This window comes from Nicotiana sylvestris, chromosome 10, assembly GCF_000393655.2.
Source record: "Nicotiana sylvestris chromosome 10, ASM39365v2, whole genome shotgun sequence".
NCBI lineage: Eukaryota > Viridiplantae > Streptophyta > Magnoliopsida > Solanales > Solanaceae > Nicotiana > Nicotiana sylvestris.
The window spans coordinates 170,744,624-170,816,712 of NC_091066.1; the positions used below are offsets into that span (position 1 = coordinate 170,744,624).

The 72,089-nt window shown below is 40.3% G+C and overlaps 1 protein-coding gene across 1 annotated transcript; it reads left to right on the plus strand.

Annotated features, from left to right (window-relative positions):
- Positions 1-34,728: 34,728 nt before the first annotated feature.
- LOC138880253 (uncharacterized) lies at positions 34,729-36,150 on the plus strand. The gene is made up of 2 exons (XM_070159932.1): positions 34,729-35,211; positions 35,383-36,150. The coding sequence occupies exons 1-2, from the start codon at positions 34,729-34,731 to the stop codon at positions 36,148-36,150; spliced, it is 1,251 nt and encodes a 416-aa protein (XP_070016033.1).
- Positions 36,151-72,089: the final 35,939 nt, after the last annotated feature.

Sequence of the window (72,089 nt, forward strand, 5' to 3'; positions counted from 1 at the left end):
TGCGGGAAGAAATGAAGAATTGTTGATGGCTTATTTTGTGGAAAGCCTTACGGGAGTAGCTTCCGAATGGTTTATGGATCAAGACACGTCTCGCTGGTATGTCTGGGACGACATGGCACAAGCATTTGTCAAACAGTTCCAATACAGCATCGACATTGCCCCAGACCGCATTTCCCTTTCAAACCTGAAGAAGAAACCAAGTGAAAGTTTCAGGGAATATGCCATTAAATGGAGAGAGCAAGCAGCTCGAGTTAAGCCACCCATGGATGACCACGAGCTAATAACTGTCTTCCTTCAAGCGCAAGAGCCAGATTACTTTCAGAACATGATGTCCGCAGTTGGCAAATCCTTCTCGGAAGCAATCAAAATGGGAGAAATAATAGAGAATGGTCTTAAGACAGGAAAAATTATAAGTCAAGCAGTTTTTAAAGCTGCAACTCACGCTGTCCGGGTTGAGTCTGATAATTTTTGCGACACAAATGAGAAGATTGAAGAAATCATGATGACATCAGGGTCAAGAAAAGGTCCTAGGAGAACATCTCGAAGGTATGAACAGCCTCCTAAAGTTATCTATGAATCCCCTGAGCAATATTATCCCCCTAAGAACCCACAGCATTCTATTATTCCACCTCAGTATGTTGCCTGGCCACCAAACGCCCCAGAAGGCGAGCACGAGCGTCACAAAATCTCCAGAAGCCTCCACATAACTTTCAGGTGCCCTATAACCCGCATCCAAGCCATAAGTATAAAGGGGAACGAAGGTTGAAAGATAATTTTACACCAATAGGAGAGTCCTATGAAAGCTTATTTGAGAGGTTAAAGCATCACGACATGATTGCATCTATTCCTCCAAATCACCTAGACCCACGTGCAAGAAGCTTTGATCCTTCTAAAAGGTGTGAATACCATTCCAATGCCCAGGGGCACAATGTTGAAAGTTGTCGGGATTTGAAAAAAGAAATAGAAAGGATGATCCAGGAAAATCTGATTGTGATCCAAGGTAATGACACCCAGAATATCGCGCAGAATCCTTTACATGCACATCATGATGCACACTTTATGGGAAGGATGCCTGGTAACATGGGATTTTAGAATCATCCCGGAAACCCGCTAACTGATGATAATGATATTGAAGTTGGTAACGGTCTTGGCAATGATGATGGCTAAAACACCGTATTGGGCAATTGGAAAGGCGCTCCATCTCCTGGTCAGCCAGAGAGGAGTTTTGGTGGTTTATTTTGTTGTCATTTCATTCGTCCGGATTATTTCAGGGTTGTAATTCGGATATTGTCTTGTGGTCAAACCCCCTTATCCTTTTATTTGTCTAGTACCTAATGTGGTGTTATCTGGTTTAGTTTTAGGGTTGTAACTGTTTATTTTGTCGTTTAAACGGTTCTACCTATTGTCTAAAAGCAAATTGCAGTCTTTTTCATCTTCTTTGTTTAGTTTTCTTTACCCTTTTGTTTTGCTTCTATTCAACGCCGATTCTAGTGACATGACATGCGCGCACAATTTGGGCCTAATCTTACAAGTTAATCATAAAACCCTCGGAAGGTGATTAAAGCATTTAAAGGAAATAAGAACGGTTTGAGATTATTTGAAGCCCGAGTCATGTGGAACTGGGGCAAGTTAAACATAAAGAAAACCGTTAAATGCAGGGTTCGCCAAATTGGCATGAGGGTCGTTCATGAGAATGAGAGTGAGAGTGTCGCCCAGCAGTGCTTTAGAAATGACAAATGAAAAAGCAAGTGTTTAACATAATTGTCAAGTCCAGCACCATCGGAAGAGACTATAAATCTATGATCAATTGTGTTATTTGCATTTGGCATGTTTTGATGACTGGAATGACGAAGGCATTTTGTTCTGCTATCTAAACACTTTATCCTTCGTTACCCCCCTTTGAGCCTATTTTCTTTCATACCCCTCGTTCGGAATCAATAGCAACGACTAGGAAATACGAGCCTGGAAGGTAAAGAAAAAAAAATCAAAAAAAAACGAAAAAAGGAAAAGAAGAGAAAAATGATAACAAAAAAAACAAACAAAAGAAAGTTAGAAGAAAAAAGAGGAATTGGGAACTACGTTTGACCTGATTCCTCAAAGAGGATACGTAGGCGCCTCACGGCTCGGTCATAGGGTGCATAGTATGCATAGTGTGCATGGTGTGCATAGTGTAACAAAAAATTTAAAAAATATATATAATAATAAATAATCCCCAAGCAAGAAGCCGGGTCAAAGGTTGCGCTGGTTGTAAACAAATATGATTTCGAAGGTTGTAATTTTGAACCCCAAATTTGATTTGTTTTTGAGTCTTTAATACCCTTTCTTTCTAAGCCTATCCAAAAAACCACATTACGGTCCAAAGAAAGACCTTCTGACCAGTCTGCAAAAGATGCCAAGTCAGACAAATGAGAGTCTTACCGGTGAACATAACACTCTGTTCCACAACAGAAAGGACTCTAATCACCAGCAGAGAGAGTCATACCAACAACACTCCAAATCCCCAGCTGGAAAGTGATATAAATGAGAGAGTATTATCGGTGAAAACCTTCACAGGAACCATAAGGCGATGAAAGCTGAGAGAAAAACCAAAATGAGAGAGACTTGATAGTGAAAACCTTTTGGGCACTACAAGTCGAATAAGATTGAGAATCAGATGGGGAATTGCCAATTGAAGGTCTTGAAAAATGATTGATGGCAGAGGATAGGCCACATGTGCATGTCATGACCATTAGAGTCGGTATTTGCGTTTGATAGGTTTTTATTTATAGTTTCTTTTATTAAAGAGTCATTTTTTCCGTTGTCTTTTATTCTGTTTCCTTTTATCTTTTCCTTTCATAGAAATTTCCCCAGTAGAGTCTGTTTGGTCAGAACCAGTGGGAAATGACTTCAAAATAGGCCATCAGCTTTCCAAGATAAGATCTGGCTAGTACATCCAAGTGATATAGTCAGCAAGGAACAAGCACAAGGCTAGTGTCAAGAAAGATATCCCCAGCAAAAGGGAATTGACAAAAGGATTGACGAGTGTCAAGAGGGATATCCTTGCCGAAATCAAAGGTTATTAAACCTCAAGGCCAAAGCCCGTGGACAAATCAAGGAGAGCAATGAGCATGATTTGGGAAATTCATATGAGACTAAAAGGTCAGGGAAATGCCAGTTACCGAGTTGTGCCACAAAAGAAGAGGGATATCCCCAGCAAAAGGGATCATTCCCAGCAAATAATATCATCCCCAACAAGTTGTGGAACGCAGAGCAAGGAAGGAGAAAAGGAAAGTCATCCACAGTAGGAGTATCACAACCAACCACCGTGTTTTAAACTAACAAATTTTGTTTAATTTGAAACAGATAAAGTAAATGGCATTGATTACAGAAATGCATGCCATAAGGGAGACTGTCAAACTGGGGCAGAAAATTTTCCTTTCATTTGGAAAATTTTCTGGAAGTCAGATACCCATTCGGGGTAGAATGAATATAGCACCAGTCTCAAGGGAAGTGGTCTTTGAACCAGTTTTACCCCCAATATAATAAGTTTCAATGGAGAAGTTGTTCCCCAGCAGACATAACAAAGGGATGACACTTGTGCTCAGAAAAACAAAAGCCATTATCATCCCCAGCAGCTTCCAGAAGAATGAAGCATCGATTTGAAGGGATAAAATTCCCCAGCAGCATTATCCTCAACAACGTTATCCCAAGAAGATAACACTTTTATCCCCAGCAGTATTGAGAGAAAATAAATTCTGGAAAAAAAATTGAATTTGAAGGAGGGGAAGAAAGGAGACTCCCACAGTGGTATTATCCCCAGCAAGCAAGAACAAAGCAGAGCGAAGGAAGGAGAAAAGAAAAGAAGAAATTACGAAGGTAAGTTTCTCAAATCATTGATCTTTACATTTTCTTCTTAGGATAAAAAGTCCTAATTTGATGAACTTCCCTCCCGATACAATCTTGGTCGGATGAAATGTTCTCCCAAGATAAGATATCAAATCTTAGTCCGATGAATTTTCTCCTAAGATAGAAATCTTGGTCTGATGAAATTTTTCTCCCAAGATAATATAATAAAATCTTAGTCGGATGAATCTTTCTCCTAAGATCACAACAAAATGGACCTAGTCTGACGATTTATCTCCTAGAGTCAAAATCTTGGTCTGATGAAATTTTTCTCCCAAGATAATATAATAAAATCTTAGTCGGATGAATCTTTCTCCTAAGATCACAACAAAATGGACCTAGTCTGACGATTTATCTCCTAGAGTCAAAATCTTGGTCTGATGAAATTTTTCTCCCAAGATAATATAATAAAATCTTAGTCGGATGAATCTTTCTCCTAAGATCACAACAAAATGGACCTAGTCTGACGATTTATCTCCTAGAGTCAAAATCTTGGTCTGATGAAATTTTTCTCCCAAGATAATATAATAAAATCTTAGTCGGATGAATCTTTCTCCTAAGATCACAACAAAATGGACCTAGTCTGACGATTTATCTCCTAGAGTCAAAATCTTGGTCTGATGAAATTTTTCTCCCAAGATAATATAATAAAATCTTAGTCCGATGAATCTTTCTCCTAAGATCACAACAAAATGGACCTAGTCTGACGATTTATCTCCTAGAGTCAAAATCTTGGTCTGATGAAATTTTTCTCCCAAGATAATATAATAAAATCTTAGTCGGATGAATCTTCTCCTAGGATCAAAATCTCGTCTGATAAATTTTCTTCTAGGATAATTTGAAAAAAAGAAGAAGTGTGAATTGAAAAAAAATGGTTGAAGTCAGGAGCCCGCCTGAAGAGAGGAACGGCGATTATTTTCAAAGTTGTTGTTGAAGTCAGGAGCCCGCCTGAAGAGAGGAAAGGCGTTGTTAAAAGTTGTTGAAATCTTGCCAACCTAAAGAAAGGAATGGCGATGTATTGGTTGAAGTTAGGAGCCCGCCTGAAGAGAAGAATGGCGATTTATTTTCAAAGTTGTTATTGAAGTCAGGAGCCCGCCTGAAGAGAGGAAAGACGTTTATTTTAAAAGTTGTGTATTTGAAGTCAGGAGCCCGCCTGAAGAGAGGAATGACCCTTATTTTTAAAAGTTGTTGTTGATGTTGGGAGCCCGCCCATATAACAGAGGCATACATTTCAGTCTTTATATTTCAAGCGTCGAAGTTGGGAGCCCGCCCAGACAACAGAGGCACATATTTCAGTCTTTACATTTCAAGCATTGAAGTTGGGAGCCCGCCCAGATAACAGAGGCATACATTTCAAGTCTTTAATTTTCAAGTAGTGAAGTTGGGAGCCCGCCCAGATAACAGAGGCATACATTTCAAGATCAAGTCATAGGACAATAAAACAGAGGGTTACAATAGGAAGCCCCAGCAGGAAACAATAAAATTCCCCGGCACCGGGAAATAGAAGGTTGCAACAAGAGGTCACAGTACAAACTCAAGTACATGTGTCAAAAGAAGAAAAGCACCGGAAGAAATGCAAGCAGACAAGGAAGCAAGGCAACAAAAACAAATTGTACTCTAGCCTAGCTTCTTGTTTTCTTTTAAGCATGGTGTAACAAGGAGATCGGTAAGCAGTGGTAATAGCATGCAACAACAGTAACAATGCAGTCCCACGGTAGTCCCAGCTACCAAAATTTCCCGAACTACATTGACCTGATTCCTGTTTAGCCCAGGATATGTAGGAAACCTTTGAAGCAAAGGTTCGGTCAAATCTTTTTCAAAAAATGCTTTAACGGAGTACTCGGATGGGCAAAAATCGCTCGCTTTATCTTTGCACGAAAACCCTTCGTGTCTCCGGGCAAAGAGGGGAAGCTGTAAGCACGTGATTTTTGCCTTATATGTACTCCCAAAAAATTCAAAAATAAAATGATTTTTCTTTGGTGTGCAATTTTGTGATATTTTGAATAATTATTTGTATTTGTCTGTGCATGTTTATTTGCTAAATTAATAAAAAAATACAAAAATATGTCGCATTTTGCATGTAGGATTTAATTCTACAATTGTTAGTAATTAAATTTGTTTTACAAAAATTAAAAATTACAAAAATAGGCATCGTTTGCATTTTTAGCATTTAATGTCCAAATATACAATTTTATGCTTAATTATTACTTAATTGTGCGTTAATTATTATTGGGAGTTAATTTGCGCTTTTATAACTTAATTTAATTCTTAATAATAGTTTAAGTATTTTTATAATTTAGTTTTAGAGAAATAAAAGAAGAAAAGAAAGCAAAAATATAAAGAAAGTCGGAATTAGGCCTCTTCTTCAATTTCAAGCCACAGGCCCAAAAATTGGCCCAATCTTCCCTACGACCCAGTCCATTTCGAACTGGGTCGACCCAGTCCATAACCCAACATCCTATTATTTTACAAACAACACAAAACAAAACAAAAAAAAAACAAAACCCAAAAACCCTAAAAATTTGCTAAACCATCCCCCCCCCCATATCATCTTCTTCTTCTCCAAGCTTCACCCAAACTCCAACCATGGCTGCCCAACGTCGACCACCAGTAAAAGACCTCACGACCAGCTCCTCCGCCGCTGCTTCATCTTCTTCTCCGCCGAAAAACCCTCGACCAACGGAGGAGAAAACCTATCGCGGCTTGCTTTTAACGTTATCCTCGACAAACTGCTGCACACGCAGCTGCTATGGCTTCAGTTTTCTTCGTCGCCTCCAGCTGTTGTTGCTTCGTTGTTCAACTTCAAGTCCCCGTCGCTGCCCTCGTCGTCCAGCCCTATCCGCCATTGAAGCTCGTCAAGCTCAAAGCTTGCTCGACTATGGCTGCTTCCCCGCTGCGTTTCAGCTGTTTTTGCTTACGTCCAAACACGCCCCCCAGCTGCTTCTGCTTCATGAGTTCATCGTCAAGTTCGTTGTTTGTTTGGTCGTTGTTCGTCTTTCGATCCGGTTAGTAGTTTTTGAGTTTTATTTTGTCCGTATTTTGTTTTGATATTTTCGAATCTAAAATCAACAAATGTTTGTTTTGTTTATCGTTTGAATTAATTTTTAGTTCATGTTCATGTGTTGTTTGTTAAATTAATTTTCAGATTTTAAAATGGAAGTTTAATTGGTTGTTTTCATGTTTATTTCATGTTTGTATTATTGTTTAAGTGTGTATTTGTTAGTTTGATGTTTGATAGATTCAAATTGAAATTTAATTAACTATTTCTTCAATTTGTTTCATGTGTTTATGTATTGTTAGAAATTGTTAATATTGTTAAGTTTAAGCTTAAGTTCATAATTGTTTATTCGTCGATCTTGTTATTTGTCTAAAAGAATTTAGTTGTGTTTAGAGAAATATGTTGGTTTAATCGTTTAAATCCATCATGTTTGTTGTTTAAAATAGATTTAATTCATGTTCATACTTTGTTTGATTGTTCTTGAATCCGAAATTTGTATAGCTTGATTTCTTGTTTACCATTTGTGATTATTTCTTGAATTTGTCTCATAAAGTTTAATATAGGAATTGTTGTTGTAATGTTGTTAGAGTAGTTGATTTTAAGTTCAATATTATTGAATTTAGAAATCAAAATATACTTGTTTGTTGTTGTTGTTGAATCCGAAAATAGGATTGTTTGTTGCTAAAATATTGTTCAATCAAATTTTAGTTGTTCTTTGTTGTTCAATTTGTGTTCATGTGATTTGTTGTTGAAATGTTGTTGAAATCATGTTCATGTGCTTTGTTGTTGAAATGTTGAAGAAATCATGTTCATGAAATTTGTTGTTTGAACATTGTTAGAAATTAATCATATTGTCTATATTTTGGTTAAGTTTGATTAAATGATGTGTTATAGCTGATGGGTAGTTTGGTAATTTATAGTACTTTCGGGGGTAAAGTAGTAATTTGTAATAAGGTCGGAGGGGTAGTTTAGGAATTGTACATTTTGTAATTGTTTATTTGAAGCATGGAGGACAAAATAAAATGGGGTGGGTTGTGGTATGGTTATTTAATATAAAGGGGGGACAAGACAAAATTTAGTGGGGGGAATCTTGCATTATTTTATGTTAGGCATGGGGGACAAAATATAATGGGGTGGTGTGATATGTTTATTTAATGTAATGGGGATGAGTGGGAAGATAATGGGTTGGGTAGAGAAAAAGTATGGATTTTAATTAATTGAAAGGTTTATGGGATGGGTTATATATATGAAGTCTTGAAATCAGATTTAAGGGGGAGAGACAAGAAAAAATACACACGAATCTGAGAAGAAAAAGAGAGAAGAAAAAAAGGCTGAACATTTAAGAGAAAGAAAAATTCCGAAAAATATTTAAGCTTTCAAAATAAAAATAAAAACTAAAAAATCTTTTGCTTTCTTTCTTTGTTTGAAATTAGTATTAATGGTTGTTGTTTCATTCAAAGCTTAAAGCTTTTGTTTTTGGGATTATTACTCCACCGGTCTGTTACTGGGTTATTACTGTTGCTGGGCAGTTGTTGCTGTTGTACTGTTATTACTGCTGCTGATTCTCATCTTCATTTTCTTTTTCTTCCAATATCAGGTACATATCTGTAAATTCATGTCACGAAAAGCTTCAACATGACAAATTAATGAAGTTCGGGAATTATAATTCTGTTTTCGATTCGTTCAAGTTCATTAGTTAAAAATTTGATTTTTGTTTCAGTTGATTAATATAGTAGTACGTTTGGCGTAATGAATATAAGATAATTGTTACCTCTTAAAGTTCGTTTAAGTGTTGTAATAATATCATCTATTTCGGAATTTTCATTAAGTGAAGTCATGATTGAAATACCAAGGTAGGGAACATGGCATAAAAAGGGTCATTAATTATATCCCGTAATATTGTTAGCTAAATGTAAAGTAGAATGGAAGTATCAAGAAATTACATTATTAGTATATCTTGTAAAAAAAATCTGATTTTGGTTTAGATTGATATAAGTTGTATGTTCATATATGGCATGATGATGAGTATATATATAATCATATGTGGAAGGTGAGTTGATACAGCTCGTTACGAGTTTAGAATATTAGGAATGGTTCAAACGTACAACTATATTGCATGTGATGTAATTTTATTGAATCAATTTGTATAATAGTTCTCTTTCTTATCAACTTGACTCTTATCTTCCATTGCAAACATTAACCAAACCATTGCAACTTTGGACTAAAACAAATACATGAGAAGGACATAGGATTTATAAACGAATCGTGGCATTTTATGTAAAAGATATATAGAAGAAGAGTTCGCCTTAAATGAAACAATGAAGATTCTGCGGAAAATATTAATTTGTTTACCATTTTAAGTTCTTTCCCAATTTTATACACGATTCGATTTATGGACATCCAAATGTTGTATCCACGAAAAAATGTTAGTTTTAGATACATATTGTCTGTTTTCTTTTTCACGTCATTAATACTTTAAAATTTGAGGTATATGATTCATATGTGTAAAACAAGGCTCGCGGTCAACACATAATAACAATTGGTAGAGAACCTTATCAAGAATATTTTTGTGATTAGGGATACGTTCGCGTAACCTGATTATATTTCTAAAAGCAATTCGGATTATGCGTTCGTGCAACTTCGATCGAATATTTAATAAAAGGGATTCCTCGGAGAATATCATTATTAATTTCATAAAAACCCGAGATGTGAGGTTCACTACTTAATTATACAAAAAGGGCGAATGTTCTTGATTTTATTAAAGCATAATTTCGAAAATAATTATTTTAATAAAAATATTATCTATATTATTGTGTACACGTGCGCGTGACACAACTCTGCATGTTTTTTAAAAATATAATTTATAACACGAATATACGTACGCGTGATTCGATTCAAAGAAGGGTCTTTAAATCTAAATAGAAGCGGTAACAATAAAATCATGCAATAAAAATGTATTTTACAAATCAAAATAATCAAGCCGAATATAACAGTTGAGCGACCGTGCTAGAACCACGGAACTCGGGAATGCCTAACACCTTCTCCCGGGTTAACAGAATTCCTTATCCGGATTTCTGGTGCGCAGACTGTTAAATAGACAGAGTCATATTCTCCTCGATTCAGGGATTAAAACCGGTGACTTGGGACGCCTTAAAATTCCCAGGTGGCGACTCTGAAACAAACAAACAAATCCCGTTTCGACTGTCCTTTAATTGGAGAAAACTCCCTTGCACCGTCGCGGGGGCGGAAAAAGGAGGTGCGACATTAGTTTGTGTGGTTTCTTGGTCTTCCTTATATGATCGCATCAGAGAGCGCCAGTATGATGATCCGCACTTGCTTGTCCTTAAGGACAGAGTTTAGCACGATGATGCCAAAGATGTGACTATTGGTGATGATGGGGTATTGAAGATGCAAGGCTGGATTTGTGTGCCCAATGTGAATGGGCTTCAGGAGTTGATTCTGGATGAGGCCCATAGCTCGCGGTATTCCATTTGTTCGGGTGCCGCGAAGATGTATCAGGATCTGAGACAACATTATTGGTGGAGGAGAATGAAGAAAGACATTGTGGGATTTGTGGCTCGGTGTCTCAATTGACAGCAGGTGAAATATGAGAATCAAAGACCAGGTGGCCTGCTTCAGCGGATGGATATTCCAGAGTGGAAGTGGGAGCGGATCGCCATGGACTTTGTAGTTGGGATCCACAGACTTTGAAGAAGTTCGATGTTATTTAGGTGATTGTGGAACGGCTGACCAAGTTCGCGCACTTTATTCCTGTGTGTACTACCTATTCTTCAGAGCGGTTGACAGAGATCTATATCCAGGAGATCGTTCATTTGCATGGTGTCCCAGTTTCCATCATTTCAGATAGGGGCACTGAGTTTACTTCGCAGTTTTGGAGGTCTATGCCGCGAGAGTTGGGTACTCAGGTTGAGTTGAGCACAGATTTTCACCCTCAGACGGATGGGCAGTCTGAGCGCACTATTCAGATATTAGAGGACATGCTGCGTGCTTGTGTCATTGATTTCGGAGGATCATTGGATCAGTTTTTACCGCTTGTAGAGTTTGCTTATAATAACAGCTACCAGTCGAGTATTCAGATGGCCCCATATGAGGCTTTGTATGGGAGGCGGTGTAGATCTCCAGTTGGTTGGTTTGAGCCGGTTGAGGCTAAGCTATTGGGTACAAACTTGGTGCAGAATGCTTTAGACAAGGTGAAGGTGATTCAGGAGAGGCTTCGTATAGTGTAGTCGAGACAGAAGAGTTATGCTGACAAAAAGGATCGGTATGTGTCCTACATGGTCGGTGAGAAGGTTCTGTTGAAGGTTTCACCCATGAAGGGTGATATGAGATTTGGTAAGAAAGGGAAATTGAGTCCTCAGTTCATTGGGCCTTTTGAGATGCTTCGGAGGATTGGGGAGGTGGCTTATGAGCTTGATTTGCCACCCAGCTTGTCGAGTGTGCATTCAGTATTTCATGTTTCTATGCTCCAGAAGTATATTGAGGATCTGTCTCATGTTTTGGATTTCAGCACGGTTCAGTTGGATGGTGATTTGACTTATGATATGGAGCCAGCAGCTATTTTGGAGCGTTAGGTTCGAAAGTTGAGATCAAACTATATAGCTTCAGTGAAGGTGCAGTGGAGAGGTCAGCCCGTGGAGGAGGCTACCTGGAAAACTGAGTGGGAGATGCGGAGTAGATATCCTCACCTGTTTGAGGCTTCAGGTATATTTCTTGACTCGTTCGAGGACGAACGTTTGTTTAAGAGGGGGAGGATGTGATGACCCGGCCAGTCGTCTCATGAGTTACCGCTTCGTTTCCCCCATTTTTGCTTCTTATTGCTTTGTCTATTGGTTCTATATGTGATCAGGTTGGTTGGTTTGTGTTCGGAAAGGATTTGGTAAGGTTTGAAACACTTAGTCTCTTTTAAGGAAACTTAAGTTGGAAAAGTCAACCAGATGTTGACTTATGTGTTAGAGTGCTCGGATGTGAATTCTGATGGTTCAGATAGCTTTGGGAGGTGATTTGGGACTTAGGAGTGTGATCGGAGCGTGTTGGAGGTCCGGAGTAGATTTAGGCTTGAATTGTCGAAATTGGATTTTTGGCGTTTTCCGGTTGATAGGTGAGATTTTGATATAGGAGTCGGAATGGATTCTGAAAGTTGTAGTAGTTCTGTTGTGTCATTTAGGATGTGTATGCAATATTTCAGATCATTCGGACGTGGTTTGGTTGGGTTTTTGATCAAAAGCGGAATTTAGAAGTTTTTGGAATTCTTAGGCTTGAATCCGATGTAATTTTGGTGTTTTGATGTTGTTTTGGGCGTTCCGAAGGTTGGAACAAGTTTGAATGAGGTTATGGGATATGTTAACATATTTGGTCGGGGTCTCGAGGGCCTCGGGTGAGTTTCGGAGGGTTGAATGGACCATTTTAAGTTAAAGAAAACTTGCAGATTTTGGTTTCAACTATTGCAGGCATTTTGTTCTTCGCGTTCGCGAGTGGACCCTCGCGTTCGTGAGTGGTCCCTCGCGTTCGCGAAGGGTCGGGAAGGTAGGCATCAGATTTGTCCTTCGCATTTGCGAGGGGGTCCCGCGTTCGCGAAAGGTCAGAATGGGAAGCATCGCGTTCGCGACATGTGTGACCGCGTTCACCATGGTTAGTGAGGCTAAGGCATCGCTTTCGCGATGATGCAGTTGCATTCGCGTAGGAGAATTTTGGTCAATGAAATTTTTGTGCTTCACGAATGCAAGGCTTTGACTGCGTTCACGAAGAAGGACTTCTGATCGCTGGGCAGAATGTTTAAAAGGCCATTTTCCCCAATTTTGGCCTAAGTCAACCATTTATTACTCTGTTTTGAAGCTTTTTGAGAGAGAATAAAGAGGGAATCAAGGAGAACTTGTTGGAGGTAAGAATTTTGAACTTAATACTCGATCCTATTGCGATTTATACCTAATTAAACATGAAATTTGGGGAAATTGAAGCCTAAATCAGGGAGTTAGGGCTTGGAAACTTGAGACTTTAATCTAGGGATTTGAGGGGCCATTTGTGGTCGGATTTTGGTATTCTTGGTATGTATGAACTACTGGGAGGATAAAGACTCCATTGATGTAATTTTTATCGAGTTTTGAGACGTGGGCCCGGGGGTCGGGTTTGGCCAATTTCGGGATTTTTTGTATAATTTAATTATTTTCGCTTGGGCTTCGATCCTTTAGTGTATTCTAATGTTATGATTCTGATTTTGGGTAGATTCGGCGTGAGTTGAGGCTGAGGCGAGAGGCAAAGGCGTCGCGGAGTAGTATTTTCATCCGGTTTGAGGTAAGTAACCATTGTAAATCTGGAACTGAGGGTACAAACCCATGGTATTTCGAATTGTTTTGATAAATGAGGTGACGCCCATGCTAGGTGACAAGTGTGTGGACGTGCACCAGTAGGGATTGTGGCTTGGTCCGTCCCGTAGCGACTATTAAGCCGCGTATTTGATTTGAAATCTTATAATATTCTATATTTTAGACATGTACACTGTATTATGGGTTGTATGCCATGTTTGGGGCCTTGTGCCAACCTATTGAGACCCTTAGGGGAATTTTTATTATTTTGCCTCACTCTATTTGTTTGAAAGCATATCCTTAGTTATGTTTTACCTGTTTATTATTTAAAACTAGTTTTATCACTGTACTTCTTAAAATGTGAGATCGGACTGAGTTCCCTGATTTCTACTGTTATGCCCGAGTGGGTGTGAAGTTAATGACTGAGAGAGGTTGAGGACCTAATGGTGAGGATATATATATATATATATGGCGCCGCAACAATACTTATATGGATCCGGTTGCACGCCGCAGCGATATATATATCAGACCAGGCTGCGTGTCGCAGCGATATGACGCTTGGGCTGTAGGAGCCACTCCGGAGTCTATACACCCCCAGTGGCGTAGTCGACTATAAATTATGGATCGGGTTGCATGCCGCAGCGGTTACTATAATTATTACTATTATGAGATACTGTTAAGCCTGAGTGCTGAGAGTGAGTACTGAGTGACGAGAGCTGAGTCACGAATGACTGAGAGGCTGCTCGAGAGGCCATATTCTGAGAGATACCTTGACCGAGGGGCCCATTTATGATATTTTCACTGATTTCACTCTTCTTTTAAAATAAAGCCTCTGTTGAAAAATTGCTAAGTAAATGATTTCAAGTATTCCAATTGAAACTAAAGATTTTATAACGAGACTGATTTTTAAATTGTGGAGTTTGATCTGTTATTCTGTTGTTTACTCCTTTATATGATTTTAACTACTCATCACTACTTCAGACTTTATTTACTTTAGTTACTTACTGAGTTGGCATACTCACGTTACTCTCTGCACCGTGTGCAGATCCAGGTGCCCGAGCGGCAGAGTGAGGGTCCTCAGCATTATCAAAGTTTGTCGGAGACTGCAAGGTAGTTGCATGGCGTCCGCAACGCTGCTTTCCTCCTTCCTATCTTGTTCTTTTCTGCATTTTAGACTTATGATGTATTAGACAGTCGGTTGTATATTTAGAGGCTCTAGACTCGTGACACCAAATGTTTGGGTTGTGTTGGTTTACTGTTTTATTGATTTCCGCACATTTTTAGTTGTTTTATACATTTCTTATGAAAAATTGAGATTTAACCCGAGTTAGAAAATGGTTTTATATAAAAAAAAAAGGGTTGTGATTAATGTTGGGTCGGCTTGCCTAGTAATATAATAGGCGCCATAACGACCGGATATTTGGGATCATGACATAGCGACCATCCAAATAAGCGTTTAGTGTTCGAGTCAAATTACACTACATAAATTGAGTGGAGGGAGTAAATCTTTTTATGTTATCCATAAAATAATGTACCCAAGTATTTTATCAGAGATGTTATTTCTCATGGTTGATTAGCTAGGGACTATTACCCTTTTTATATGTGCGCTTTATGAGTTTCCTCGTTTACTTTGCAATGTAACTTAACTTTTGCTTTAAGTTTTTTCCTTTCATTAATGTATCCTCTGTGAATATTACTTTTTATTTATTTATTTTATTTTTAGCTATTCTTTTCAAGACGGAGTTCTAAACTTAATCCTTTCTGTTCATTAATTAGTCATATGACCCCTAGTTTGGATCGTAGTAAACTAAAAGGGTACGTAAAAGATGATAAATGAATTGGTAAATGCATGAAAATTATAAACAGATACAAAGTACTAAAATTCACCACGGCGGTTAATCCTTTCACATTTCCAAATAGAAAGTCATTCACTTAACTTTCTTCTTTATTCGTACAAATCTAAAAGACAAGGAAAAAAAAACTGAAATTACACGAAAAGGTAAATTCTTTTTTTTTTTTTTTAATTTCTCGCCTGGTATCCGGTACCCACATTGGAGCCCGACTAATCCGGATTTGCACAGGAAAATCTCACATTGGGGGGTAAAGCGCTCCCTAACAAAGGCGACTACATACTCAGGGGCTCGAACTCGAGACCTCTGGTTAAGGATGAAGGAGTACTTACCACTCCACCACAACCCGTGTTGGTCACGAAAAGGTAAATTAGTAATTGAAATAGTAGTAGAGTTCGTCGCATTTGAACAATAATGTGCAATTTGCACATACTTTACCCAGCATCTATGTTGCAACGACGGAACCGATTACACTTACAACAAATCCAACAATCATTGCAGTCGTCGTTGGTTTGACAATCTCTCTCACAAGTTACAATGCCATTAAGTTGAGGGAATAGACTCCTTTCAACTCTTGAGAAATCATGCTCATTATTCCATGCCAGCACATTCGTCTTCGAGAACCATAGCACGTTCACTGAAATATTTCATAATTAAAATTATCAAAATCAAATTATGATTAATATAACATGAATAAAAACTCACATTCATATGCAATATGTTAGGACCGTATCTGTATATGTCCGTGTATACGAAATACGTACATTCAAATATATACTTTTATACATGGTAAGAGTTAAGCGTAATAATATTATTTCAATATGCAGAGACAAAAAGAGACGAATACTAACTTGTGGTTGCCATGAGAAGAACAGTGAGAGTGAAGCCAAGCTTAAACAACGCCATATTAGGCAACAGTATTTCAATTGTTTCCTAAAGTAGCGTATTTATAGAATTTTCTTGTAATGATCTAGCTCAATAGATGGACTATAGTAGTTTTTTTTAATAGTATTAATCAACTTGTCTTATGTTTAAGTTGCTTAGGCTCGCCTTCCCTTGAAAATAATGCAGTTTATATAATTTAAATTGTTTTTTCCAACAACTTCTAATTAAAAAAGAAAATTGTATTTCAATATCTTGTAAATTGTGCTCCCATCAATGATAGAATCAATGGTTGAAGCCTTCTATATATAAAAATAACGCAGTTTATATAATTTATATGAAAGTTGAGATGAGAAAGTTCAAGTGAGCTCTGATCCACTACTTTTTGTCATTTGAATATGATTACCGCAATATGTTTCAATTAGAGTTTAAGTTTTATTCGTCGAAGATGTAAAATTTTTTATACAATCAGATAACATAGTAGGTAAGTATAGATAAATTTTTTGATAAATATTAATTGATTACTTGATAAAAATGATAATTAACCTAGTAACCTACTGTCACATATTAAAATTTATTAATAGTGTAAAAATATATTTACAATGTTAGTGTATATAACTTAAATCCATATTAATAAGCCACACATAATTCAATCTATCAAAGGAATTGTACACTTTTATTTTATGTACGCATTCTCTTGCTTGGATTTTAATTGTGTTTTAGGATTTTACAAAACAATGAAAATTTTCCCACTGTATTCGGAAGATTCTCATTAATTAGCATTTAGTGTGTATGACTATATAATTTAGCAGTAGAAATTCCTAAACATAATTTGATAATTATGTTGCCTAACCGACATAGCTGCCAATAATTATATATTAGCATTCATCTACTTGTTATACTTTGGGAAGACCCTCTGCATGTCACTCAATTAATGCATTGACATCATTTTAATTACTTATTCTGCATGCTTTATTAACAAGGTTAAATTATTTTATTACTACGGTTCATGTGCCACATTTTTTTGACGATGCACATGAGAACTGATGCACAGTAGTCCAGTATATCCTTTTAATTTAAGTTAATTCTTTCTATTCATCAGTCATGACCCCCAGTATACATCGTGATCGAAGGCGGATTCAGAATTTAAATTTAACGGATTTAAATTTTAGGATTTTCAGTATTTCATTTATTGTACTATTAAAATTTATGGGTTTAGATATAATATATGATGACCCGATAGGTCATATCGTCTTTTAAAACCTAATTCCGTGATCCGAAGCCTTAAAAATCATATTTTAGCCTTCCTCGATTTGTGTGCGCAGTCCGGGCGTCTTTCCGAAAAGTTTTTATGTTAAAAACTGATAAAAATAAGAAATTTTGCCTAAAAACTTTATTTGAGCTGACTTCGGTCAATATTTTTGGTAAACGAACCCGGATTCATATTTTGATGGTCCAGATGGGTCTGTGTCGTGATTTGGGACTTGAGCGTATGCCCGAAATCAAAATCGGAAGTCCCTAGCCCGAGATATCGGACTTTGTCAAAATTTGAAAGTTGAAAGCGCTTGAATTTGAAATGTTTGACCAAAGTTTGACTTTTTGGAAAACGGGCCCGTATTTTGATTTCGGAATCCGGTATAGGTCCATACCATATTTATTATTTTTCTGTGAAATTTGATGTAAAACGGAGTTGGTTTGACGTGATTCGGATATCCAGTTGTGAAAATCAGTATTTCAAACTTTTCTTGAAAATTTCATTCGACTTGGTATTCAATTCGTAGTTTTCGGTGTTATTTTGGCGATTTGATCGCGCGAGTAAGTTCGTATTATGTTTTTAGACTTGTGTGCATGTTTAGTTTAGAGCCCCGAGGGCTCGGGTGAGTTTCTGATAGGCAACAGAGGGAAAATATGATTTAGAACATTACTGGTGTTCCAAAAACTTACATTATAAAACAACAACAAAGCATGAGCAATTATAGTGTAAATAACAACTATATAGCCTATTATCAACACCTCACACTTAAATTATTGCTAGTCCTCGAGCAATGCACCACACTCCATAAAAATTCATTCCCTATGCTTTTCCCTCAACGACTCACGCTATGAACATTTCACAAGAGTTACACCTAGTAGTGAGCAGCTTTTACCTCAAGAATCAAGTTTTCCGTACTCTGTAACATTTGCACTTACTCAAACCACTCCACATAATGGTAAAGATGCACCTTTCCTTTGTGAATCACATGCCCTCACATCACACAAGAGAGTAGTTTCATATATATAATGATCGTGATAACAATCAGGAACTCAAATAGACAGAATTCGCTCACTCTCCAAAAAGAACATTCACATGCCACGAAGATGCACCATAGGCTTGCCCCTAGTGTAGTACTCGACTAATCGAGCCCCACTCAGTCTAAGATCAATAGGACTTTATTTGGTTGTAATGTAGGCTAAGGGACGGGTAGGATACATTTGGATATAGTGACTAACCTCCCTAAGCACTTTTAATACAATTACGTTGAATTTAAAAATCATTATTTTGTAAGACAACACTCCACCACATTTATTTAAACATCCCCATACATTAGGTGCAATTTGTACAAGCTACCACTTATTAATCACTACAAAATATATATGAACTTCTTTTCTCTTTTTTTTCGTGGTGCTTTTCATTTTACGCTTCACATTCTGCACCTTTTCTCTATCTCCATGGTTCCACTTCAAAAACCAAACCACCACCCCACACTTTTGTTTTCACATAATCTCAATACCAATATAGTGCTTAGTGAGAGGGAGGAAAATTGGTTCAAACAGCAGGCTATTCAAACAAATGGTTAAGGTTCACATTGTGGTTGCCAAAGAAACAGGCTTATAGGCTCAGCGGGGTTAACTAAGATGTAATGCATTCAGGTGGGTTCACTTTATATGTCTGGCTCAATAAAGAAATGCCTATATCACTTCTAAAACCGAATGAAGCTACTATTTTGCATTGCAAACACACAGGGCAAGTTCTAGGCATCAAATGTACAACATGGAATACAATGATACTCACACCCACATGGCATATGACTCACTCCGGATTAGTTTATCAAAACATTTGCTTTTGAGTGTTCAAGTTAGGTACAAACATACAATTTTTAAGGCACTTAAACAAGATTCAACCCTTGAAGCTAAGCGCTACACTCTAGCGTCTATTGATAACTGTGATTTCTATATGTTTTATACCCATTCTTACCTAAGCTTTGTGCATTAACTGCCAGAAATTAGTCCCAAAATGCTTACAAGTTGTGCTTGATTGCAGGTTTGAGCGACAAGATGACAAATACTAAAGATCGGCTCAAAAAGGAGTGAAATCTGCCAAGTGTTAAAAGACAACTGAAAGGGGGGATCAAAATTACCTGCGCGGTCTGCACTGTTTTGTCACGCGACCGCGCAGGAGAGTTCAGAAGCTGGACATCTTCAAGTTCAACCTGCGCAGTCCGCACTGTTCTGGCACGCGGCCGCGCAGGAAAGTTCAGAGGCCATGATATCTTCAAGTCAAGCTACGCAGTCCGCGCCCCTTTTCATGCGGTCCGCGCCTAAGAGTATCAGAGACTAAATCGTTCAAGGCAAAAGCCCACGCGACCGCGCGTCATTTGTGCGCGGTCCGCGCCAGACCCTCAGGGGTATTTTTGTCCGGTTTTTCCTGTGTAGTATAAATAGAACATTTTACTTTTTAGCAGCAGTTGTTTAGATCTGTTTTGAGAGCATAGAGCAGCTGAACTTGGGATTTCATGATTTTAGCCTATTTTGGGCAATCTCTTCTAGTATTAACGTGGATTTGAGTAGATTAACATTGTATTTAATTGTTATGTCAATTTCATCTATTATTTCTTCAATTTCTATTCCTATTATGGCTAGCTGAACCTATTAGCTAGGGTTGTGGCTCAACCCTAGTGTGGGTAATTAATGGGTGTGATTGTTTAGTGCATGAATGATGTTGGGTATTTGTTATTTGAATTAATCTTATGTTTTCATTAAGATTTGGTGGTTGCAAACACTAAGTCTAGCTTAGTGAGTCTTGACTCTTCTTGAGAAAGAGAGTCTATGACCCCAAGATTAATTCTAACAAGGAATTGGGATGGACCCATGAGAATGGTAGTCCCAATTAACGGGTTAAACCTCGAGAGAGTAATTACCCAACTTGAACCATAAGTTGCTTGGGCAAATTGGCCTACCCAATTGGTCTCGAGAGAGTCAATTGGGCAAAATCACTCTCTCTACCGAGAGGTGTGAGAGTGAGTGCAAAAGTGCAATGGTTATAGCATAAGTCCCATAGTCATCATTCTTGCATTAGGAATCTCTACCCGTTAGTTGACCACCTAGGTACATGCCACGGCCCTAGTGCCTTTCTCTATATTGCATACAACTTAGAATCATAATTTTAGTATAACTTAGCTTTACAATTGTAGTTGATAAATTGTAGCTATTAATCAAAAGAAAATGAAAAATGTTAGAAGATCAATTAGGAGCTAAAACATAGTCCTAGACTATACAAACACGCAACTCCAAATTGAAGTTCCCTGTAGAAAATCGACCGTGATACCGTTATTGGATAAAAGTATTAGCGCCCACTCTTCCTCAGATCGAGTCCGCTGCGATCACTTTTTGGTGCCGTTGCCGGGGAGCTTTACGGTTTTGACTATTTGTGCAGCTAGTATTGTGTTTTGCTTCTCTTTCCTTCTTATTTACTAACTTAGTGTGTGCCGATCAATCAGGTACAATGGCTCTTAATGCAAATGACCCTCTCGGCAATGTGATAGCGGGGGAGGAGGTAGAAGATCTAGAACAAGATAAGGTCTTACCTCAACTTCCATGGAGAGGCCGACATGTCAATATAAATGCAAATGAGAACATCAGCATTCCAGACCCTCCTCCGCAACCGCCAAGAGTGGCTCCCAGAGTTCTACCAAATCAAGGATACACCAGTGCTATTGTTCCTCCCCGAATCCGGGCGGGGAACTTTCAAATCACAAATGTTACGCTGACCTTGCTCGAGCAAAGAGGTTATTTCACGGGTGCCTCCGATCAAAATGCCTACAAGCACTTGAAGGGGTTCGTGGATACATGTTGGGGTAGCAAGCAGACAAATGTGTCCGAGGATGCGTTGAGATTGAGGCTTTTCCTGTTTTCCCTTCGGGGTAAAGCATTGGATTGGTTAGAAAGGCTCCCCAATCATTCTATTACAACATGGGATGAATTGGCGGACAAATTTATTGCCAAGTTCTTCTCTCCAAGTCATATGGAAGCTCTTTGGAATGAAATTCTAGCTTTCAAGCAAGAGCCGACGGAACCTTTGCATGAGATATGGGAAAGATATAGAACAATGGTGAAATAGTGCCCTAATAACGACATGACCGAGGCTATGATGCAATAAACCTTTTATCGGGGCATCAACACCACAAATCAATGCATTGTGAACCAATTGGCTGGAGGGAATTTTATGAAACTTTCTTACCAAGAGGCATGTGATGTACTGGATGAAATGGCCGACACCTCTTTGGCATGGCAAAGCCAAGCAAATGTGCCCCAAGGTGACCCCACAGTCATCCATTTGCACAAGGAATTGCACGATCATGGTCAAGCTATAGCCGAGCTTACAACAACTATGAATCAATTGGCAAAGGCGCAATTGCAACAAGTCCAAAACCCGCGCCAAGTCAACGCAATGGAAGGGGTTTCTATGTTGAAAATGAGGCAAAGAGGACAACAACCTCAAAGTAATTGTGAACAATATGACAACAACAATGATGGTGGTGGATATTCGAACGAAGGTTTTGATAACCAAAGTGAGGAAGTCCAATATGTCAACAACTACCAAGGGAATAGAGGTAATCAACAATGGAGAGCCCAAGGAAATTGGGGCAATCAACAAGGTGGCAATTGGAATTACAACAACAATCAAGGAGGCAATTGGGGGAACAATAATTCGGGGAATCAAGGTAATTGGAACGGGAACAACAATTGGAACAACAATAGTGGACAAGGTAATAGGGGGCAAGGCTTTCAAAGGCCCCCAATGTATCAACAACCCAATAACCCGCCTCCGTTTCAATCTCAAGGGTCGAGTTCGTCGGGCAATGACATGGGTTGAATAGGGAGCATGTTCGAGTAAATGATGAAAAAGAGTCAAGATTCCGAGGCCCAGTTAGCTTCGCATAACACATCTATCCGGAACTTGGAAGTGCAATTAGGCCAAATCTCTCAATCTTTAAATACTCGCCCAAAGGGTGCTCTACCAAGTGATACGGTAGTAAACCCCAAGGGTGGGGACAATAATCATGTGATGGCAGTGACAACGCGAAGTGGAAGAGGTGGTAATGTGCATGCCTCAAGAGGAAACCAAGTTACAGTGGATGAAGATGAGTTGCAAAATGATGAGATCCCGTTGGTAGTTGAGGATGTTGTTGAACCAAGTGCAAATGATGATGTGAGAATTGAAATTGATGAAGGTGAGGAGGAGACTCAAGAGGGTGTGAACCCGTCTAGGGAACACGTCATTGATATAACCAAAGCCAAGTCACCCTTACCTAGACCTCCTCCGCCCTATTCTCAACGGTTGGCCAAGCAAAAGGGTGACAACCAATTTAAGAAATTCATTGAAATGATGAAGAGTTTGACTATCAACGTGCCTTTGGTGGAGGCACTCGAGCAAATGCCAAGATACGCAAAGTTCATGAAAGATTTGGTTACAAAAAAGAGATCAATGGAGTGTGAGAAAATCAAGATGACCCATCAAGTGAGCACAATTGTGCATTCTATGGCTCCAAAACTTGAGGATCCCGGCGCATTCACTATCCCATGTACCATTGGAAGTGCCGACTTTGCAAAAGCCCTCTGTGACTTGGGGGCAAGTATCAATTTAATGCCATATTCGGTCTTCAAGACCTTGGGAATCGGACAACCTCGTCCAACTTCTATGAGGCTTCAAATGGTGGACCGGTCAATGAAGTGGCCTTTGGGAATTATTGATGATGTCCTTGTTCGTGTTGATAAGTTCATATTGCCGGTTGATTTTGTAATTTTGGATTGCGAAGTGGATTTCGAGGTGCCTATTATTCTTGGGAGGCCCTTCCTAGCTACGGGGAAGGCCTTGGTTGATGTGGAAGCAGGAGAATTGACCTTCCGTGTTGGTAATGAAAAGGTGGTGTTCCACGTATGCAAATCAATGAGGCAACCAAATAGCACCGAGGTGTGCTCGTTTGTTGACATTGTCACGATGGTGATAGTGGATGACACAAGCGCAATGGCAAATGTTGAGGACCCACTTGAGGCCGTGCTATTGAACATTGATGTTGATGATAACGCTAGAAGGGTGGAGTGTGTGAACGCATTACATGGCATGGGCTCGTATTCTTATGAACCGAGGAAGTTATCTCTTGATCTTGAAAATCACAAAACTCCTCCCACCAAGCCATCTATTGAGGAGCCACCGGTGTTGGAGTTGAAACCACTTCCTCCTCACCTCAGGTATGAATTTCTTGGTCCTAATTTCACTTTGCCGGTTATTCTTTCTTCTTGCTTGACTAACGTGCAAGTTGATGCCACTTTGGCGATTCTTCAAAAGCGCAAGCGGGCGATTGGATGGACCTTGGCGGATATTCGGGGTATTAGCCCCACGTTTTGCATGCACAAGATAATATTGGAGGAGGATGCTCGGACGTCTCTTGAACATCAAAGGAGACTCAATGAGGCCATGCAAGAGGTGGTTAAAAAGGAAGTCATCAAGTGGCTTGACGCCGGTGTGGTGTATCCAATTTTTGACATTTCGTGGACTTCTCCGGTACAATGTGTTCCAAATAAGGGAGAAATGACGGTGGTGACCAATGACAACAATGAACTTATTCCGACTCGTACGGTGACAGGTTGGAGGGTATGCATGGACTACCGGAAGTTGAACAAGGTGACTAGAAAGGATCATTTCCCATTGCCGTTCTTGGACCAAATGCTTGATCGTCTTGCGGGCCGGGCTTTCTATTGTTTTCTAGATGGGTATTCAGGCTATAACCAAATTCTTATTGCCCCGGAAGACCAAGAAAAGACAACCTTCACATGTCCTTATGGCACATTCGCCTTCTCTCGAATGCCATTTGGATTATGCAATGCACCGGCAACCTTCCAACGATGTATGATGGAAATCTTCACCGACATGGTGGAGGACATTTTGGAGGTCTTCATGGATGATTTTAGTGTGGTTGGGGACTCATTTGGTGATTGCTTGCAAAACTTGGATTGTGTGTTAGCCCGATGCGAAGACACAAACTTGGTTCTCAATTAGGAGAAATGTCATTTTATGGTAGAAGAAGGAATTGTGTTGGGTCACAAAATTTCAAAAAGAGGGATTGAGGTTGATAAGGCAAAAATTGAGGTTATCTCAAGGCTCCCTCCCCCTACTTCTGTCAAAGGGGTGAGGAGCTTTCTTGGTCACGTGGGTTTATACCGAAGATTCATCAAAGGCTTCTCTAAGGTAGTTAACCCGTTGTGTAAATTGCTAGAGAAAGATGCCAAATTTGTGTTCGATGAGAAATGTATGGAGTCTTTCGAGATTCTAAAGCAAAAGTTGACGACTACCTCTATCATTACTGCACCAAATTGGAGCTTGCCCTTTGAGCTCATGTACGACGCTAGTGATGTTGCGGTGGGGCGGTCTTGGGCCAAAGAATCAACAAAATATTTCATCCGGTGTACTACGCAAGTAAGACAATGAATAAAGCTCAAAGGAACTACACGGTCACCGAGAAGGAATTGCTTGCCATTGTTTTTGCCATGGAAAAGTTTCGCCCATAGGGCCAAAGTGATTATTCATACCGATCACATCGCCCTTAGGTATTTGATGACGAAGAAAGATTCTAAAGCAAGGTTAATGAGATGGGTGCTTCTTCTTCAAGAATTTGATTTGGAGCTTGTTGATAGAAAGGGTAGTGAAAATCAAGTGGCAGACCACTTGTCTCGATTGGAGGAAGAAGGGAGGCCTTTGGATGGCCTTGAGATAAATGATGCTTTTCCGGATGAACAACTCCACTCGGTTTCAATGCTAGACATGCCATGGTTTGCCGACATTGCCAATTATCTTGTTACCGGTGTGGTTCCGTATGAGCTCTCTTCTAACCAAAGGAAGAAGCTCAAGCGGGATTGCTTGGACTACTATTGGGATGAGCCGTATCTTTTCAAAATTTGCACCGATGGTGTAATTCGCCGGTGTGTTTCCGAAGAAGAGCAATTGAGTATTGTGGAAGCTTGTCACTCTTCGCCCTATGGTGGCCATCATGGCGGGGCGAGGACGGCGTCTAAAGTGTTGAGTTGTGGTTTCTATTGGCCTTCGTTGTTCAAGGATGCCGGTGACTTTGTGAAAAGATGTGATGAATGCCAACGTGCCGGAGGGATTTCGAAGAGAGATGAGATGCCCCTTAACACAATTCTAGAGGTTGACATTTTTTATATTTGGGGGATAGACTTTATGGGACCATTCGTAAGTTCTTGTGGCAACACTTACATCTTGGTAGCGGTTGATTATGTGTCGAAATGGGTTGAGGCCATAGCTTTGCCAAATAATGAAGCTCGAAGTGTGGTGGCGTTCTTGAAAAAGAGTATCTTCACGAGGTTTGGCACTCCACGTGCTATCATCAGTGATGGGGGTTCTCATTTTTGCAACCGGGATTTTGACTCTTTACTAGCCAAGTACGGGGTAAATCACAAGGTGACCACTCCTTATCATCCTCAAGCGAGTGGCCAAGTCGAAGTGTCCAACCGTGAGATCAAGAGTATTTTGTCCAAGACTGTCAATGCAAATAGGACCGACTGGTCGAAGAAATTGGATGATGCTCTTTGGGCTTATCGTACAGCTTTCAAAACTCCGATTGGTATGTCGCCGTATCGTTTGGTGTTTGGGAAGGCTTGTCATCTTCCGGTAGAATTGGAACATAAGGCTATGTGGGCTCTGAAAAAGTTGAACTTAGAATGGGATGTAGCTGCAAATCTTCGGGTTGAGCAATTGAATGAACTTGATGAGTTTAGGTTTCATTCTTACTCTAGCTCGTCCTTGTATAAGGACAAAATGAAGTACCTTCATGACAAGTATGCCCGAGGGAAGGAATTCAAAGTTGGTGACATGGTTCTTCTTTTCAATTCCCGGTTGAGGTTGTGAGCACGTGATTTTTGCCCTATATGAGAATTACTCCCAAAAATTCAAAATAAAACAATTTTCCTTTGTGTGCAATTTTTTGAATTTTCTTGGCATTTTTGGATAATTATTTGTATTTTGTCTGTGCATGTTTATTTGTTAAATTAATAAAAAAACATAAAAATATGTCGCATTTGCATTTAATATTTATTTAAGTTTGTTTTACAAAATGAAAAATCATAAAAATAATGTACGTTGCATTTTTAGCATTTAACGTCCAAACTGTGTGATTTTATCGTTAATTGCTATTTAAATGTGCGATAATTGTTATTAGGAGCTAATTAGTATTTTTTTAGCACGTTAGGGTTTTATAATTTAATCTTAGCATTTTTTTAGCTTTATTAATTAGGAAATTAAATAAATAGAAAAGAACAAAAATACACGAATATCGGATTGGGCCTTTACTTTAATTTTAAACCACAGGCCCAAAGATACCCAACCTTCCCCTACGACCCGGTCCATTTCAACCCGGGTCGACCCAGTCCATAACCCCAAAGACCCAACCCCCCTTTTTTTTCATTTTTTATTCTTTCTAACCCAAAACCTAACAAACCACTCGCCCCCCTCTCTTCATCCTCTCCAAAACTCAAACAACCCCTCCCATGGCTGCTTCATCACGACCTCCCCCTCCTCATTTTCCCCACAACACAGCCACCCTCGTCGTCGACACACACGCACACACACAACCATGGTCGTCGACACAAGCAGCCACCTACTGCTTCGTCTTCGCCTCATCGCCATGGCTGCCACTGCTTGCTCGACGACCATGGCTGCCACTGCTTCGAGCTCCAGCCACATCGCCTCAAACAGCCCCAGCACCACCCCTTCATCGAGCTTCGTCTTCGTCGTCGAGCTCCATCGAGCTTCGTCTTCGTTGTCGAGCTCGAGCTCCCATGGCTGCCTTCTTCGTCGACCAGTGGCGACCACCAACAACCCACAACTTTCACAGTTGTCCTTCACCTATAGCCATGAACGACCACAGCTCGATCGTCACGTCCAAACGAGCATCGCCGCCTCCATAGCCCGCCACCAGTTGGGCAGCGTTGTTGCTGCTGCTTCGTTCTTCTTCTTGTCAAACAAATGAACCATCCCCCACTGCTTTATCTCCCCGTCGTCAACCTCTAAACGACCAACCAGTGACCCCCATCGTTCTGCTTCTAACTCCAGTCAACTAGCACGTCAAGGTTCCGTTCGAATCCGGGCTTCAAACTAGTAGGTTTCCATTCTCTTGTCTCTTAGTTTTTTGTTCAGCGAATTTATCTTCCGTTCCTTTTCTTCTTGTGTTTGTCTTCCAATGGTTTGGTTTGAATTTGAACCTAGAACTTTGTTTGTATTAGAGATAATTTGTGTTCATTTTTTGTTTGAAGTTTGTTAGTTGTTCGTCAAGTGATTTAATGTCGAGTGTTCATTTTAGTTTGAATTATTTCATCCTTGTTATGATGTTGTTAGATTTAATTTGAAGTTCAATTGATTATTGAAGTTTAGTGATTTGAATCTACCTGTTTGTTATGTTCAATTTGTTACTGTTATTGAATCTGAAAGTATGTTTGTTGTTAAAAATGTTTGTTCAGTCAAAATGATTTCAGTTGTTTCCTTATTGTTCATCATATGGTTTGGTTCCCTGAATCCTTTGTTTTGATGATATTTGACATAATCTGAGTTTCTAGCTTAAATTTGTTGATGAAATTTGATTAGGAATTGTTTATAGCTGATGAGGGTAGAATGTTAATTTCAGAGGGGTATTTTTGGAATTGAAAATTTGAACAATTATTTATTTTGAGTGCTCCGTCCACTAGGAATTAATAATATTAAAATAGTACATGGTGGGGGGACAAGACATAAGTTAGTGGGGAAGTGATATATTTGTTTAATATAATGGGAGACAAGACACAAGATAGTGGGGAATAATTCTTTTGTTTAATGTAGTGGGGGACAAAGCATGTAGGCATGAGGAAATATTTTCGGGTTAGTGGTTCAAGACAAGGGTCTTGTTATAAATAGAGTCATTTGACACATTAAAAGAAGATTTTTTGGGGGGGGAGAAGATTAGGATTCCGAAAATAAGAGGGGACTGGTTTTTAAAATCTAAGAGGTCAGAATAAAAAAAAAGAATTTGAGAGTTGAAAACCCCATTGCTTCATTGATTTCATTTTCCTGATCCAAACACATTAACACTAATCCTAAGTAACTCTAGTGCATTTTTCGAATTCATTTTACTTGTGTTGGTAGTGTTGTGAGCCAATCTCTGTTTTCTGTTTGGTTCACTGATTCGTTTTGGAGTTGAATTTGCTATATTGGTTCACTCAGTTGCTTTTGGTATTTCTGGATTTTCAATTGGTTGCTCCTGAGTTTGCTGGGGTTATTTGTTAGCTGGAATTTTTTCTGCTGGTTTTTAATCTGTTACCTGGGCTGTCACATTACTGCTGTTGCTGTGTTGTTGCCACTGCTCCTGCTGACTTTTTCTTCTTCTTCTTCTTCTTCCTTTGAACATTGAATTCCAGGTATATATTTCAAATCACCTTGATGTAACCTGAGTTGAAGTTGAAACGGAATTATGCAGCAAACCTGCACATTTGGATGCTATTTGTCGTCTTTAATTCTATAGATGTTATATGAAGTAGATTTATCCAATATTAGCTCTGTTTTTATATTCTGTATGAATAATAGAAACGTAACTGTATAATTGGAACTGTTTTAGGCGTGTAGATTTTTGTGACAGAATGTTAAATTATGTAGATAGTTTATAAATGTCATATCCCATAGTGGTAATCTGAAAATAGGCATGTTAAATGTTGACTCAAATTAGTAAAGTAGGATATTAAGCTAGTAATTTCGCAGAATCAGTAGGTCTGCCGTATTTGAAGTTTGATTCAATGTAGTGAGGCTAAGGTCATTAACTTAATAGGCATGAGTTGATTTCGAACAAGGCTTGTTAGAGTTTCTTTAAATATAATAGATTTTCAAAGTGTCGATTAAGTTTTAACAACTTTCGTATGCATTGGTAGTCAAGGTTGGTTCAGTTTCAAATAGTTAAAGAAACAAATATAATTAGTTCCAATGGTTCAATTCATCTAATAATGTGAAGTCTAAATTAGTTAAAGAATAATTTGTTTGTTTTGATAATATTGTTTCTCAATTCCATATTTTATTTATAATTTCATTTTTCTTTTGGTAATGTTCAATTATAGAATAAGACACGAAATAATTTTCTTTTGAGCAAATTCGATCGCAATTTTGCGTTAGCATCTTTTGTAATATAATAATTGATAAGAGGCCCGAAATTGCCAAGCATGTAATTTAATTAGCATATATTTTCTTCTTTCATTTTTGAGACGAACAAAAATAGAAAATGTAGTCATTTTAAGATTATCCTTTTAAAATAAATGAGACGAGCCTCGCCAAACAAAAAAAATGCACAAGCTGTGGGGCCCTCTATACGTGTTTGTAAAGTTGCTTAGACTCCGGGATGGGCCGTTTAGCAAAGTCTCACGGCCTTGCCCAAAATAACGATACGCCAATCGCTTAGGGCGCGTCTTTAATAAAATTACTTCCCTAAGTATGGGTGTGAATTTATGCAACCCAAATCCAAATCTCAATAGAGTCGGAATGTATTAACAACCATGGGTGCATTGATTGCGACATGGTTCGAGATGCATTTTCACGACGTTGCAATTGTATTAAAAAATATTAATAAAAGCGGTTTAAACTTAATAAAAGTACACAAGTTATAACATGTATTAAAATCAGATATTTAGCCATTATAACAATTTAAGTGACCGTGCTAGAACCACGGGATTTGTGGGTGCCTAACACCTTCCCTTGGGTCAACAGAATTCCTTATTTAGAATTTCTGGTTCGCAGACTTCATTTGGAAAGTCGAAAATTTCCTCGATTTGGGATTCAAGATAAACCGGTGGCTTGGGACACCAAAAGCCAAACCTTTCCCAAGTGGCGACTCTGAATTAAATAAATAATCTCATTTCGAATATTGTCACTTAAATTGGAAAAACTCCCTCTCGCATTTATCTTTTGGGGTAGGCGCGTAAAAAGGAGGTGTGACAGCTCTGGCGACTCCGCTGGGGAACGAACCCAGAATCTCTGGTTCAGGGTTCAGAATTCGAGCTTAAATGAATTGTTATATTTGGCTTTGTTTATTATCTGATTTTTACATGTTTGGGCCTAAGGTGCTAAATGCTGCTTTTTCCGCTTTGATACTATCTGAACTGTATATAAACTGTGCCGAAACCCTTCTCTTCTTACCTCCGGGGAGGAGCTCGCTGGTCGAGACTCCCTATTCTGTTAGTGTCAATACCTGAAATAAGAAAGAGGTCGGACCAGTTACAAAGATGGATGATCCCGCGGGTCCCCGGTACGTAGCCCCCTCCTCGACTCGAGTTGTCCGCTCGGGTGCATAGTCTAGAACAAATACCCGGGTTATGAACCTAGAATAACTCAGCTTCATGCTGGATCCCTAGTAGGAATGTTTGTTTGCATCACGTGTATTTGACTTTGGAGGCTCAACACAGGGGTTGGGTCTGTCTAGGACAGGTGTACCAAAATGACAAAAGACCGTCCTGATGCATCTTACTTGCTTCTACTTGTGCATTTATTTGCTTCGGACTTGCATGTTGACCGACTTTTGAATATTTTGAGGAAAGAGAGACAAAAGTACGAGGGTTAAAAAGAGTTAAATCACCCGCTTTGAAAAACTAGTAGTGTCGGAACTCTGCAAAATTTTTGACAAAAATGAAAAAAAAGGAGAAAAGAAAAAAAAGAGAAAAAGAGTCTTGTTTTCAAAAGAAGTTTGTTTTATCGGCTCGAACTACGCCGGTTTGATTCTCACAGGGTGTGAGATACGTAGGCAACCCTCATCGGATCCAACCTCCCCTTTTTCAGAAATAGCCAAAATGTCAGAATTTTAATTTCATCATAAATGAGTCGGGTGATGCCGCTTTTGTCAAATGTAGCCGAATGTTCCCGAAAGGGACGCGCCGGAAGGCTGACTTTGCATAAAAATCCGCTTTTGGTCTTTTATTTTCCTAACAGCCTTAGAATCCTTGTCCCCGAGGCTCTGTGAGGTCGTGATCCCAATGTCGGGCCACTATTTTGAAAAAAAAGAGTCATAAATAAATCAAGTGATGTTGTTTTGTCAAAAACAGCCAAATGTTCCCGAAAGGGACGGCGGAAGGCTGACTTTGCATAAATGGACACTTTCGATCATCCTTTAGAGTTTTTGATCGGTTGACCCTCACAGCTTTAAAATCTTTATCCCCGAAGTGTTGAAAGGTCGTGTTTGAAAATCGGATCTTTCTTTCTAAAACATAGTCAAATCATCTTTGAGTCAAATAATCTTTTACTTAAATCACCTTAATAAATGTGCAGGATGAGCACAATGCAAAATGAATACTTTTCGATAATGTCTAAAGTCCCTGTCAAGTTGCGGCTATGGTGGGATGATCTAGGTGGTGAAGGGCAAGATGAGGTCAAGAAATATCTGAAAGGTCTCACGGGTTTATTGGAAATCCAGCCTCGGGGAGATATCATAAGAGCTTTGGTCACCTACTGGGACCCAGCGCACAATGTTTTCCACTTCTCCGATTTTGAACTCACCCCGACTCTGGAGGAAATAGCTGGGTACATTGGAAATGATGAAGTTCCATTAAGGCAAAAATACCTGGTTGCCCCAAGAGCTGTCACTGTGCATTGGTTTCTAGATTCATTAAAGATACCCAGGACGGTCCATAACCCAGATTTGGCCGCAGGTTTCTGTAGTCCGTGCTTCATATACGACAGATATGGTCATGTAGGAGGATTCAACAATCCGGTTAACAAGCTATGCAACAAAGGTAACCGTCAGAAGTGGGATGAGCATAGACAAGTGGCTTTCATGATAACATTTTTGGGCCTTTTGGTGTTTCCGAGGAAAGACGGAAACATTGATCTGAAAATATCCGGGGTCGTCAGTACTTTGCTCACTCAAAATGAAAGCACTCTCGCGCCTATGGTAGTATCTGATATCTTTCGAGCTCTCACAAACTGCAAAGCCAGAGGGAATTTTTTCGAGGGGTGTAATTTGCTGCTACAAATATGGATGACTGAACATCTCTGCCACCGTTCCGAGCTTTTGAGTTATGGTTCCTCGAAGAAGACTTGCATAGAAGAGTTTTACATGAGAATCAAGGAGGTCAGTCTACCCGAGGGAGTTACGGCATGGACGTCATTCTTTCGAACCCTCACCGCCATCCAAATACAGTGGACACTAGGATTGTTGCTTGTTGATGAGGTCATATATATGTCGGTCGTTAGGACCCACTTTCTATTGATGGGACTTAAGTGCATTCAGCCTTACGCGCCAGATAGTGCCACGCGAGGAAGATCTTAGTGCTCAAGCAATTGAGATTAGCCTGACGAACAATTTCCTGAAGCAAAAGTCCGCCAGATCTGGAATGAATGCCAATGTTTAAAAGCAGATACTTGCGTGCAGGATCGGGCCAACGGTAAAGTAGCACCAGGGTACCTTGTGTGGTACAGAAGAGAACTTGAGAACAAAAGGCCGGCTAAAAGACCCCATATCCTGAATTTTGCCTAGTCATCACAGGAGCAATGAGATTGGTTAGCAAAAGAAAAAGGCTATCGGGCTAAAATCAGCAAGCTGAAACAACAAATTGAAGGTCTAAAATTTGAGAACAACGTGCAAGTTGCTACTGATCTGGGAGAAAAGAACAGGTTGGCCCAGGAAAATGAGACGCTTAGGGCTTAAATCCAGCAAATAAGGATAGCCGCTGATAACCAAAAAAGGAGCCGGTCGGATGAGCGACTGATAAAAGGTTGAAAAATGGAAATTAGTGAGTGCCGGATTGAGTCATATAATTTTGAGAATACCATAGCAGGATTCGAGGCACACTGGGCAAAAAGAACAGAGGAACGCAACTAGTACCTGCAACAGTTGAAAAGGGATAACAAGCAAACCATTGCCAATTTGAAGAGAAAGGTGGCCACTCATGAGGACACAGCGGCTGAGCAAGCTCGAACCTTTGAAGCTGAAAATAGACATTGCTATGATTTACTGGCCCAAATGGAAGTAGAAATTCAGCAGTGGCAGAATCAACATCTCCAGGATTCTCGGGTTTTGAAGGCCCGTAATGATCAAATAGAGCGCCTACTCATAGAAAAGGGGCAAACCAGGGATAAGATTAAGACCATTGCCCATGCCATCATTAGGAGGTGTCTACGGTGCGAAGATATGACCCGCACCACCTTCTTCTCGACAGTGATGATTTATGTCAAGCGAACCATGTATGAGCTGGAACAACTTGAAAGGGACCTCGCACCTAAGCCCGCGGCGAGGCCGAACGATGCCCCGCGGGCGCCAATTTTTAAAGCTTTAATGTATTTATAGGTCGAGTCTGTATTTTCCATCTTGGCGTCTTTTGTTTGTCTTTATGCATCAGGGTGTATCAGTAGTTTTTGAGTTTGTATTTATTTCAATTCTGTTATTCTCCCTTTTTCAAAATGTTTAGTTTGTAATAGAATGTTTTAGTAATAAAAAAAATGTTTCTTTATTTTTACACTTGCTTGTCTTGAACTACGTAATGATCTAATTCGTGCGGCGTCGTGATACGTAGGCAATCCTTATCGGATCCAGTCACGTTTTTAACTTCAAATAAATAAATAAATAAATATATATATATATATATATATATATATATATATATATATATATATATATATATATATATATATATATATAAATAAAGGGGAGCATAAAGAAAAGCCGGAATGACGCATGCCATCGATGCAAACATGTAGAAACTCACTTAAATGTATAGGTGCATCACACCCCAACGTGAGATTACCTGTCTGTTATTTGTTTCAAACTAACCGTTTGCTTGCTGCTAAGTCCAGGTTTTTAAAAAGGCGGTTTGGTTTTGTGGAGGTCTGGCCTCACATTCATACTTTACGAGGTCGAAAGGAAGTGTTCAGCTGTCCGTCACTAAGTCGAGAGGAAGTATTCACACTTACTTCACGAGATCAAAGGGAAGTGTAGAGATGTCTTCAGAAATTCCTTTGCCAACAATTCCTATTTCCGAAGAGAGTTCAATCTCGGCTATCCCAACTTCCGAATCAGCAACTGCTGAAGAAAACAAAATCTTGCGGCTTCGCATGTTGGAAATGTTGGATGACTGGAACAATGGAAAAGAGCCGCCGAGTGTAATCCCTGGATTCCCCGAGCTATTCTCTAGGACAAGTGGGACTTCCAACATCCCCATAAGTTATCCGACTAGCCCATTCGGGTATCCTACCATTTCAGCCCACTCCGCTGGATCACCCTCCGATTCTTATCCCCAGGTGTCAATGACAGATGTGTCTACAAACATATTCACTGCATCGCCCTGTCCAATTGAGGCATAACCCGCTATACACAAGCCTAATTTTGACTCTTCCTCATTCGCATTTCAAGCACCATCCTTCTCGCTGGAACCAACTCAGTTTACCACTAGCGCTCACCCTCAGCAACCTCAATACGATTTTATGCCTGGGCAAGACCGAAATCCCAAAGCTCTTGAACAAGATGAAATGGCGAGAAGAATGAGGAGCCTCGAGCAGAGTTTAAAAAATATGCAAGGCTTAAGCGGGCAGAAGAGTGTCTCCTATACTGATCTGTGCATGTTCCCTCACGTGCACATGTCCGTAGGGTTCAAAACACCGAAGTTTGAGAAATATGATGGGCATGGCGATCCCATTGCTCACCTCAAAAAGTACTGCAACCAATTGCATGGGGCTGGAGGCAAAGAAGAATTGTTGATGGCATACTTCGGAGAAAGCTTGGTGGGAATAGCCTCAGAGTGGTATATGGTTCAGGACATATCTCGATGGCACATTTGGGATGATCTTGCCAAAGATTTTGTAAGGCAGTTTCAGTATAATATTGACATCGCGCCAGACAGGAATTATTTGTCAAACTTGAAGAAGAAACCCTCAGAAAACTTCAGAGAATACGCTATTAAATGGCGCGAGCAAGCATCAAGGGTAAAACCTCCCATGGATGAAATAGAAATGGTCACTACTTTCCTCCAGGCTCAAGAATCAGATTACTTCCAAAACATGATGTCGGCCATGGGAAAACCTTTCGCAGAAGCGATTAAGATCGGAGAAATGGTAGAAAATGGGCTAAAAACGGGTCGAATTCTAAGCCAATCTGCTATCAGAGCTACCTCCCAAGCCATTCAGGGTGGGTCTGGAGGAATAGCAAAGGGAAATAAAAGGGAAGAAACGTTTATGGCAACATCGGGTACAAGGAGAAACTATACTCCCAGATCTCTTCTCTCAGAGAGGACCCCGCAACACTATTACCCTCACCAAGATTTGGCCTATACTCCTCAGCCATACTCGGTCATGACTACTCAGCCTTATGTCCGGCCACCGCAACAAGCCAATCGGAGCCAAGCTCTACCTCCCATAAATCAGCCTCCTTACCGACACCACTATAATCCACAACTACCCCAGAATAACTTTCATCCTCAAGAACCACCTAGAAGACAAACTTTCACACCCATTGGTGAACCGTATTCTACCTTATTCCCAAAACTGGTCCAGATGGGTTTCCTGCAACCAGTCCCTCAGACAAGGCAAAATCCAGCATCACCTGCTTACAAAGCTAGTGTCAGGTGTGCTTATCATTCGGGAGAAGAAGGGCATGATACCAATGATTATTGGACTTTAAAAAGGGTGGTAAAGAACTTAATAGAACAGGGAAAGATAGTATTAAGGGACGAAGAGGTCCCAAATGTGACCAACAATCCGTTGCCCGCTCACAATAATGGGCCGTTGATTGGGATGATCTATGAGGACAAGGAGTTTGATCCTTCCCTGAAAGCTATAATCGCCATTGTCGATGCAGAGAGAAAGCCTAAAACAACCCTGAAGCAAGAGAAAGGGGAAAAGAAGACTAACACTGTCAAGGCTGAGCTCGAAAAGAAGGCTGAGACAAAGACATAGACGATGTTGCCTTCGAAGAATGAGGTTCTCTATACTCCACGAGGTCGATCAGAGAAACCACAGAGATTCGAAATGAAAAGGGGAATACCGATGAACGTGTCGAAAGGGGCCTATGTGGTCCGGGGGACTATTAAACCACCTTGGCTGAATGAGCCAGTGGTTATCGGACGCGTGCCACAGAAGCCAATGACAGACCCGTCTACGGTACCGTGGAATTATCAACAAACATTGATTACGTACAAAGGCAAAGAAATCACGGGGGAACTTCCAAAAAATACTTCTACGGGAAAATATTCAGACATTCAAGAAGTGAACAATGCCACACGGAAGCGCTTCCCACCCAAGAAGCATGTAAGCACTGAAGAAGCAGAGGCTTTCTTCCAGAAGATGAATATGCCTGACTATGAAGTGGTGGATCAGTTGCGCAAATACCCTGAACAAGTCTATGCTATCTTTGCTAATGAGGTCCGCCGAACATCAGAAGATCCTGCTCAAAACCTTGAATGAAGCGTATGTGTCGGCTGAGACTTCAGTTGAACAACTTGAAAGAATGACGGAAAGGTTCTTTGCGGTTAATCAAGTTTCTTTTAGCAAGAACAATTTGCCTCCGGAGGGAGCAGCTCACAACAAGGCTTTACATATGACAGTCAAGTGTGAAGACTACTATGTCAAGCGAGTAATGTTGGATGGGGGTTCGGGTGTTGACATTTGTCCGCTCTCCACGTTGCAAAGAATGGAAATTGGTATCGGAAGGATTCGCCCCATTAATGTCTGTGTAAGAGCTTTTGATAGCATCAAGAGGGACACCCTCGGAGAAATAGACATGATATTGACTATCAGGCCGGTGGAGTTCGAAGTAACTTTCCAGGTACTGGATATGGACACATCTTACAACTTTCTCCTCGGAAGACCTTGGATTCGTGCTGCAGGGGCTGTACTCTCCACTCTCCACCAAATGGTGAAGTTTGAATATGAAGATCGGGAATTTGTGGTCCACGGAGAAGACGAACAGTCTATTTATCGGGACCCATCCATCCCATATCTTGAAGCAAGAGAACGGAGTGAGCACACAGTTTATCAGGCTTTTGAAGTTGTGCTGGTGGAGCAGTATGAAGAAGGGAGCCCTTGCCCCCAACCTTTCTTGTCCAACGCTTCAATCATGGTTGCTAAAGAAATGATCCGACGGGGATTCAAACCGGGAGAAGGACTTGGAAAATCGTTGCAAGGAATAACTAAACCTATCACCTTGCCTTCCACTAAGAAACTCTTTGGGATAGGCTTCCACCCTACTCCAAAAGATGAAGATTGGGCAAAGAAGAGAAAAAATGAGGGATGGAAGTTGCCTCAACCATTGCCACATTTGTACGAAACTTTCGTCAGACCAAAGTACACTGAAGAAGAAGATGATGAGGCCTTTACGGCCGAAAAGATTGAGGAAATATATGGGGTGATGAGAAAAAATGCTTTAAGAAACCCACATGGTTCAGCTGGGAGAAGGCACAAGCACCGCTGAGGTGCTATACATGGGGCCAAATGCTAAGCTTCAAAATTGGGAGGCTACACAGTTCCCAGTCAGGCAGGAGTCTGGGTAGACTTGTCCTGCCACCTTTCCTGCATTACGAGTTATCCCAGGGTGTAACTCGGATGTTTTTCTTTAGTTTCTTTGTTTAATTTCCTAAAATATAAACCCTGTTATCTTCCCAATTCCAAGGAACAAAATCAGTATTTCATCATTTTTTCTTTATTCTTTCTGATTTTTGCTATTTTTCTTTCATCTTTTCTTTTTTGTTATAATAATGCGGCTTTAAATAATATGACATGCTTGCGGACTTCACGCCCAGATCCAAACGAGCTGTCTAATTGTAAAATAATGAACCAAGAACCGGAATATGACGAAGAAGAGGCTTTTAGGGAAATAAATCGAGAATTGGAACACTTTGAGAATAAACCTAAGCCGAATTTGAATGACACCGAACCGGTTAATTTGGGAACTCCTGAAGAAATTCGAGAAACCAAAATAAGCATTCACACAGATGAGAAAACACGAGATGCAATAATTCAACTCCTCCTCGAATTTAAAGATGTGTTTGCTTGGTCATACGATGACATGTCAGGATTAGGTGTTGATCTAGTGGTGCATAAATTGCCAATTTACCCTGATTGTCCTCCAGTTCAATAGAAGCAGAGGAAGTTCAAGACTGATATCAGTGATAAGATCAAAGAAGAAATCACAAAGCAGTTGAAAACAGGAGTAATTCGGGTAGTCCAGTATACTACGTGGTTGGCTAATGTAGTTCCTGTACCGAAGAAAAATGGGAAAATCGGGTGTGTGTAGATTATCGAGATTTGAATAGGGCAAGTCCCAAAGACAATTTCTCATTGCCCAACATCCACATCCTTGTTGATAACTGTGCCAAACATGAGATACAATCTTTCGTAGATTGTTACGCTGAATATCATCAGGTGTTGATGGATGAAGAAGATGCCGAGAAAACCGCCTTCACTACACCTTGGGGTACTTACTGTTATCGGGTTATGCCGTTCGGTTTAAAAAATGCTGGGGCAACTTACATGAGAGCCATGACTACCATTTTTCATGATATGATGCATCAAGAGATAGAGGTGTATGTAGACGACGTGATAGTCAAGTCCAGGACTCAGGACGATCATGTTCGAGACTTGAGGAAATTTTTTGAGAGGCTGAGAAAGTACGATCTGAAGCTGAATCCGGCTAAGTGCGCCTTCGGAGTCCCATCGGGCAAGCTTCTAGGTTTCATAGTAAGCAGGAGAGGTATCGAGTTAGATCCAACAAAGATAAAGTCTATCTGAGATCTACCTTCTCCAAGAACGAAGAAAGACGTGATGAGTCTATTGGGCAGGTTAAACTATATCAGTCGATTCATTTCCCAACTGACTAGCACATGTGAGCTCATATTCAAGCTATAGAGGAAGGATGAAGTAATAAAATAGACGGCTGAGTGTCAAGAGGCTTTTGACAAGATCAAAGAATATCTTTAAAATCCTCCAGTTTTGGTCCTGCCAGAGCCAGAGAGACCCCTGTTCTTGTATCTGACGGTCTTGGAAAATTCTTTCGGTTGTTTCCTCGGACAACATGACATAACTGGAAAGAAAGAGCAGGCAATCTATTACTTAAGCAAGAAGTTCACCGTTTATGAGGTCAAGTACACTTTGTTGGAAAGAACGTGTTATGCTTTGACGTAGGTCGCTCAAAAATTGAGACATTATCTCCAAGATCATACTACTTACCTCATAACCAGGTTGGATCCTTTGAAGTACATATTCCAGAAACCGATGCCTACTGGGAGATTAGCAAAGTGGCAAATCTTGCTTACTGAATTCGACATAGTCTATGTCACTCGCACGGCAATGAAAGCCCAGGCGTTAGCAGATCATTTGGCTGAGAACCCGATTGATGATGACTACCAACCATTGAGTACTTATTTTCCAGATGAAGAGATAAACACCATAGGAGTAGTCTCGGAAGACGCTCATGCTTGGAAGATGTTATTTGATGGGGCTGTAAACGCCAAAAGTGTAGGAATTGGGGCAATCTTGATCTCACCCACTGGTCAACACTATCTGGCTACAGCTAGGCTTCATTTCTTTTGCACAAACAATACAGCTGAATATGAAGCCTGCATCATGGGCATGAATATGGCGATCGATCAAGATGTTGAAGATTTGTTGATTATGGGGGATTCTGATATGATTATCCGACAAGCCCAGGGTAAATGGGAAACTCGAGATGTCAAGCTTATTCCTTACTGGCAGCACGTGGAGGATCTCAGCAAGTGATTCAAATAAATAGAGTTCAGGTATATCCCGCGGTGTCACAATGAAATAGCCGATGCACTTGCCACCTTAGCTTCAATGTTACCTTATCCAAGCAATGCCCACATCGATCCCTTGGAAATCCAAATCAGGGAAAGACACGGTTACTGTAATGTAATCGAGGCGGGACCAAGTACCCAGCCATGGTACCATGATGTTAAGAGGTTCTTGAAAACACAAGAATACCCCGAACATGCTACTGGAGATCAAAAGAGAACTATTAGGCGGCATGCGAGTGGATTCTTTTTGAGCAGCGAGGTATTGTCTAAAAGGACCCCGGATCTCAATTTGTTGAGATGTGTTGACACATAAGAGGCTGGAAGAATCATGCATGAGGTACACGCGGGAGTATGTGGGCCCCACATGAACGGGTATGTTTTAGCAAAGAAAATCCTTCGAGCGGGTTATTACTGGATGACCATGGAAAAGGACTGTTTCAGCTTCGTCCGGAAATGTCATCAGTGCTAGGTGCATGGAGATCTAATTCATGCACCTCCAACAGAGCTACATCCTATGTCGGCACCGTGGCCTTTTGTCGCCTGGGGTATGGATGTCATCGGTCCGATTGAGCCGAAAGCTTCAAATGGGCACAGATTCATATTGGTCGCTATTGACTACTTCACAAAATGGGTCAAAGCTGTCACTCTCAAATCGGTCACTAAGAGAGCTGTGGTGGATTTTGTACATTCAAATCTTATCTGTCGTTTCGGTATTCCTGCAACTATCATCACAGATAATGCGGCAAACCTGAATAGTCACTTGATGGAGGACGTATGCGAACAGTTCAAAATAATGCATAGGAACTCCACTCCTTATCGGCCCAAAACCAATGGCGATGTTGAAGCGGCAAACAAAAACATTAAGAAGATTTTGAGAAAGACAATGCAGAGTTCCAGACAGTGGCATGAACAGTTACCTTTTGCCTTGCTGGGATATCGCACTACAGTGCGCACATCAGTAGGCGCAACCCCATACTTGTTGGTTTATGAGACCGAGGCTGTGATACCGGTAGAGGTAGAAATTCCTTCGCTCCGGACCATTGTCGAAGCAGATATTGAAGATAGCGAGTGGGTTAAGACTCGATTGGAGCAGTTGACCTTGATTGATGAAAAATGAATGGCTGCGGTCTGTCACGGGCAGTTGTACCAACAAAGAATGGCCCGTGCTTACAACAAGAAAGTGCGACCCAGGAATTTTGAAGTAGGTCAACTGGTATTAAGGCGCATTCTTCCACATCACCAGGAAGCAAATGGAAAATTTGCTCCTAATTGGAAAGGTCCGTACATCATCAGGAAGATATTACCAAGAAGAGCGTTATATCTGGGTGATATTGAAGGAAATGATCCTGAAACAGTTGTGAATGCGGATGCAGTCAAAAGGTACTATGTCTGAGTTTACTTCGGTGATGTCTTGGCACATTTGAGATGATGAAGGCTTTTTATTCCCGCTACCCAAACACTATCAACTCTTTTTACAAACCCTTTGAGCCGGTTACATTATTTTGGCTACCCTTTTTGGAATCCAAAAGCACCAAAACAAAATAAAAAAACACAAATGATTCGCCTGAACTACGTCTGACTTGATTCCAAAAGGATACGTAGGCAGCCTCTCTCTGGGGTTCAGTCACACCAAAACAAAAATCCAATTTTCCCTGAAGCCAAAACTGGGGCAGATGTTATAATGGTTCAACCACAGGCACACCAAATGGTTCCGAAGTTGTAATTTCATCCACAATTCTTTTTACCAAAAACCAAGTACAAGTCCTTCAGATCAATTGCCAAAGGCGGGGAAACCACGAAATATCATGGTTGGAAGCCGATGCATTCTAAAATTGAGAGAAATAAAATGAGAGAGTCTTGTCGATGAAAACCTTCGGACACCATGAGGCGACGAGAGTAGAGAAACCAAGAATGAGAGAGTCCGTTTAGTGAAAACCCGCAAAAAGTACTATCGGGCGACTGTGAGAAGAGAAATGAGAGAGGTCGACTAGCGAAAACCCGCAAAGCGCGCTGTCGGCCGAAAAGATGATTTCACCACAGAAAGTTCTAGCAAGGTTCCCTAGTTGGGAAACATAGATCCGTTTTGGTTCATGAGGAAATGCAAGTTAGTGAGGTTTGGGCATTCAGTCCAAAAAGCATAGCATGTCAGTTTAAAGCCAGCATGCACCTCAGATAAGTACTTTTTTCCCCCAAAAGGGACGCTTCTCTTTTAAATTTGTTTTTCCGCTCTTTGTTTACCTTTCCTTGAATCCTTTTCGGCTTAACCCTAAATTCCAAAATGTGTTAGAAAGAAAAGGTGGCAGGACCGGTTTCACAGAGCTCCGTCTGGCAAGAGGTGAAGAAAATACCCAGCCTCAGTGGTGCGTCAGTCCAATCCCGACTGATCATGATGTTTGATTACCTCCAAAAAAAAGTCAAAGGCAAAGGTCTGGAAAGCGGAATGAGAACCAAAGCCTTACACGGGCGAGTCATTATAAAATCCTGAAATCTGAGTCTTATCAGTTTGAGAGGGGGTCGCCTTTTAAGCTAATCAATGGCGAAGTTTCTCAACAGAAATGAGGTCGGGACCAAGCAATTGGAATGATCAAGGCCACCAAACCAACCACCGTTTTCAAACTGACAATTGTTCTTTGTTTGTAAATTGAAACAGGTGCAATCCAAAGCAACAGTACAAGAAGCAGGTGTAACCAAAATGGAAAAAAAATACACAAATGCAAGAAACAGCTTTGCAGCAAGGAATCAACCCAAAAGGGAAGTTTCCTCCAAATTCTTCCTACATTTTTACTAAACAAAAAAAACAAAAAGAGAAATAAGAAGAAAATTCCAAAAAAAAAAAGTAAGTTTTGAAGCCCCAAAATAAATCTTTCACCTTTGCCAATATAAGGGCTCCAATACCTAAGTTGAATTTTAGACATAGGGCCTTCATTCCCTAGTTGCCTTTACCAATATTAGGGCTCCAATCCCTAAGTTGAGATTTTAGACATAGGGCCTCCATTCCCTAGTCACCTTTGCCAATATTAGGGCTCCAATCCCTGAGATGAGATTTTAGACATAGGGCCTCCATTTCCTAGTCGCCTTTACCAATATTAGGGCTCCAATCCCTAAATTGAGATTTTAGACATAGGGCCTCCATTCCCTAGTCGCCTTTACCAATATTAGGCTCCAATCCCTAAGTTGAGATTTTAGACGTAGGGCCTCCATTCCCTAGTCGCCTTTACCAATATTAGGGCTCCAATCCCTAAATTGAGAAATTAGACATAGGGCCTCCATTCCCTAGTCTCCTTTACCAATATTAGGGCTCCAATCACTAAGTTGAGATTTTAGACATAGTGCCTCCATTCCCTAGTCACCTTTGCCAATATTAGGGCTCCAATCCCTAAGTTGAGATTTTAGACATAAGGCCTCCATTCCATAGTCGCCTTTACCAATATTAGGGCTCCAATCCCTAAATTGAGATTTTAGACATAGGGCCTCCATTCCCTAGTCGCCTTTACCAATATTAGGGCTCCAATCCCTAAGTTGAGATTTTAGACGTAGGGCCTCCATTCCCTAGTCACCTTTACCAATATTAGGGCTCCAATCCCTAAGTTGAGATTTTAGACGTAGGGCCTCCATTCCCTAGTCGCCTTTACCAATATTAGGGCTCCAATCCCTAAATTGAGATTTTAGACGTAGGGCCTCCATTCCCAAGTCACCTTTACCAATATTAGGGCTCCAATCCCTGAGTTGAGCAATTTTATTTTAGCCGACATTAGGGCTCCAAACCCTGAGTTGAGCAATTTTCCTTTAGCCGACATTAGGGCTCCAATCTCTGAGTTGAGGTAGTTTCTTTTAGCCGACATTAGGGCTCCAATCCCTGAGTTGAGCAATTTTCCTCTAGACGACATTAGGGCTCGAATCCCTGAGTTGAGCAAGTTTCCTTTAGCCGACATTGGGGCTCCAATCCCTGAGTTGAGCAAGTTTCTTTTAGCCGACATTAGGGCTCCAATCCCTGAGTTGAGCGATTTTCCTCTAGCCGACATTAGGGCTCCAATCCCTGAGTTGAGCAAGTTTCCTTTAGCCGACATTAGGGCTCCAATCCCTGAGTTGCGTCTTTTAGACTTGAGGTTTCCAATCCCCTCATAAATTCTGTAGATTTTTATGGCAATTAACTCACAAAATATTCCTAGTGAAATTGGGGCAAAAAAATTTCGTTCGTTTGTTTGTTTTGTTGTCTGAGCAGGATTGACCTCGAGGCACAGGGATCGAGATGACCTACGAAGTGAGTCTCAATCCAGAATAAAAGAAAGGAGGAAAAGAACAAAAGAAGATGAGCCCAAATACTGGAACAGACAAAGTGCGTATCGCTCAAAATCTGATTGAAGTCACGAGCTCCGCCAATCCCACTTCACTCAATGCTGCAGAAATAAACAAGCGCCTACAACTTGCGAGCATCAAGATTCAGATTGAAGTCTACAAGCAGAATCAGCTAAGACTCAAGATCAAGTTGCGAAAGAATTATATATAGGAATCTTGTAACTAGTAGTTGATAGGCATAATTAGCTAGCTTAGCTTTGATTTTTCTTTTTAATGTAATAAGGAGGTCAGTGAGCAGTAGTAGTAGCAGTAACAATAAAGTCGCAGCGTCATGGTAGTCCCAGCTATCAAAACTTCCCAAACTACATTAACTTGATTCTCTTTTAGCCAGGGATATGTAAGAAACCTTCGAAGCAAAGGTTCGGTTAAATCTTTCAAAAGATGCTTCACACGGAGTACCCGAACGGGAAAAAATCGCTCGTATCTGCTCACTGTATCTTTGCACGAAAACCCTACGTGTTTCCGCGCAAGGAGGGGCAGCTGTGAGCACGTGATTTTTTCCCTATATGAGAATTACTCCCAAAAATTCAAAACAAAACAATTTTCCTTTGTGTGCAATTTTTTGAATTTTCGTGGCATTTTTGGATAATTATTTGTATTTTGTTTGTGCATGTTTATTTGTTAAATTAATAAAAAAAGCATAAAAATATGTCGCATTTGCATTTAATATTTATTTAAGTTTGTTTTACAAAATGAAAAATCATAAAAATAATGTACGTTGCATTTATAGCATTTAACGTCCAAACTGTGTGATTTTATCGTTAATTGCTATTTAAATATGTGATAATTGTTATTAGGAGATAATTAGTATTTTTTTTAGCACATTAGGGTTTTATAATTTAATCTTAGCATTGTTTTTAGTTTTATTAATTAGGAAATTAAATAAATAGAAAAGAACAAAAATACATGAATATCGGATTGGGCCTTTTCTTCAATTTTAAACCACATGCCCAAAGAAACCCAACCTTCCCCTACGACCCGGTCCATTTCAACCCGGGTCGACCCAGTCCATAACCCCAAAGACCCAACCCCTATTTCTTTTTCATTTTTTATTCTTTCTAACCCCAAGCCTAACAAACCACCCGCCCCCTCTCTTCATCCTCTCCAAAACTCAAACAACCTCTCCCATGGCTGCTTCCCCACGACCTCCCCCTCCTCATTTTCCCCACAACACAGCCACCTTCGTCGTCGACACACATACACACACACACAACCATGGTCATCGACACAAGCAGCCACCTACTTCTTCGTCTTCGCCTCATCACCATGGCTGCCACTGCTTTCTCGACGACCATGGCTGCCACTGCTTCGAGCTCCAGCCACATCGCCTCAAACAGCCCCAGCACCACCCCTTCATCGAGCTTCGTCTTCGTCGTCGAGCACCATCGAGCTTCGTCTTTGTCGTCGAGCTCGAGCTCCCATGGCTGCCTTCTTCATCGACCAGTGGCGACCACCAACAGCCCACAGCTTTCACAGTTGTCCTTCACCTCTAGCCATGAACGACCACAGCTCGATCGTCACGTCCAAACGAGCATCGCCGCCTCCATCGCCCGCCACCATTTGGGCAGCGTTGCTGCTGCTGCTTCGTTCTTCTTCTTGTCAAACAAACGAACCAGCCCCCAACTTCATCTCCCCGTCGTCAACCTCCAAACGACCAACCAGTGACCCCCATCGTTCTACTTCTAACTCCAGTCAACTAGCGCGTCAAGGTTCCGTTCGAATTCGGGCTTCAAACTAGTAGGTTTCCATTCTCTTGTCTCTTAGTTTTCGTTCAGCGAATTCATCTTCTGTTCCTTTTCTTCTTGTGTTTGTGTTCCAATGGTTTGGTTTGAATTCGAACCTAGACCTTTGTTTGTATTAGAGATAATTTGTGTTCATTTTTTGTTTGAAGTTTGTTAGTTGTTCGTCAAGTGATTTAATGTCGAGTGTTCATTTTAGTTTGAATTATTTCATCCTTGTTATGATGTTGTTAGATTTAATTTGAAGTTCAATTGATTATTCAAGTTTAGTGATTTGAATCTACCTGTTTGTTATGTTCAATTTATTACTGTTATTGAATCTGAAAGTATGTTTGTTGTTAAAAATGTTTGTTCAGTCAAAATGATTTCAGTTGTTTCCTTATTTTTCATCATATGGTTTGGTTCCCTAAATCCTTAGTCTTTGTTTTGATGATAATTGACATAATCTGAGTTTCTAGCTTAAATTTGTTGATGAAATTTGATTAGGAATTGGTTATAGCTGATGGGGGTAGAATGTTAATTTCAGAGGGGTATTTTTCGAATTGAAAATTTGAACAATTATTTATTTTGAGTGCTCCGTCCACTAGGCATTAATAATATTAAAATAGTACATGGTGGGGGACAAGACATAAGTTAGTGGGAAGGTGATATATTTGTTTAATATAATGGGGGACAAGACACAAGATAGTAGGGAATAATCCTTTTATTTAATGTAGTGGGGGACAAAACATGTAGGCATGGGAAAATATTTTCGGGTTAGTGGTTCAAGACAAGGGTCTTGTTATAAATAGAGTCATTTGACACATTAAAAGAAGATTTCTGGGGGGAGAAGATTAGGATTCCGAAAATAAGAGGGGACTGGTTTTTAAAATCTAAGAGGTCAGAATAAGAAAAAAGAATTTGAGAGTTGAAAACCCCATTGGTTCATTGATTTCATTTTCCTGATCCAAACACATTAACACTAATCCTAAGTAACTCTAGTGCATTTTTCGAATTCATTTGACTTGTGTTGGTAGTGTTGTGAGCCAATCTCTGTTTTCTGTTTGGTTCACTGATTCGTTTTGGAGTTGATTTTGCTATATTGGTTCACTCAGTTTCTTTTGGTATTTCTGGATTTTCAATTGGTTGCTCCTGCGTTTGCTGGGGTTATTTGTTACTGTTTCCATTGGTTATAGCTGGAATTTTTTCTGCTGGTTTTTAATCTGTTACCTGGGCTGTAGCATTACTGTTGTTGCTGTGTTGTTGCCACTGCTCCTGCTGACTTTTTCTTCTTCTTCTTCCTTTGAACATTGAATTCCAGGTACATATTTCGAATCACCTTGATGTAACCTGAGTTGAAGTTGAAACGGAATTATGCAGCAAACCTGCACATTTGGATGCTATTTGTCGTCTTTAATTCTATATATGTTAAATGAAGTAGATTTATCCAATATTAGCTCTGTTTTTATATTCTGTATGAATAATAGAAACGTGAGTGTATAATTGGAACTGTTTTAGGCGTGTAGATTTTTGTGACAGAATGTTAAATTATGTAGATAGTTTATAAATGTCATATCCCGTAGTGGTAATCTGAAAATAAGCATGTTAAATGTTGACTCAAATTAGTAAAGTAGGATATTAAGACAGTAATTTCGCAGAATCAGTAGGTCTGCCGTATTTGAAGTTTGATTCGATGTAGTGAGGCTAAGGTCATTAACTTAATAGGCATGAGTTGATTTCAAACAAGGCTTGTTAGAGTTTCTTTAAATGTAATAGATTTTCAAAGTGTCGATTAAGTTTTAATAACTTTCGTATGCATTGGTAGTCAAGGTTGGTTCAATTTCAAATAGTTAAAGAAAAAAATATAATTTGTTCCAATGGTTCAATTCATCTAATAATGTGAAGTCTAAATTAGTTAAAGAATAATTTGTTTGTTTTGATAATATTGTTTGTCAATTCCATATTTTATTTATAATTTCATTTTTCTTTTGGTAATGTTCAATTATAGAATAAGACACGAAATAATTTTCTTTTGAGCAAATTCGATCGCAATTTTGCGTTAGCATCTTTTGTAATCTAATAATTGATAAGAGGCCCGAACTTGCCAAACATGTAATTTAATTAGCATATATTTTCTTCTTTCATTTTTGAGACGAACAAAAATAGAAAATGTAGTCATTTTAAGATTATTCTTTTAAAATAAATGAGACGAGCCTCGCCAAACAAAAAAAAAGCACAAGTTGCGGGGCCCTCTATACGTGTTTGTAAAGTTGCTTAGACTCCGGGATGGGTCGTTTAGCAAAGTTTCACGACCTTGCCCAAAATAACGATAATCGCTTAGGGCGCGTCTTTAATAAAATTACTTCCCTAAGTATGGGTGTGCATTTATGAAACCCAAATCCAAATCTCAATAGAGTCAGAATGTATTAACAACCACGGGTGCATTGATTGCGACGTGGTTCGAGATGCATTTTCACAAAGTTGCAATTCTATTAAAAAATAATAATAAAAGCGGTTTAAACTTAATAAAAGTACACAAGTTATAACATGTATTAAAATCAGATATTTAGTCATTATAACAATTTAAGCAACCGTGCTAGAACCACGGGATCCGTGGGTGCCTAACACCTTCCCTCGGGTCAACAAAATTCCTTACTTAGAATTTCTGGTTCGCAGACTTCATTTGGAAAGTCGAAAATTTCCTCGATTTGGGATTCAAGATAAACCGGTGACTTGGGACACCAAAAGCCAAACATTTCCCAAGTGGCGACTCTGAATTAAATAAATAATCCCATTTCGAATATTGTCACTTAAATTGGAAAAACTCTCTCACGCATTTATCCTTTGGGGTAAGGCGCAAAAAGGAGGTGTGACAGAGGTTATTTCCGGGCAAGCTGAAGTCTAAGTGGAGCGGCCCTTTTGAAGTGGTTGGTGTAACTCCCTTTGGTGCCATTGATCTCAAAAATAAAAATGGTGAAGTTTTCCGAGTCAATGGGCATCGTGTCAAGCACTATTTGGGAAAGATTGATGACAGCCACGTGGTGGCACGCATTCATTTGAAATAACTGTAATGCTAACATGCGTCGTGCCGCGACGTTAAATCAGGCACTTCTTGGGAGGCAACCCATGTCTTTTCATTTTCTTTGTTTTTCTGTTGCAGAATAAGATTTTTGAGATGATAATTTGTGAAGTATTGCAGGGAATAATGTTGCACCAGTGCAGGGCAAAAGTGCAAAAAATGGTCAGTCCCTGAAAATGGCCTACGCGGCCGCGCACCAAAGTAGTGCGGTCCGCATGGTCTTGAGAAACTGAAAGTTCACTCTTAGAAGATTCAATGCGGTCCGCGTCCCTTGCTGTGCGGTCCGCGTGTGGAAACTTAAAATGGCATGCTCTATGATAAAATTCATACGGGACCGCGGTCCAAAGCAGTGCGGTCCACGTGGGTAAAGCTGAAATCACCAAGTCTCTGATAACTTCCACGTGGCCGCGCACCAAAACAGTGAGGTACGCGTGGGCTGAGCAGTCAAATGTGAAGGAATGAAAACCAGCGCGGACTGCGGTCATTTTCGCGCGGCCGCGCTGGTAGGTAAGTTGTGAGTTCCCAGGGTTTTTCTATAAATAGAAGCCTTGGGCCTCATTTGAACCTTTTCGCAAATTTTCATCTGGAGCTTTAATTTTCACTATACATCCGCATCTCCTGCTTAGTTAGTTGATTTCTCATTACTCCCTGGTAACAACTCTTATTTATTTCATTCATAGCCTAATTTTTGTTTCTTTTAATCACTCCCTGCTAGTATAACTTCTTATTTTTGTCCTTGTTCTTCTTAGTTAACTGTTGGTTTTGATTTTTATTGTTTGGTTGAATCATGGGGCATAAATGCATGTTAATTAATTGAGTAGGGACACTTAGGACTCAAATTGTGAACAAAAATGGGACTTAATGGAAGAATATCCCGGCTCAGTTATATTTGCCCTACGCGACCGCGCAGTATTCTTGCGCGGTCCGCGTGGCCCTTTGTGTGGAAGGACGAACCTTCTCAGTGCGATCCGCATGCCAGTTCTATGCGGTCCGCGCTAAAGCCACGCGGCCGCGGTCCAAAACAGTGCGGACCGCGTTAGTTTATTCAGAGAAACATGTGTGGGTATCAGTATACTGTGTCGACCGCGTGCCTTTTGTTGCGGTCCGCGCCCTTCTATCTGTGTAACTGTGTCTGCAACTGTGCATTCAACTGAAATGTTTATTTCATATTATGTGCTTCTACTAACAATGTTAGACACGTATTCCTTGCAGACAATGGTTCAAAAGCAAGTGGCTAAAAAACGAGCGGGCAAACAAATACCACCAGGGAGAGGTGGTTCCTCCCGTGGGGGAAAAGTAAAAAGAATTGTAAAGTTGAATCCTCAAACCCGAGAAGTTGATAGAGCTGCAGCTCACTCCACGGGGAGTGAATATGCACCTTCGAGGAGTGTCACTTCAGAGTCTGCCCCCACACACATGTCCACATCTTTTCAGCTACGGGATTCCCTATCTCCTGGTCGTGCTGATGTAGCCACTTCCAAAAGGCCGGTAAATGTCATCTCGGACTCGTTTGATGAGTCTGAAGCAGAAAAAGCAAATGAGAACACCTACTCCACCTCTCCCACAGCTTCACTATCAGGGGAAAGTGGAGGATATGCCGAAGGAGGTGCACCACAGTTTGGAGGCATAGAGAGGACCAGGCGACCGGGGGCATGGGAAGATAGGTTTGTCAGTGAGGTCGCTTTCCACAAATTCAGGGAATGGTGGCCCAAGAGAAAGTTGATTCCGGAAAGGCGGTTCATAGATGCCGATCTTGTCCCACTCAACCCTCATGTGCAAGCACAATTCTGCACTAGAGAGGGGTGGGGATTCTTCAAAGAGCAAGTTGAAATTGCAAACGAGCACATGGTGAAGGAGTTTTATTGCAATGTCCACCACACAGTTTGGGACTCCAAAGCAACAAAAGTGAGGGACAAGATCGTGATATTTGATGGGAAGTCGTTGAATGACTTCTTGGGGTTTGAAGAAGAGGATGAGTCTCAGTATCTTGAGAAGCTGGCAATGAAAGAGGAGGTTCGTCCGTGGTTGGCCGAGCATTTAGCAGCTCCAGGTACAATCCTTGTGTGGTTGAAGGCACATGAAAAGATTTTTCGGAACACCCTCAACTTTGAAGCAAAAGGGTGGTTGACCTTATTGTGTAGTCGACTTGACCCGTCTACACACGATCACTCCATTCCCCTTCCTCGGGCTATCTTTGTAGCATTTATCATGGAGGGTTTCCCGCTGAATGTAGGTAATATAATGTCGAGAGAGATTTCTACTACCGGTAATGAGACAAAAACAAACTACCCTTTTCCAAACACACTCTCCTTTTACTTTAGAGAGTTGAAAGTGAAGAAGAAAAGATATGATGTTACAGTACCTCCAGTGGCCCCCTACTCGTGGTATGATCAGTTGGGTCCAGACAACCCAAAGAGAGGCAAAAAGACTCAAGCTTCCACCCCCTCCGCACCTGGCCAGTCTGAAGAGTCAGTTGCTACTGAGCAGCCCCCTGAACCCACTACTGATGAGGCACTGCCCCCAGGCCATTCCTCCACAGTTGATCCATCTGTCGCAGCTGATCCGGTGATTCCTTCATCAAAGACTCACCGGTTCACTGCCAACCAGCTCACTCACTCCCTTGCCAGTTTGAACAACTGGATGTCAGTTGCGACATCCAAGTTGTCTACTTTGACCACTGTTGTGCAGGCACAAGGAGCACCAGTTACTGTTGATATTTCCTCCTCCATTGATGATGCATTGAAGAAGATCCTGGGAAACCAGGAAAAGATGATGGCGACGTAGGATGCCTTGACTAAGGCGGCTGGGGCACATGGAAAGGCGTTGGAAAAGTTGGCTCGGGAGTACAAGAAGCTAAGGAAGCAGAAAGCTTCCAAGGAGTCAGTTGCACAGTTGAGAGTGGATGTGGACAAGATGCTAGCGAATCAGATGCCACTCGACTTACTATTTGGAGATCCAGCTGGAGAGCCAGCAGCAATGCAGCCACAGGCAGAGGAGGATAGGCCAAGGAAGAAGAGAAAGATCCCTAGCACAGAGGGAATAGTGATCGAGGTGGATCCAACTCAGGTGGGCCCGTCTAGTAATGCAGACGTTGAGCCCTCTTCAGTTCCACCAGTTGATGAGCCGGATCAGGAGTAGACACCTGTCCCAGCAGCACAGCAGCAGCAGGCTGGGGACCTGTTTGATGAGGCTTGAGGGGCCGCTCTATATCCTTTGCTGATTTTTGTTGTTTTATCTGGTAGTTAGCATTGGGGACAATGCTAGCTTTTATTCGTGGGGGTGTGGTCCTACTATTTTGATTAACTGCTGGATTACTGTACATATTATTTTTACATTTAGCTTGTTGACATTAGTAATTGGTAGATGGTTTGTATACAACTGTTCATTTCAAAAACTCTTTAGATTCGATGTATATATTCATTCCGCCTTGGTTGTATATTCTACTCCCCTTTTGTACATATTCATTCGGTTTTCATTTTGTTTTTCTATTTCTCGTTAAAATTCTTCGTCTTAGTTGCAAAGTTAGGCTCGAAGCCTTTTTGTCTTGTTTTGGCGTTTGCAATAAGCCCTTGGTTTTCTTAATACCACGGTTCTTTCCAAGGGTAGAGGTTGTGCGAACCGTGTGGCTCTTCCCAATTATAGATGGCGTGACAACCTTCTTAAGGGTTTGAGTCCGTTTTTTATTTTTCTTTTTGATTTTCAAGTTTTTGTAGTTAAGGGTACCTCAGGCAAAGTTTCACTTGGGCCTAGCACATTTGCCTTTGATCCTATGGTCAAAGACATTATGTTGTATGTAGGATGGTGAAAGTTGTGGCCTTGAGACTCTTGTGTTTACAAAACAATCATCATGTGGTCATTTTGGGCCATTGTTCTTTTGAATCATATCTAAGGTCATTGTGGGCCCTCGACTCCGTCTTAGGCAATCCTTGAGTGTGTGTAGTGAGAATTCGAATCGTGAGCCCAAGTACCGAGCCGATGGTCTAGAACTTGCCCTGAATGTTTGTTGAGGCGAAATCATAGGTGGAACTTGACTTGAGACGTGATTATATGCTCTCCTTGATCTAAAATGCAAAATTTGAACAATTTCCATGACCTACCAATGAAATAATCCCTAGTTCAACCCTTTTGAGCCTTAAACCTTTTTCGTTCATGAACCAAGTTACAAGCCTATACCCGTTCTTAAGGAAACCCTCTCTTGGCACCCAAATTTTCCCTTGAGTAAATGGCAAATGTCTAAGTTTGGGGGGGAAAGACAAGAAAGGCATCAATTTGGTAAAAAGGCGCAAAAACAAAAGAAAAGGAAGGCAATGAAGAAGAGAAAAAGACAAAAAGAAAGACAAAAATGAATAAGAACAAAAAAGGAAATCCAAAAAAAAAAGGAGAAAGGATTTGAATTGCAAAAGAAAGAGTGACAATACGTCTCTCCAACCCCTTGAGAGAAGTGAATTACTCAATTGAGTCAAGAAAGTGTGCCAAAATAAATCAAAAGAAGTGCTTGAGGGAAGATTTGAACAAAAACATGTCCTACCTTTACCCAAAGCCTTCACAATGACTCCTCAAAAGCCCTATATGATCTTGAGTTGAGGGAAGCCTACATTGGTGGATACTTACATAAGGGGCAAGCATATGGTACTTAGAGCCGGACTTAGGGCCTTTTCTTTGTGAGAGATGAGAGAGAAGTCCATTCACCTCGGTTTGTGTGCGAATACTCTAAAAGGTGAGGTTCACTTAGGGAAAGTCGAGGATGTGTGAGTTTGGGTTCCACAATGACCAAAGAAATTGAGAAAGGTTCCTTGATGAAATGTGTCAACTCTTGATGCTCTTGTGTCGCACTTGATCCACAAGTTTGCAAAGTTTAAATGTGTTAATGATGCATTCGCATTGAGGGCAGTTGTTAGTCCCAATTGAGGCTTGTTGAAGTTATTTTAGGATAAACAGGAATTTCTCGAGTGTTGTCCATTGAGGGGTAGGTCTCATTTTATTTGCTTGAGGACAAGCAAAGGTTTAAGTTTGGGGGAGTTGATAACTGTGATTTCTACATGTTTTATACCCATTCTTACCTAAGCTTTGTGCATTAACTGCCAGAAATTAGTCCTAAAATGCTTACAAGTTGCGCTTGATTGCAGGTTTGAGCGACAAGATGACAAATACTAAATATCGGCCCAAAAAGGAGTGAAATCTGCCAAGTGTCAAAAGACAACTGAAATGGGGGATCAAAAGGACCTACGCGGTCCACACTGTTTTGTCACGCGACCGCGCAGGAGAGTTCAGAAGCTGGACATCTTCAAGTTCAACCTGCGCGGTCCGCACTGTTCTGCCACGCGGCCGCGCAGGAAATTTAAGAGACCATGATATCTTCAAGTCAAGCTACGCGGTCCGCGCCCCTTTTCACGCAGTCCGCGCCTAAGAGTATCAGAGACTAAATCGTTCAAGGCAAAAGCCCATGCGGCCGCTCACCTAATCAGTGCAGTCCGCGTGGATGAAGTTCACGCGACCGCGCGTCATTTATGCACGGTCCGCGCCAGACCCTCAGGGGTATTTTTGTCCGGTTTTTCCTATGTAGTATAAATAGAACATTTTACTTTTCAGCAACAATTTTTAGATCTGTTTTGAGAGCATAGAGCAGCTGAACTTGGGATTTCATGATTTTAGCCTATTTTGGGCAATCTCTTCTAGTATTAACGTGGATTTGAGTAGATTAACATTGTAGTTAATTGTTATGTCAATTTCATCTATTATTTCTTCAATTTCTGTTCCTATTATGGCTAGCTGAACCCATTAGCTAGGGTTGTGGCTCAACCCTAGTGTGGGTAATTAATGGGTGTGATTGTTTAGTGCATGAATGATGTTGGGTATTTGTTATTTGAATTAATCTTATGTTTTCATTAAGATTTGGTGGTTGCAAACACTAAGTCTAGCTTAGTGAGTCTTGACTCTTCTTGAGAAAGAGAGTCTATGACCCCAAGATTAATTCTAACAAGGAATTGGGATGGACCCATGAGAATGGTAGTCCCAATTAACGGGTTAAACCTCGAGAGAGTAATTACCCAACTTGAACCATAAGTTGCTTGGGCAAATTGGCCTACCCAATTGGTCTCGAGAGAGTCAATTGGGCAAAATCACTCTCTCTACCGAGAGGTGTGAGAGTGAGTGCAAAAGTGCAATGGTTATAGCATAAGTCCCATAGTCATCATTCTTGCATTAGGAATCTCTACCCGTTAGTTGAGCACCTAGGTACATGCCACGGCCCTAGTGCCTTTCTCTATATTGCATACAACTTAGAATCATAATTTTAGCATAACTTAGCTTTACAATTGTAGTTGATAAATTGTAGCTATTAATCAAAAGTAAACCAAAAATGTTAGAAGATCAATTAGGAGTTAAAACATAGTCCTAGACTATACAAACACGCAACTCCAAATTGAAGTTCCCTGTGGAAAATTGACCCCGATACCTCTGTTGGGTAAAAGTATTAGCGCCCACTCTTCCTCAGGTCGAGTCCGCTGTGATCATCTATTGTGTTTAGGTGTAAGAACGCTAAGGGTTTTTCTTCTTCAATTTTAAGCTCGTCACCCATTAATCCTAACCTAAAACAAAAAAAATTTACCTATACCCGGTTCAAGCTAAACCCTTGGAAAAGAACCGTGGCCCAAAGAAAAACCAAGGGGGAGTTACTATACTACCTAAGAAATAAAAAAAATCTTTTTGTTGTTTTCTGTAGATTAGCTTCCCTCAAGAAAATTTGTCTAAAGAATCTGTCATTAGGAAGAGTCTTTATATTTCAAATTTTTTTTCTTTTTTTCTTTTCCTCGACTTAGTCCCTCAAGAACCCCTCCGAAAGAGATCCATCGTCGGGACAAGTCGCTTCTATTTTAACTTCCTAAAACAAAACTGTTACTCTATTTCTAAAGCAACTAACACAAAACAAAAACAAACAGATAATATTCACAAGTACAACATACAACGAAGTTTCCCCTACCCCTATGACATGTCCCCATGGCTTGACAATATAAAAAGCAGTAAGGTAAAGAAACTTCCCTGAAGGGTCACTCTTGATCTGAAACTGTGTCTGGGTTTACGTTGCAGGCGCGACCCAGTGCTCTCAACCAACCCATGAATTTCTTTTCCGACTTCACCTGTCGGTCAACCACAACATCCATGCGGGACCCCAAGTCAGTGACGGAGGTCCGCAGTCTAGTCATTTCCCACTCTAAAGCATCCATCCGAGTGCTCCAGCGTGGCTGTGATGATCCTGCCTCGTCCCCTCTAGGAGGGGTTGTGATCTCAGCAGCTTCAGCAGCATCAGAATCATCCTCAGACTCAGACTCATCAGACGAGTCATCATTGGGTCGTACTGGCTCTCGTCCCTCTTGCCCAATTTTTCTCGCCCGGAAAAGGGTTTTTATAGGTAATTTCCCATCAACTCGGAAGTTCTCAGGAACATTAGCAAGGCAGCATATACGGGTGACAAGTGAAGGGAAGTAGTGGCCTTTGCTTAGTTCGGGCGATCGGATGAACATTTCTTCAGAGAGAACTCGGGTGACATCAAACCCTTGGTGAGTCATGAAGCAGTAGATCATAGCGGCCCGTGTCCCATTTACATCGGTGGTATTGCTGGATGGTAGAAACCGAGTGGTGATGACAGTGAGCCAACATTTGGCCTCCCAAGTAAGAGACTGGGAATGCAGAGTCGTCGGTTGTGCTACCCATTTGGGCTGTCTGCCAAGTATACAGATGACCTCTAGAATTCTGTCCCAATCAACCATCGGGCGACTTGCCATAATGTAATGATCATCACCCGTGAATGCGGGGAGGCTATACACTCTGCGGATGACCTCTATAGCAGTATTAATTGGGGTGTTGCACACAGTCACAACCTTATCCTCGTGTTCTGGCAGGTTTGCATAGAATTCCCTTACTAGCTGAATATTTGCTTCCTCGGGAGCCTCAAAGAAAATGTCCAGCTGACATCTCCGTAGCTCATCAAACATATTGGGGAATTCCTTTACCAAAGCCCTCATGTCGATATGGACCTCATGGAGTAACTTCTTGGCAAGTTTCTGATTGTACTTTGCCTCTGCTTCTGCAGAGACGAACCGAGTGCTATCAAACCGTGGTGCACTAGTTTGGCCCCTAGCTCATGAGGAGCCTCCTGGGCTACTAGCAGAGGACTCGGTATTTCGTCTCTTACGGGTTGAACTCATAATACCTTGGGGGGAAGAAGATGAGGGGTGTTGTGAAGGAGGGAGAAGAAGAAGAGAGTATGGAGGAGAGGGTTATGGTTTAGAGAGAGAGAGAGAGAGAAGTGGGGATTTTAGGGGAGGGGGGATTGTTTATTTTGATATAGGGAAGGGTTTGAAAATTAAAAGAAGAGTGGAAAAAAAAGAAAAAAAAATTAAAATCAGCAGACGTCACCGCGGTCGACGCCGCGGTCTGGGACAGACTCCCTCGCGGTCGACGCCGCGGTCTGGGACAGAGTCCCCGGTGGTCGTTACCGCTGTCCGAGCCGCGGCCGCGGTGAAAAATTTAACGTTCAGTGATTTCTGCGGTCCGCGGTCCACCCGCGGTCCTGGCCGCGGTCGCTGCTGGCAATTTTGTTTTTTTAGACGAAGTTACATACTGCACTTACAACACATTCGTGGGTTGCCTCCCACGTAGCGCCTGATTTAACGTCGCAGCATGACGCAAGTGGTTGATCCTTCACTCATCATTCGTGTACTGGGGTTCTTTCAAATTGATCACCACTGTATTCCCTTTTTCTTCAGCTATTCCAAGGTAATGTTTCAACCTTTGCCCATTTACTGAGAACTTGTTTATCCCATCTTCTGACTCAATCTCGACAGCTCCACTTGCGAACATTTGCACCACTCTAAATGGTCCTGACCATTTGGACTTTAACTTACCCGGAAATAATCTCAGCCTTGAATTATACAATAATACCTTGTCACCGGGTTTGAAATTTTTGTCCACAATGTGCTTATCATGCATCTTCTTCATTCTTTCCTTGTAGAGCCTCATGCTTTCAAAGGCTTGATATCTAAATTCTTCCAGCTCATGCAACTCTGCCGGTCAATTTTGTCCAGCTGCTTCGGGATCCATGTTCAATTATTTCAGTGCCCACCAAGCTCGATGTTCTAGCTCCACAGGCAGGTGACAGGCCTTCCCAAATACCAACTTGTATGGTGACATACCTATTGGTGTTTTGAACGCAGGTCTATAGGCCCAGAGTGCGTCATCAAGCTTCTTTGCCCAATCAGTTCGTATGGCACTCACCGCCTTGGTTAGTACACTTTTTATCTCCCTGTTGGACACTTCAACCTGCCCATTGGTTTGTGGATGGTAAGGGGTAGCCACCCTGTGGCGTACATCATACTTTGCAAGCAATTTCTCGAAGGCTCTGTCACAGAAGTGAGTGCCTCCATCACTGATGACCGCTCTTGGTATCCCAAATCGGGTGAATATATTCTTTTTCACAAAACTTATCACCACTTTATTATTTGTCCCAATGAGTTGCTGAAGCATACCCCTGATTTCCACCATGTTGTTATCTTGCTGCTGAGGGGTGGTTGGTATGTCAATTGTTGCTGATTTTGCTGTGGATAGCCCAGTGGTTTCTGATATGGTACTGGCACCAATTGGTTTTGAGGGTGCATACACCCAGACTGCTGCATATTAGGCCTGTACTGCTGATTTTGTTGCGGTCTCCACTGCTGTGCTCCTTACCTCTGACCCCCGTAGTTGTTGACATAATTCATATCTTCCCTTGCCCCTTGATTTTCACCTTCTCCGCTCCATGAATATCCCCCCATCATCACATAACAATTACCAACACAATACTCCACATCATCACATATCATCCCTGACAATAGTCACCCTTATCTCTCCTATAGCCACCCTTATCACTCCTATAATAGCCTCCTTTATCGCTCCATATAATAACCTCCCTTATCGCTCCGTATGATAGCCTCCCTTATCGCTCCATACAATAGCCTCTCTTATCGCTCTGTGTAATAGCCACCCTTATTACTCCGCCCAAACAATATCCCAACACACATAACCACAGTGAAATGCCACCCTTATACCCACTAATATCAACAATGGAATGTCACCCTTATGTCCTCATAATAATAACTCAAATTACACAATAATTTATACAAAATATTATCACAACAACACCATACAACAATTCATATCACAAATTTTCTATAGGCCACAATCAGTTCCAAAGATACAACAAAATCTATTAATTTCACAACAAAAAGCCCAAGGCTCCACACAAGGTATATAAAACCTCAAAACAATAAGGATGGAAAAATAATTCATCATAGGACAGCACCTTCTTTAATCCAAATGTTCAAAAATTATATTAATGCCTCTTCTTACCTTATTTAATTAATTATTTGCCGATGAAAAATCCATAATAAAATTATTTCTAAAAAATATCAATTCACCAAACACATGGAATTCACATAAAAAATCCAAGTAGCAATCACACCAAATTATTATATAAATACAAACTCGACAAACAAAGAATGAGGCATGACAAATCAAAGATTTACTAAGTGTCAACCATTTTCAATTAAATACATACGGGTGTGTCACGACCCTAACCCCGAACCCGATCGTGATGGCGCCTCTCATGAAGACAAGGCCAGCCAATTGAACCTAATTTCCATTTTAAGCAGTTAATTAACATGAAACAATATAAACATGATTAAATGATAGTAAACAACGGAAAATATATCGATAAAGGTGCAGAATATCCAACCCGACACAGCCCTAACCGGGGTGTCACAAGTCACGAGCATCTATAAGCCATGATACAAGTCTGCTAAAACCAGTATTTAGTACAAGTGTTTGAAGGAAATAGAAATGACAAGATAGTAGAGACACGAGGCTGCAGACGCCAATAACTACCTCGTAGTCTCCGAATACCACCTGGAACTGGAGGAATCAACACTCAGGAGCGGAACCAGCGATGCCTGAATCTGCACACATAATGCAAGGAGTAATGTGAGTACTCCGACCCAGTGAGTAATAAATATAAATAATGACTGAAGGTAAGAAAACACGTAAGGCACAATGCATTCTATAATGAAGCAGCAAAAGAATCACTTAAGCAGTCAAGTAAAAATTCTTATTCAATAAGTAAAGGAAGTAATTGACAAGTAAGTAAACAAATAGAAGTTTGCCCTCGGGCATAGTAACCACAATCCGCCCCTCGGGCAACAATCTCATATCACAATGGGTACCAACGCTCACTGGAGGTGTACAGACTCTGGGAGGGGCCCCTTACGGCCCAAGCACAATATCAAGCCATCTCGTGGCATCAAATCTAGGCCCTCGGCCTTATATCAATCAAGCGACCTCGTGGCGTGTGTATATATATATATCTCAAGCCCTCCGTCTCATATCAGTATCAGTGTATCCTCACAACTAGACCCTCGGCCTTACTCAGTCCGAAAAATCATCGCAAGCCCCTCGAGCATTAGTAAAACAATATTTCTCAGTCCAAAACATCATTTAAAATATCATTTAAGTCTCAAAACTGAGTAAAAATGACTGAGTAGTAAAACAGTGGAAAATAACATGACTGAGTTCAAGTAATAAGTCAACACAGTGGGGAAACAGTGACAAAAATCCCCGAAGGGTTCAAATAGTTGGCACGAAGCCCAACTATGGCAATCAACCTAAGTCAGGATGATAACAAATAAGGTTCAGTCAAATACGCGGTAAAGTCATCAATCGGAACTGACCAAGTCACAATCCCCAATAGTGCACGACCCCACGCTCGACATCAAGCATGTGTCTCACCTCAATATAGCACTACAATGTGCAATCCGGGGTTTCAAACCCTCAGAGCATCATTTACAATCATTGCTCACCTCGAACCGGCTAAATCTCTAGCTCGCGATGCCTTTGCCCCTCGAATCGGCCTCCACGCGCGTCGAATCTATCCAAAATCAGAATGAATACGTCACAATATGCTAAGGGAACAAAGCCCAAGCGAAAACAATCGAAAAATACCAAAAATCCCGAAATTAGCAAAACCCGAGCCCCGGGCCCACTTCTCGAAACTCAGAAATTTTCACATCATTAGATTCCTCGTTTCCCCACGAGTTCATACATATCAAAAACACAAGAATCGGAGTTCAAATTACCCCTCAAATCCTCAACTTAAGCCTTCTTAAACTCAATTCCTAAACCTCCATTTTTAGTCCTTTAATTCCTTAAATTTCAGTCTCAATCCATGAAATATTACCATAGAAGTGTGTTTTAAGTCCAAAATCCTTACCTCAACGAAGTCTCTTTGATTTCTCTCTTCAAAATCGCCCAAAGCTCCCAATTCAGAGTTAAAAAATGGTTAAACCCTTCAAAAATCGCGAAGGATGAAATATATACCTTCTGCCAGGCTTTTCCGCATCTGCGGTCCGAAACCCGCTTCTGCAATACTGCATATGCGGTCCACTCATCCGTTTCTGCGAAAATTCATTAAGCCGGCCATTGTCGCATCTGCGATCCTTCTTCCGCATTTGCGGTTCCGCAGATGCGGCCCCAACAACCGCATTTGCGATTCCTGACTCCCTCAGCCTTTCCTGCTTCTGCGACTTCCTCAATGCACCTGCGACGCCGCACCTGCGGTCTCCAAACCGCAAGTGCAAAAACATCAAAAGCAGCAATCTTCAGCAGCTACAACAACCTTCCAACTCTTCCGTTAACCACCCGAAATCATCCCGAGGCCCCTGGGACCTCAACCAAAGGCACCAACACATCTTAAAACCTTATTCAAACTTTCTCCAATCATCAAAACACCTCAAACAACATCAAATTACCCAAAACACATCGGATTCAAGCCTAAGTTTCTAAAATTTTCCGAAATACGCTCTTGACCAAAAACTCAACCAAACCACATCCAAATGACCTGAAATTTTGCACACACATCCAAAATGACACAACGAAGCTGCAGCAACTCTCGGAATTTTAGTCATACCCTTATCTCAAAATATCACCTATCAACTGGAAATCGCCAAAATAAACACTTCGCCAGTTCAAGCTTAATTCTACTTCGAACCTCCAAAACCCATTCTGATCATGCTCCTAAGTCATAAATCACCTCCCGAAGCCAACCAAACCATCCAAACTCATATCCGAGCCCTCTAACACATAAGTCAACATCCGGTGGACTTTTCCAACTTAAACCTTCTCAAAAGAGACTAAGTGTCTCATTCCTTACCAAATCCTCTCCGAACTCAAACTAATCAACCCGATCACATAAAACATGGACAACGAAGCATAAAAAGGTAAAAATAGGAAAAACGGAGCGGTAACTCATGAGACGATTGGCCGGGTCGTCACAGGGTGTCTACGAATTTTAACCGATATAATTTTTACATATAAACCAAGTATGTACTCGTCACCTCACGTACATGGTTTCCAATCACACAATTTTCACATAAGACTCAATGCCTAAGAGGAAATTCCCCCACACAAGGTTAGGCAAGATACTTACCTTTTTGAAGTTATGCCGATATTTCACAATCGTCTTCTTGCTTGAATTAACCTCCGGACGACTCAAATCTGTCCAAATTAATTGTATAACTTCATTAAAATTCATCGAAAATAATTCTGGATAAATAACATCGACTTAAAATTTCACATTCAAAAAGACAACCAAAAGTCAACGTGGGACCCGCCTCTCAGAACCCGACATAATTTTCACGAAATCCGAATACTCATTCCGATACGAGTTCAACCATACCAATTTTATCAAATTCCGACATCGGATTGACTTTCAAATCTTAAATTTTCATTTTTGGAAGATTGCTAAAAATCTGTTTTTTCTTCCATAAATTCATGGATTTATGATGTAAATGAGTATGGAATCATGAAATATAATCAATATAGGATAAGAAACACTTACCCCAATGTTTTCACGTGAAAAACACCCAAGAATCGAGCTCCAAAAATTCCAAAACGAAATGGCAAAGTGCTGATTTTTGTGATTAAATGTTTCTGCCCTTCCGTCACTAAAAGCCATTTTCGTCACTAAAGGTCGTCACTACAAGTCCACCAGAAACAGTTTTACCAGCCTTGTCATAACTCACAGTAAAAATGTTCAAATTATGAATGGTTTAATTTTCTGGAAACTAGAATACAATGTCTGCAACTTTCATGTTTTGTAAATCTTCAGATTCTTTATGGATTTCGAGATATAAGCTTCCAAAATAGGCTATTCGCATCAGAAATTATCTGGGAAAATTACAAAATAGCATTACCAGCCTTCATTAAATCGATCATAACTTTATGTACAAATATTCAAATGATGAATGGTTTAGCTTTCTGGAAACTAGAATTGAAGGGCTATAATTTTCATGTTTTTCAAATTTCAGATTCTTTATAGAATTCGAGATATCAGCTTCCAAAGTAGCCTCCTCGATTGCACCATTGTTGTCCAAAACAGCAGCTGCAGCAGAAAAAACAGCAGTTTCTTTTGTCCGAAATCCATTCCGTTAACCTTTTGAAATCCACTCGAAACTCTCGAGACCTTAACCAATTATACCAACATGTTCCAAAATACAATACAAACTTAATTGAGGCTTCAAACCACGTCAAACAACGCCGAAATTACAAATCGCGCATCAAATAGAATTATGAGTTTTCAAATCTTCCAACTTCTATATTTTTGCGCCGAAACATATCAAATCAATCCGGAATGACTTCAAATTTTGCGCACAAGTCATAAATGACATAATGGAGTTGTTCCAGTTTTCAGAATTGGATTCCGACCCCGAAATCAAAAAGTCAACTCTCGGTCAAACTTTTCAAAAATCTTCTATTTTTCAACTTTCGCCAAAATGCGCCGTATTGTCCTACGGACTTCCAAATCCAAATCCGAACATGCTCCTAACTACAAAATTACCATACGAAACTATTGGAATCATCAAAATTCCATTCTGGGGTCGTTTGCTCAAAAGTCAACTCTCCGGCCGACTCTTTACATTTAAGTTTTAAAATGAGAATTATTCTTTAAATTTAACTCCGAATCTTCCGAAAACCAAACTCGACCTCACATGCGGGTCATAATACATATTACGAAGCTTCTCGAGATCTTAAGTCGCTGAACGAGGCGTTAATTCTTAAAACGACAAGTCGGGTCGTTACATTAACACGTCGTCATCTGCAAAGACGTTTAAAGCATGCCCTATCAACCAAAATAAACATAAAATGAATTTACCAAATTGCAAATTAAGGGAAAAATCGACTATGCATATATAGAGTACGTTGTAGATGAGGTTATCAATAGGAAAAAACAATTAAGAAAGTTCTAGGATATGTAAATACCTTGCTTCCCAACATAAAAAAGATTTATATTTTTATACCACGAAGCTAGCGAATAATTTTTACTGATGAGACCCAAGAAGATGAAGGCCTTATCTTAATGCTGACATATATGCTCCTAGTTCCATCAATAGTTAAGTTAAGAAAATTTCCAAACAGTAGCGTAGAAACTCTTTTATTCACGAGTAACTAATAATTTAAAACAAAATGATCCATTTGTCAAGAACTTTTATTTTGAGAAGCTAAAATAATGGTTAAAAAGAAACAGTATTCCTAAAGACAAAATTATTTAAAGATGATAAATGGCGAAGCAGAATATGAATTTCTTTTATACAAAGAAAAGCTGATGTTGTTGTTTCACAAGTTTCTTCAGTTCATGGGATACTGAGAACAAAGTAGAGGAAATTCACGTACTTATGCATAGAAGTTTCTTGAAGGATTCTGAAATTCATCACCAATTAGTCAACACTATCAAGGAGCTGCTGCAACATCTCTATATTGTTGGACAATATGACTCAATCCCCGCATACTGAACAAACTTAGATTCACATAGTAAATTTTGGTGAAAAGAGCCAGGTATGGCAATTTAAGCTGTCGTGCTATGGATTAGAAACACCAAATATTTCAAACGTTTCAGTTCCAAACAAAATGTGCCAGTAAACAGAGAAGTGATGCTATCAAATATGCAAGAGACTACTACAGGCATGACAGAAATTATGGTAAATAGAATTTGGTCTACTGAACAGTATTGTTAAAAGGTATAGTAGACGAATCGTGTGGATATACAAAAATTAATTTTATTAACCTACATGTTGCGGAAGCCAAATGTATAGAGTGTGAATAAGTCAAAACTACTATACCAAAAATTATGACAACCACCAAATAATAAATAAGACAATAAAGCAATAATAAAGGGAACACCAGAATTTACGAGGTTCGGCTAATTCTGCCTACTCCTCGGACACAACCAAATATTTTATTCCACTCCAAAATACAAGTGAAATAATACTAAAGAGAGAAGATACAAATGCCTTAAACAGATGAGAAGGCAAATGAGAGGTGTGTCTCAATCCTAAACATTAGGCCTTCTTTTATAGGGGAAAAATCCCCTCCAAACTTAACTCCCAACCAATGTGGGACTTTGGCATTTTGCCAAACTTCAACAAATCTCCACCTTGGCAAAATTCCACATTTTCAATTCTCTCTCAATAACAAATTTTGGTTGTGTCTTCATCTTCAATCTTCAGTGTTCAACAATGTTGATCAAATCCAAACAATGTTGAAACTTGACCGCAGTCACCACCTTTGTCAGCATATCAGCAGGATTCTCTGTAGTATGAATTTTCTTCACCGTGACTCCACCTTCTTCTATGATTTCTCGTACGAAATGATACCGAACATCAATGTGCTTCGTCCTTGCATGATAAACTTGGTTCTTCGCTAATTGAATAGCACTTTGACTATCACAAAAAATTGTGATACCTTTTTGTTCAACACCAAGCTCCTTTAGCAATCCTTGAAGCCAAATTGCCTCTTTCACAGCATCTGTAATAGCCATGTACTCTGCCTCTGTTGTAGACAAAGCAACTGTTGACTGCAAAGTAGACTTCCAACTAACTGGTGCCTTTGCAAAAGTAAACACATAACCAGTAGTTGATCTTCGTTTGTCCATATCACCCGCAAAATCTGAGTCACAATATCCAACTACAGACTGATTGTCTTCCTGCTCAAAAACTAACCCGACATCTACAGTATTATGAATATACCGTAGAATCCACTTCACAGCTTGCCAATGCTCCTTCCCTGGATTGTGCATATATCTGCTAATAACTCCAACAGCTTGTGAAATGTCAGGCCTTGTGCAAACCATTGCATACATCAAGCTACCAACAACATTTGCGTATGGTACCTTTGACATATACTCTCGTTCAGCTTCATCCATTGGCGACATAGTAGTACTTAGCTTAAAATGGGAAGCAAGTGGAGTACTAACTGGCTTAGTCTTGTCATCTATGCCAAAACGTTGAAGTACTCTCTTCAAATATTCCTTTTGAGATAAACAGAGTTTCTTTGAACGTCTATCTCTAATTATCTCCATGCCAAGAATTTTCTTTGCCTCACCCAAATCCTTCATCTCGAACTCCTTCTTCAGTTGAATCTTCAACTTATCAATTTCTTCCGAATTCTTGGAAGCTATCAACATATCATCAACATATAGGAGAAGATATACAAAGGAACCATCTTTAAGCTTGTGCAAATACACACAATGATCGTATTTGCTTCTCTTGTACCCTTGCCGCAACATAAACTCGTCAAATCGCTTGTACCATTGTCTAGAAGATTGTTTCAATCCGTACAACGATTTTTCAAGTTTGCACACCATATTTTCTTTTCCAGCAACTTTGAATCCTTCTGGCTGAGTCATGTAGATTTCCTCCTCCAAGTTTCCATGTAAAAACGCAGTTTTTACATCCATCTGAACTAGTTCCAAATCCAATTGTGCTACCAAAGCCAACATAATTCTAATGGAGGAATGTTTTACAACTGGAGAAAACACTTCATTGTAATCAATTCCCTCCTTTTGAGCATATCCTTTGGCCACCAATCTTGCTTTGTAGCGAACATCTACTTGGTTAGGAAATCCTTCCTTTCTTTGCAAATACCCATTTGCACCCAATTGCTTTCTTTCCCTTCGGGAGATTGGCCAATCTCCATGTATGATTCTGATGAAGGGACTGTATCTCATCATTCATGGCAATCCTCCACTTATCTTCTTCTGAACTTTGAACAGCGTCTTTATAAGTAGTAGGAACATCATCAGCTACAATTGAGGTTGCACAAGCAACCGTCTCTATGAGACGAACAGGTTTCGTTATTGTTCTTTTTGGCCTGCTGGTTGCTATTGATTCAAGTTGTTGTTGAGATTCCTGAGTTGGAATCTCCTCTACTGGCTCTCCTTCCAGAGGGTAATCTTCATTTGTTTCCTCCTCTGCTTCTTGTGTAGGAAAAATAAATTTTCCCTCAAACTCCACCTGCTTAGAAGCACCTTCATTTTGTTTGGTATCTTCTGTTACCTTATTTACCATAGCAAATTCATCAAAGGTAACATCTCTGCTGAATATTACTTTCTTTGTCATAGGGCACCATAAGCGATATCCTTTGACTCCAGAAGTAATTCCCATAAAAATAGCCTTCTTTGCCCTTGGATCCAATTTTGACTCCGTCACATGATAATATGCAGTTGAGCCAAACACGTGCAAAGAGTTATAATCTACAGCAGGTTTTCCGTACCATTTTTCAAATGGTGTTTTGCCATCAATAGCAGCAGATGGTAGACGATTAATGAGGTGGCATGCATATGTAATTGCCTCAGCCCAAAATTCTTTGCCCAAGCCAGCATTGGACAACATACACCGTACCTTCTCCAGCAAGGTCCGGTTCATACGTTCTGCCACTCCATTCTGTTGTGGTGTATGTCTAACAGTGAAGTGTCGGACGATGCCATCATTTTCACAGACCTTATTGAAATGATCATTTTTGTATTCACCTCCATTGTCTGTGCGAATACACTTGATCCTCCTGCCTGTTTGATTCTCCACCATCGTCTTCCATTTGAGAAAAATTCCCAGCACTTCATCTTTGTTTTTCATTGTATACACCCACACTCTTCGAGAAAAATCATCAACAAAGGTTACAAAATAGTGCTTCCCACCCAATGAAGGTGTTTTGGAAGGACCCCAAACATCAGAGTGTACATAATCCAAAATGCCTTTAGTATTATGGATCGCTGTACCAAATTTAACCCTTGTCTGTTTCCCTTTGACACAATGCTCACAAAACTCCAAGTTGCAAGCCTTTACTCCTTTTAACAATCCTTGATCTGATAGAGTTTTCAAGGATTTTCCTCCAGCATGTCCCAAGCGCATGTGCCATAGCTTGGTTGCTTCTGCCTCTTTGTCGTCACTGGATGTTACTGTCGCTGTCCCAATAACTGTACTGCCACGATAGCGGTACATATTATTATTCTTCCGATTAGCCTTCATTACCACTAGTGCACCGGAGCATACTCTCATCACTCCATTTTCTGCAATGATTTTGAACCCTTTTGATTCTAGGGCTCCCACAGAGATGAGATTCTTCTTCAAATCCGGTACATATCGAACATCTATCAATGTTCTGATCATTCCATCATGGTTCCTTAATCGTATTGAACCAATGCCATATGAGGTAAGAGGGCTGTTATCCGCTGTGTGGATGACTCCATATTCTCCTTCTTGAAATTCCATGAACCAGTCCCTGTTGGGACACATATGATAGCTACAAGCCGAGTCCATCAACCATATGTCTGATGATGTTGATGACTCTGTTGTAACTAATGAGAAGTCTGAATCATCACAATCAGCTACATTTGAATCCATAATGGCCTTTCCATTGTTATGTTTGGCCTTATTCTTCAACTTCGGACAGTCTTTCTTCCAGTGCCCTTTTTCTCGACAAAAGGCACATTCATCTTTGCTGGGTCTGGATCTTGACTTGGATCTTCCCTTCTTTGTCCTCGTTTGATTTTGAGGACGACCCCTCACAAACAGTGCTTCTCCTTCTCCGCCCTTCTGTTTTTCTCGCTTTCTTTGTTCATAGCTGTACAAAGCTGAACAAACTTCTCTGAGAGAAATTTCGTCATTTCCATGGAGTAGAGTAGTTTCAAGGTGCTCGTACTCATCAGGAAGTGACGCCAACAACATTAAGGCCAAGTCACCATCATCATAAGTTGTATCCATATTTTGCAAATCTGTGACCAACTTATTGAAACTGGTGATATGTTCATTCATCGTGGTACCAGGAACATAGGTGAAGTGAAACAGTCTCTTCTTCATGTACAATTTATTTTGACTGTTTTTCTTCAAAAATTTATCCTCCAGTGCTTTCCATAATTTATTTGCAGAAGTTTCCTTTGTGTATGGATATTTCTGCTCTCTAGCAAGGTAGGATCGAATGGTACCGCAAGCAACACGGTTGATAATTCTCCAATCTTCTTCTCCAATAACATCTGGTTTCTTTTCTTCAATGGCCAGATCTAGCCCTTGTTGAAAAAGGACATCTAGAACCTCGCCTTGCCACATCCCAAAATGTCCGGACCCGTCAAAAATTTCTACCGCAAATTTCGCATTTGACACAATTCTTGTCATAAGCGAAGATGCCAATGATGACGTATTGTTGACACTTGATGTAGATTCTTCTTGTTTATTGTCTCCCATCTTTGACACAAATATTATTTAATAGCTGACGACACAAATCAAGATTATTTCCTTTCTGGTGTGGAAGATCAGACTAAGCTGCAACCACAGAGCATACTCAGACAGAACCTTGACTCAGTTACCAAGATAAATCTTTTCTGATGTGGAAGATCAGACTATGCTGCAACCACAGAGCATACTTAGACAGTACCTTGGCTCTGATACCAATTGTTGCGGAAGCCAAATGTATATAGTGTGAATAAGTCACAACTACTATACCAAAAATTATGACAGCCACCAAATAATAAATAAGACAATAAAACAACAATAAAGGAAACACCAGAATTTACGAGGTTCGGCTAATTCTGCCTACTCCTCGGACACAACCAAATATTTTATTCCACTCCAAAATACAAGTGAAATAATACTAAAGAGAGAAGATACAAATGCCTTAAACAGATGAGAAGGCAAATGAGAGGTGTGTCTCAATCCTAAACATTAGGCCTTCTTTTATAGGGAAAAAATCCCCTCCAAACTTAACTCCCAACCAATGTGGGACTTTGGCATTTTGCCAAACTTCAACACTACACTATAGAGAATCTTGAAGTGCTAGAATTATTAATTATACTAACCTATGTTGTCAATTTTAATTTCTTTGGGTGTCTAACATAGCCATATATTGGTTGCATGGAGCCAACAAATACATTATCTAGTTATAAGACCCGAAAGTAAATTGGCTAAATTTGGTAAGAATTACATTAAATTATTCTGTATTTTCTATACCTATTTTAACTTTAAAAGGAGTAAATAAAAAATAGTTGTCTGAATAGTTCCAATTCAAAAAACAATAGTCATCTGAATAGTCTATTAAATGTAATGTTTCACTACCAAAAATCACAAGTGAGGGACAATAGAAAGAAACAAATACTAATGTCTTTCTTTAATTCTATTGTTAACCAATTCAGACATACTTTTGTGTGCCATTCTTCCAGCTATAATCCTATACATATCTGCTTACACGCTCGTCATATAAATATACAGATTACTCAAAAAGTTGCTTCTTTAAATTAAAACTTGTTACATGTTCTATCTAGCTTCCAGCAAACAGAGAATTTAAGGAATTCACCAATGGCGTCCAGTGATCTACTTTTCATCTAACTCACCTTGATTTCCATCAGCCTTGTTGCCAGAAAGCCCTATTGTTTCTTCTTTTTAGTTAAATCTTCAAATTTAGAACAAACTGCTCTGTTGCAGGTTTTTAGATAAAAATCTAAGGTAACTCGTCTTTTGCCAACTCCAATGTATAAATAAATGAAATGCGAAATAGTTTCGTGGCCACTTAAACTTGTATTGGATTATAAAGTCGATATATAAACTTTTGATTTTCCCATTTTAGCACCTCAACTCAACCAATTGAGTATAAATAAACCCGTTCGTCAGAGCATGTAGCTCAATTGCCTGACAGGAAGAACACGTCAAATTCTAAGACCATTTATTATTTTACATGTGTCATTTGTGGGTTCTTTTTCCTTAAACTAATTTATCAAAATTTCTTTCTTATTTTACTTCTTTCACCGTTTCTTCTACAACTTTTAGCGCTGCAGTCCGAGAAAAAAATCTCAGCCATAACCTGACCACATGCCTCAATCACTCATGAACTTCCATAAAATCCATTCCATCTTTTACTTTTAATAAAATCCATAGAATTCATACCCCAAGTCATAGAGCCGATGGGGCACCTGTTAAAATTCCATCAAGGCATCAAGAGAGTCGGCGAGGCTATGTCCACAGAGGACATTAATGGTGAAATCAAAAAGAGAGAAGAAGTCGGACACCGTAAGTGAGATTTTTCGGCTAAAACTCGACAATTTTCCAATGGTCTTTCTCTTTTCTCTATCTATCTTCTAGTCTGAGATGGATACAAAAAAGAGAGATGGAGTTAATATGGAAGAAAGGATTGACAGATTTGTTTTCCTCAAAATTCATTGCTTTTTTTTTTGTTTTTCACTACAGGGTTTGAAACAAAAAAGGAAGAGGCGGGGAAAGATTGGAGTGGGGGAGAAAGAAAAGAAGGGGAAGGTGTGGGGCAGACGACAATGGGAAAGGGGAAAAGAAACAGTAAGAGGTTAGGGGAATAATGGTATTACTGATTTGGGGTGGGAAAAGGTGGGGTGAGGGCTTATTTTCTTTCTTTTTCATTTGCAATTATTTTTTTATATTTTAGATTTTTTAAAATCAAAATAATTGTATTCACGCGTTTAATTTACGTGACTTGTACACTCTTTGTCCACATCACCTCTGTCACTGCCACATGTGCATGGTCAACAGTCAAATAGGTTTATTAGTTACCAAATACGTGAGC

Bases quoted from the DNA above. Each gene is read 5' to 3' on its own strand.
- LOC138880253 (XM_070159932.1), top strand. From the start codon at position 34,729: ATGGCGAGAAGAATGAGGAGCCTCGAGCAGAGTTTAAAAAATATGCAA. The intron at 35,212-35,382 runs GTCACTACTTTC...CAAGCCATTCAG, and splicing joins CCATGGATGAAATAGAAATG to GGTGGGTCTGGAGGAATAGC.